Genomic DNA, 66,828 nt, shown 5'->3' on the forward strand with positions numbered 1-66,828 from the left:
TATTTTATTATTCAGATATTTATTTGTCTCACTTTACCACCTACAATTATTTTATGTGTCTCAGTTTATCTTTTTCCGTCCATTCCATAATTCAAACCATAAAAAATGCTGACGCGACAAAGGCATATTTTCCTCTCTTCATTTAATTTCTTCTATTTGGACAAAAAAAATCTACTAAAATTTCTTATATTTTATAAAATATTAAATTTAATTACAATAATTAAAAACTACAAAAATGAGAATTTTTTTGTGGGTGGGGGTGGGGGTGGGGAGGGGAGGAGGAGATGGGTTTTGTTTTGTTTTGTTTTTTGTTTTTTTTTTTTTTATGTTTTAGAATATTATATTTTTAATTAATTTTTTTTACACATGGCAACTTACAAAAGAAAAAAAAAAGGCCTACAATGGCGATGTAGGTGCCACATCACCAATCTTTAGGGTTTAGGAGAATTTTTTATTTATTTTTTTGTCTCCCTTGCCACATCAGCATTTTTAACGGTTTGAACGATGAAATGAATAAAAAAAGATAAAGTAGAATACGAGATATAATTGTAGCTGGTAAAATGTGACAAATAAACATCTAATTGATAAAATGAAATTCAACTCAAACTTTGAATGATAAAAATACAATTAAGCCTCGAAATTATTCTACGTTAGGAATGTTTGTTAAAGTTGGACGCTCACACTTTTGGCATTGTTATTAGAAAGGTTGAATGCTCACAATTTTTACATTGTGAAAAGAGTTGGATGCTCACAATTTCTACAAATTAAAAAAGGGACCGGACTTTCTTGAAGGAGAGAGTGTTGTTTGGGGCTGTTAAAAGTTTTCTTATTTATTAAAAAGTTGGCGAACAATAGCTTCTCATTAGGAAAAAACTTCCCCTACAATTATTCTATGACCAAAGATTTTGGTCGGCGGTAACAACACGCGAGACATAGTATATAGTGTTACAAATTTATATAAATTATAATTACAATTATTAATATATATACTTTAATTTGTATGTTAGGTTTGAAAATAAAAATTTGTTGTGTTGACACTTTCTTAGATGGGAAAAGGACTGCGTTTTGTTATGAAAAAAAGAGAGGCCGGCTACCTTTTAATTATAGGGGTTGAAACGTGGGTGGTTAAACACAAAATAATCCAAAGTTTTACCAACTTATTCGGCTACGTCCAAATGAATTCACATAAATGAGACAGCACGTAGATATATATTGACAGTGATATTCAGTGAATTATTTGACGTTATGCAATTGATGTGTACGTGCAGCAGGTAAAGGCAAATGCCAGATGGGAACACAACACCATTTTACACCATAGCCAATTAGCCACTAGCTAATAGCTACGTCATAATAATAAGCATTGCCCAAAGGCCAAAAGTAGATTCCAAAACAAAGGACAGAGACTCTGAGTCTGAGAGCTCTTGATGAAGATAAGAAATGAGAGGAGCAACCGAGCAACTAATTAGGCACATGACACAAATGAAAGCACTGCAATTATTTGGACTCTGAAACTGTATAGTCTGTATGTGAATATGTGATCGCCAGCAGAGATGATGTAACCAACAAATTACAAGGAAATTGAAAGACTTAGGCAGTTAGGCCTGATTTGGTTTGCCAAATGGAATGTATAAAAATATTAAAAATATTTTTTATGGATTTTCAGGTGGAATGAATGCAAAATTTTCATTTCAATGTTTTTTTCATTCTTTGGTATGTTTGATAATGCTAGAAATATTTATTGCGTCTCTCTAGTTAAGAGATTAAGCTCTTACCATGTACAGATATTCATTTGTATCATATATAGTTTAATAAGTGTAGTTATCCTTAAAAGTGTACCATAACTCTCACGCCATTCAAAAAATGAACCATTTTGCTCACATGTATAACCACCTAAAAAATGGGTCTCATCTGACCAATGCCTTCGACTCTTTTAGAGCCGGGGCTATTCTACTTTAGGTAATCTTTTTGAATTTTGGCCTTTCCATGTACCAAAAAAAAAAAAAAAAAAAAAGATCGGCCTCATGTAAAGAGGAATTTTGAGCACTAGTCCCATGTTAAATGTGCTAAGTGTTTAATAATGTAAGAAATATTCATGGGTTTCTCCACCTATGAATATTGGAGATGAAACATTCAATTTGTACATAGAAATATGGAGAAATTCTTAATGGCCCTAGACTATGTAGGGGTGGGTTTTTTTTACGACTATACCGAAAAAAAAAAAAAAAAAAAAAAAAAAAAACCGACAACCTTACCTATTCGAACCAATCGGTTCGGTCGTTATTTGTTGAATGTCAATTTTGGTGGTATAACCACTTCGAACGGCCAATTTCGTTGTCGAAAATGACTTGGATACCAACCCAATCGAAACACCAAAATGTCAAATCGAATCGTCACCGACGCCTGACCAAGCCTAACCGAACTTAAAAAGTCGATAACCATCCAGAATGGTTCGGCATCGGTCTATTGTTTGCCATTCCGTTTGAGTCGATTTTGATTGTTGGTACCAGCCGTTTGGTTCGGTTACCAAACCAATTCCACCATTAAAAATGTGTTAAATATCGAACTCTATGTGTGAGCATGTTCGCATCATGCAAACGTGATTTCACTCGAGGCAATAATAAAGAAAAATCAATCGGTCTTAATTTATATTTTGGGTGTTTTCTATGTTCTCCATTAAACCTTTTATTTCAATCTTGACATGGTTCATTATTTTTTACGGTGACCGTCTAAGAATTAGAATATAGGGTATAGTTCTTGAGTTAACACCTCCACATAAAAAGCGGCCTCATGTGTTAGATAAGTTTAGGATGCTTTTTAGGATGCTTATTGTCCAAAATTATTATTTTTTAAATTTTTTTTGCCTAATTTACATGACATCAATTCATTTGACAATATTTATCTTTTACTTTCTTAATTTGTTTTAAGTTTAATGCATAAATGCTATACTGCTATATACTTTTATTTATTTGATAATGTGTAAATGCCATATTTATAATAATTGTGGTATATAGTATTTGCCTAAAAATTTAGATTATTCTATGGCAAATTTTTAGTCGCCCATAAATTAGTTAGATTTGTTATTTGTAGCTCTGATATGTCTCTCTCCTAAAGTACCTCTGTAATTGCTAAATTTTAAACAAAATTGATCACTGTCGAATTTGATTGAGACAAAGAACAAATTTCGTTGTTTATTCCTCTGTCCAGAAAAGTTTCTTAATTGGAATGCATTAATTTAAAAGAAAAGTGAAAAAGAGCAGATAGAGATCTCATCTAGAGAGAAAGCTGTTGCTTTGAGGAGACATGCAATAGAAAAGGGTAAAAGAGAAATTAATGTTGTGGCTCGATTTCGTCCACACGGCCAAAGGAGATGAGGAGATTGACGATATTGTCCCCTCGTGTTACACATGCCTCTGTAAAAGGCTTGCAAGCTGGGACCGTCCCCTCGTGTTACACATGCCTCGACCTCCGTCAAGAAGTCCAAACTCTTAAATACCAGCGTGGACAATACTGAGATATATATATATATATATATTTTGGCATAAATTCAATTTAGACACATAACTATATATGTTATTTCAACAGGGTCCATGAACTTTTAAATATTTCAAATATACACCTGATTTATTATGTAAATTGAAAAATGAAATTTCGTCCATCAATTTATTGAGAGATCAGTTAAATGTCAGTTTGGCTTTTGCTAACGGGGATTAATTGGCGACGTGACACCAACTCAGCATACATTTCCCTCCAAATGAGCAGCACATGTTCACTTGACACGGGCCCACACACCCATCACCTCCTATTCGCTCGTCAAACGCTCTCCTGACCATTTAGTCTCCAAAAAACATCACGTTTTCTTCCAAATTCGAATATAAATCTCTCACTTGTGTTTAACGAGCGAGAAAGAGATGATGAGTTTGTGGACCCGTGTCAGGGGTTAGGTGAATCTGTGTTGCTCATTTGGCCGGAAATGAGCTACACGGATCCACCTAACCCCTGACACGGGCCCACAAACTCTCACTCTCTCTATTATTATTAAATTGTGGGCCCGTGTCGCTCATTCGGCGGAAAATGTTTGCTGAGATAGCGCCACGTCGTCAAGTAATCCCGGTCAGCAAAAGCCAAGCTGTCATTTAACTGATCTCTCAACCAATCAATGTACAGAAATTCATTTTTCAATTTAGATAATAGATCGGGTGTATATTTAAAATATTTTAAAATTCATGGACCTCGTTGAAATAGCTTATATAGTTATGTGTCTAAATTGAATTTATGCCATATATTTTTAATGACCACGTAAAAAAAAAACAATAAAAAATATAATCAAAGCTTTTTTTCAATATTAAAAATTGAAAACAACCCACACCCCACCCAACCCCCATACACTTCTTCTTCCTCCTCCCCGCCCTTTGCAACAACACCCAAAAGTTAAATAAACCCAGAAATCTAATTACCAAACCCAAAAAAAAAAAAAAAAAAAAACTATCAAAATTTGCAAAAAAAATTGATTTGGGGATTTGGTTTTGTGAGACATTTGGCATTCCTGTAAGCCCTCATCATCTTATTCTGAAAAATTCGATTGAAATGAATCAAAATTGTGATTGAAATGAATCAAAATATCAAAATGGTCGGAGTGTTGGGGATCTATGGGCTCATCATAGCTGTTCGGTCGATCTTTTTTGTTTTTCTTATTTTTCTACTTCTTTCTTCTTCTTGTTCGGCCATGCGCGAGTGCTCCTCCTCCACCAACACCACCAGCCGCCATTGATTTCCCGTTCATATCTTCGATCGATGACGAGACTCGGTAAGAATCTGTCGCGGTCGGTGTCGAGGTCGACCATGCTGGTCTCCCCTTCTCTCTCTCTCTCTCTATATATATATATATATATATTTTTTTATCTTTTTTTACGTGGCATACATGTCATTAAAAAATATATGTGAGCATTGTTCACGTTGGCATTTAACACCAGCTTTGACGGACTTCTTGACGAAGGTCAAATTTGCAACGTTTCCGAATTTTTGTGAATGCGCTTGAAAGTTTTAGACTTTCATGGACACATTTGAAAAGAGCCTCATAGTTCATGGATAAATATGTAATTGAGCCTAAAATTTTATAATCAAACCAAATTTTAAACAAAATTTAACATAAATAAATATTTATTAATAAACAACATAAAATAATACAACAACAAAAAATTTGGGTGAGTTATATATAAATTTTTGGGCTAACTTTTGAGTTAAGGACAAAATAATTGAGTTAAAACTCAACAAATTTGACTAAATAATTATTAATTATGTGGGCTATATAAAAAATTTTAGGCTAAAACATACATAATATTGGTATTTTTACACAAAAACTACCTGGGCTGCAGCCCATGGTAGCCTGTATGTAGTTACGCCCATGACAATAAGAAATTAAAGATGAATAAAAGAAACTCCAAAATATTGGAGGAGTTGATTTGGAGGTGTAGCTGTAAATATAGTCACTTGAGTTCGAGTCTCTGCCCTTGATCAACCCAAAAAATTAATTTGGTGTGAAAACTGGTCTAAAACACCCTTGATTAAAAAAAAAAAAATTTTTTTGAATAAAAGAACAGTAATGAAATCAAACAAAATGAAAAAAATGGAAAAGAAAATACCAGTTGAAAATTGAATCAACCATCGGGTTCAAGTGCTCTAAAATCAAGAAAATCATTAAAGGTATAAGTGTGACACATGCCAAATACTAAATTATAAACCTTAAACCGTCAAGGCACCATAAAAATACAGAGATTCATGGTAAGCTTTCAACCTATAATAAGTTAGCTTTTGCTATCCAACTTGGATCACAAGTTAAACGTACAGAGATTTATGGTAAGCTTTGAACCTATAATAAGTTATCTTTTGTTATTCAACTTGGATTACAAGTTAAACGTACTAACCCGTGAAAATGTTTAGTTGAATGGAAGATAAATGTTGATATTGCCATCTATGGGAGCCACACCTGAGAAGTACTACTGATCAACTAGTAGCAACCTTGACACCCAAACTATAAGGGGGGAAAATCTAACACCCATGACCCAAATATTATCTATATTTATTATTAAAAAAAAAAAAAAAACAGAGCTCCAATCTTTGAAGGTACCTTAGGCTTTAGCTTATTGCTGCTTATTGGTGGTCCCTTCCTAGTGCATGGTCGTGGAATTTTTATTTTTATATTTTCATGGAGTTAAATATAAAAAGCTGCTTTGGCCAAAAAATCAAAATCTATAAAAAACTGCTAATGAATTTTTTTTTTTTTTTTTTTGGGTCAAGCTCCAATATATCTTTGTGGTTGTGGAAATTTTTAGTCTGTATATCCCTTCTCCTGAACTGTGATCCAATCCTTGCGGTTGTGGACTTTTTAAATGGATTGAAGATAAAGGTTGAAAGTGCCAGTTGGCCCAATTCTTACACCCATGACTTAAATAGGCACGTGCAAAAAAAAATAAAATAAAGAGATATTAATAGATCAATAGAATTTTTTTTTCAGTCGTGCTACATATACCACATTTTTATACCATAATTTCATACCACCTTATGTGGCAACGTACATGTCATTCATACATTGGATACTAAAAAATAAAAATAAAAACTCAAAAAGAAAAAGAAAAACTTTGTCCAATAAAGTAAAGACAAGTCAGATGGTATAAAAATGTGGTATAAGAATACAGTAGTGCTAGACATCCCACATTTTTATACCATAATTTCATACCACCTTATGTGGCAACTTACATGGCATTCATGCATTGGACAGTAAAAAATAAAAACAAAAATCCAAAAAGAAAAAGAAAAACTTTGTCCAGTAAAATAATGACACGTAAGATGGTATAAAAATATGGTATAAAAATGTGGTAAATATAGCATTATTCATAAGAATATGGTAAGTATAGCATTATTCTTTTTTTTTTTAAAACCCAAATTTGAGTTAATTAGATATTTTAAAAAGGTAATAATTAAAAAGAAAGAAACGGAAGAGCGCTAGCTAGAAGCCTAGAAGTTCAAGAGTTGCACTTGCACATGGGAAAATATATTTATTAGAACATGCAATATTACATATTTTTGTCTTCTCTCCTTATGACAATCTGATTAAAGAGGAGTATGTTTTTTCTTCTTTTTTTTCCCAGAAAGTGAGAAAAGTATAAACAAAAAAAAAAAAAAAAAAGCAGATGATGTGATTTAGAGTTTTCTTAATATGAAAATAAATTATTTTAGTTTCATTAATTGAAGAGAATCAAACATTAAACTTATTTTTGTCTTAACTCTTGACTCTACCAATTCTTTTCTATTTTAATATGTAAATAATCTTTCCACAACATATATCACATAATATGCTTAGTACAAAGCACATCAATTCTACTAGACTGTAATGTATAGATGGTGAGATATATAAGAGAAGATGGTCCTCTCTCTAAAGTCTGTCTGTATGTATAATTGTGTAAAAGCTTAAGCTTAATGCTTTTTTGACATTTTGAGCACTTGTGGGTACAATGTGGATAACACATGTGATCATGAAAGTGACCCCAAGGGATTGAGCGCAAATAATGCCATCTACTTTAATTATATATATTTTTGCATGGGATTCCTCCTCCACCTACTGTCGTGCTACACACCAGTCTTGAAAAATCAGTATCGTGGCATTTTTCGCTTTCGTCTTTTCTCTCTCAACTGATAATGTTGGTTCCAATTAAGTACTTCTTTCTCCGACCCCCAGATCGGAGGTCATAGAATTTCCCACATCCTAAGAAAACTCTCCATTAATATATGAAAGGTCATCCATCTCCATCCTTAGAAAATTAAGATCCCTATTCTTTCTACGCCAAAGCTCATCTAACAAATGTGTAATCTCTTTTTTTCGTTAGTGAAATTAATTCTCAACAACTCAATCAATAGATCAAGTTTAATTGCAAATTGTATGATTATGATCTTATGTTTTTATCTTTAATGTTGAATCAATTTTTATAATTTTACGAGAATTTGTTTGATGTAACCGTACTACTGTCAAATGATATATGTTACTAATACACATATTGTTATAACATGAATTGACGATAATTTTATACTTTTAAGTTAATAATTATACACATAGTTAACATAAGTGGACAAATAAAACCACATGATGTTATAGCAAAAAAAAATTATTCCAACAACTATTTACTTTTGTTTGCATTTAAAAAAATGTAAACCAAAAAACCTTATACTGAGGGCAGTAGTGAGTGAAGTGTATTTTTTATTATTTTTGGTAATCGAAGGTGTTTTGAGTTAGTTTTTGTACACTAGATTAATTTTTTTGGGTCGATTAAAAGCAGTCAATTCATGTCAGACTTAAAAAAATTTATTTCTTTTACTGTCCAACTTCAAAAATTAAACTGAAGACTTAAACTTGAATATTTAAATTTATAATTACACCTTCAAATTAATTCTTTCAATATAAATTTATTTTGCTCACCATAAAAAATGTGAAATTAAACATTACAACTATTATGTATGGGTGACAATTCTACACTAGTGAGCAAAAATGAATCGATGGTGAGTGGGCAGTACTGCTTTAGCTAGTCTGCTCATGGCAGTCTCGCGTGCAAAGTGGTCATCGAAGATTAGACATGGTCACAATAGCTTTACACAGTTGGACTGTACGAAAAGCACAAATCAATGACATCAATCTATTGCACCAAAAAAGAAAAAAACATCATCCACAACGATCTGTACAAAAAGCAGTGCCTAGCTCTAACCAGTCTGCAGTGGATCTGATCTTTCAAAGTGCAGAGTCACAGGTCATTGGCACTGCCAAGTCTATAAATATAATTAGACATGGTCACGTGGTCACGAGCTTCTACAGTTCAAACGTACGTACAAAAAGCAAAAATGAAGAACAATGATTTATGTGATGCCAATGTACTTATGTGCCTACCATCTGTTTCCTGTTTCACATTTTTGAAGGATAATGATCTCTCAGACTCTGCAGTATGGCCCTCCTTTCTTCTCGATCGATATAAAAAACCATTCATTTGTTGAATTAATATCTGACTTATTCTGACAATATCATGATGAAGAATCGATATCAATTAGGCTGGCATAGTCTTTTCGTGTTTATGTATGCGAAAACAAATTCTTTGAATGAGAAAAAGAATGCGAGCTCCATATGTATATATCAATATATGTTAATTATATAATAGTAGATTCTTATTTGCATATACGCCTGGTCACCAAAGTTGATGGGGTTTTCATCTAACATGTGATGCTTGTAGTACTGGAATATTCATCTGGAATAAACTAACAAATTAAGTAAAACTTTTGTGGATCAATGACGCTGAAACGTTAGTAATCTCTTGAAGTGGGGTAGTGATTTAAATTTGTTGCATGTTCTAGGACTGGTGGAGTGTTGTAGCTAGCTAGTGCATGTCATGGAGAAGACAAATATTACATACATATACATATATGCACTTGAGATTATTTATTTTTGGTCAAACAATTATGAGATACTTATATTTCCTTATAAGGAATTTTTAATTTTTTATACAAAGGCGAATTCAATGCAGTGAGCTCAATCATCATCGTTTTGGTCTAAACGTCTAATGATATATATATTAGTGTCTATTTTATTGGATTAGGTTATAAATTTGAATTCTAGGGATGAGATTTTATTACGAATTTGGTGGTTTATTTGTGAATAAACAATTATGAGTTTGTAATGTAAATATGTAATGTCCAGGAGGGAAAAGAAAGGAGAGTACGTTGCACTTACTGTGTAACTCGAAAGATATTATATTTGCATAGAAAAATGTAGCTCTTGTTAGAAACAATTAGGGCAGGTTGGCCGTGAGGGTGTGCGGGTGCATAACCCGCACAGGGCCTAACACAATACAGGGCCTCTTCTAGAGATTTTAGCCCATCAGTCCAATAGAAAAATTACATAATTAGGCGGGAGTTTTTAGAAAATAATTTTTAGATGAAGATCGGAGATATTTTAAAATTTATAAAAAAATTATTTTAATTCATAATAAAGTCCTTTAATTTATAAGAATTTTTTTAATTCATAATAAAGTCATTTTAATTTTTAAGAAAATCTTTTTAATTCATAATAAAGACCTCCCCCCCCCCCCCCCCGATTTGAAATGTATTTCCCCTCCTAAGGTATAGAGTGGGCTTTGTAAAGGCTGCATGTTAGGTTTTAACTCCGGGATTTTGGACGAAGCCCAAAATTCCAGAGTTAAAACCTAACATAAAACCGTCCAAGAAGAAAAATAAAAAGACTTGATTAAAAACCCTAAATTACTATCGGTCTTAGGCCCCGTTTGGGATTGCGGTGGAGGACCCAAAAGCTGCTGTGGATGACAATTCTCAATAACCTACAACAGTTTTGGTGTTTGGTAAAAAAATAAAAAACCGCTTTTCCCCACAATTCTCAACTCCCCACAACAAAAACAGAAAGCAGGTTTCTAGGTGCTTTTGAAAGCTGCAGTGACTCACAGCAACAATGAATATTTTATTTTACCCATAATACCCTCATTGATTTCTATGATTTTTATTTGTTTATTTTAAATTAAAAAATATGTCCATTGTTAGTTATATTTTATATTGTGATAATTAATTATGATATTTTATTTATAGGATTAAAATTATAATATACCTAAAAAAATAATAGGCATACTTATTTAATAATGTTGTTCTTAGAAAAATTAATGCTAATAAAAATTTGTAGTCAAAAATTTCAAAAACAAGTAAAAAAACATATTATTTTTACTAAACAAATAAGTGAAATGCACTTTCTGTATCATGTCCATTTTAGTAATTATACACAGTCACAACATTTTTATATTAACATTTACCAAACACTTTGATACTGTTTTTTGCACTCACAACACTTTTGAAAACATAGTTTACCAAACACTCAACTGCTTTACTTTACAGCTAACTTTACTTCACAGCTATTTTACTTCACAGCTGTTTTTTCTCACAGCAATATCAAACTGGCCCTTAGTCTAAGAAAGACTCATAAAATGGACTGTAATCTAAGTCTCTCTAAAAAAAATAGTACTTTACCTATAAACTCAAAATAAGAAAGAAATTTAAGCCACAGTCTACCTAACCCGGCTAATGCTTAACTTTCAGGACAAAATTTTTATTGAGTGCTCGGCACATGCAGATGTATTTTAAAAACTGCATATGCAAGCTCAAAATGCCCTAAAAAGTGCATATGCAACTTTAAAATTAACTCAAAATGCTCAAAAAAGCTACAGATGCATATGCATCACCTGAGTGCTTAACAACTTTATTAGTCGGTTGCGAGCACGAAAAATAGAATATCATTTGACTTAATTTTGTTTTTAGGTGGATTTTCACTTTAAAATTAAAAAAAAAAACTGGAATTAGGAGTAATTTATTATAAAAAAAAAAGTATCAATGTAGAATTTTAAGCAACCTGAGCTTTCTTTCTAAGGTGTGTCTTTTTTATTTTTGTTTGGGTCGAACCCTCGAAGTGTCTCATTTATTTAAGTTTTACAAATCTGCGAATTCTACTTTATTAAATATGTTGTTTAGTTTTGAATTGTATAAAATAATATATTAGTTGTAAAAATCTTATATGATTAGACCAAATTCTAAAATGTTTTTTTGAGAAAAAAAAAAAAACTTAATTCTAATCTGATAAGACAAGCCCAACGTCTTTTTCCCCTCGTCTCTCCCAGCTTCTCACTCTCAACTACAAAGTTTGCAATTCACCCACAAAGTTTATCATATATTAAGATTGAAGAGGAAGCCAAAGAGATTGAACAAGAAGCCAAATAGATTGAAGTAGAAGCCAAGGAAATTAAAATCCCTAATTTTCAACACTCTATTCAATGTTTCAATAGATTTCTGACTTTGCACCATAAAAACCTTTGTTCCAAAATCCATATATTTTTTATATACCTAATTTACTTTCTGTTGTTACCATTGGATTCAAAGCATTTTCTTGCACCAATATGTGATAACATTAATCTGTGTTTTTTTATTTAATTTGGGTTTTTCCTTGCCCATTTCAATTTTCAGATTAATGATTGCTTATTATTATTTTTCTTCAGATTAACGGATGGGATCGGACTTGGGTAACTATCCTAGCTGTGATTTCTCAAGCACGTAACAATCCAAGCTGGGATTTGGACTTCCTTCAAGCCTTCAAAAATGAGGTTCCACATACAAAGAGCCCCAAGTTTTATTCTTGCCTAGGCCTCCTAAATTTTTGGACCGGCCTGGCATACAATAGGTATTAGCTAACATATAGAACATGGAAATACAAGCAGTTTCAAAGAAATGGCTTGAAAACCATCCCAATGAACCATTTATATCACTTGATCGAAAACACCCATTCAATTAATTACATCTCACGATTATAAGTGGAGTACTATAGTGCGAAAACACATATGAGATATTATGTTATTAATTGCTCTAGTATGTTAAGTGTACAGCCAGCTGTCAGCATTTCATTGGTTCTCTTATTAATAAATTTGTTAGAAGATGTTCAATAGCTGCGTGACATGTGGATAGCTTTGTTAGAATTGTGTGGTTCTGTTTTAGTTAGTTTTGCAAGATTGGTCTTCTGTTGTATATGAGCTTCGAGCTCTCTTACTCTTTTGTAACTTTGATTATTCAATCAATACAGAGCCTCATTTTCTTGGTTTCTCTTAGTTTTCTCATGCTTTCTTCAACCACTGTTAGCATGGTATCAGAGCAATTGGCTAGCGCCATTGACGATACTTCAAGCTTCTTAGATGAATTTGGATAGTTTGCTGCGTCTTTTGATTGCTGATCTTTGATGCTTTCTTCATTTGCATCTCTATCTCTTCACCTATATTCAATTTTTTTTTTCTTTGCAAGCAGTTTCCTATTTTCTTAGTATCCAGACAGTCTTCTTTTTCTATGATTTCTTGCTATCTCCTTTGTTCTTTACAAATCTGACATCTTCAATTGCGTTTTTCAAACCTTGGATTCGTCTCTTGGTTTCTCTACTCATAATTCTTGTTTAGGCATCGATAAAATGAAATCCCTAATCTCACGAATTTGAAAACCCCAATTTCTTGGTTCTGTTCATTAGCTTCACTTTTTGACTCTTATACTCGGGCTTGACGACGACGTTTTCATTCAGAATGGTCTTATTTCCTTGTACGTACTCTGCCATTGTTTCTGGGTACTTGCTAAACCATCGCAACTGGGATGGTCTCCAGGTGTTTGATAAAATGTTGGCTGATGGGTCTACGAGGCTTGACGAGGTGACTTTGGTCAGCGCTCTGACTGCCTCTGCGCAGATGGGTTTGCTTGCTCTGGGGAGGCAGATTCATGGGTTAGTCTTGGGAAGTGGGTTTGCTTTGGATGTCTTCTTGGGTTCGATCAGAGTTCTTGGTGCTTCTTTGAGGTTCTTTGGTTAATCGGGTATTCTCTGTCCTTAATTTGGTGTATTTGGTGCTTTGTTCTTTGAGTTCAATTGTGAATCTTGGGGGTCATTCTTTGTGTTCTTGTGTATTGTTTTTGACTGGTGCTATGGTGATTGTGTGCTTCTTCTTGGATTGTTGTGGACATATTATCGTTGTGTGGTGGTTGAAAAGAAGTTGGATTGTTGTTAATTGTTGTGCAAAGCAGTTGTAGTTGATTGAGTTCTGTGTTAAAGTTGAAGTTGTTAGTTGTAAAAAATAAAACACAAAATAAAAAGTTGAAGATGAAGTTGAAGTTGAAGTTGAAGTTGTAGTTGAATTTGAAGTTGAAGTTGCAGATGAAGTCGTGTGATTGTGTTCTGAGATGTAGTTGATTGAGAAGTTGTAAAGGAGTTGTAGTTGTCGTTGATTGTGTGGTAGTGATTATTGTGGTGCAAAGATTGTTGGTTAGGAGTGTAGTTGTGTCGATTGAAAGCAAGGTTGAAGAAGTAGAGCACACTAGTCATCTGGTTCACTGTGTCTTTGCAACAACTTGATGCGAATGATGGTTCTTCGATTAGCAAATGTTCTCGGAACAGGTTGGCACCTCATGTTCACTAGTACTGTCACTTCTCTCAAGTTGACTGTTCTCACTAAGGGACTTCATAGCTCTCTACATCACCACCATTGTTGCAACCTCAGGCTCGGTCCCCTTGCTGAGGTTGAGGGGGGATGTTAAGTGTACAGCCAGCTGTCAGCATTTCATTGGTTCTCTTATTAATAAATTTGTTAGAAGATGTTCAATAGCTGTGTGACATGTGGATAGCTTTGTTAGAATTGTGTGGTTCTGTTTTAGTTAGTTTTGCAAGATTGGTCTTCTGTTGTATATGAGCTTCGAGCTCTCTTACTCTTTTGTAACTTTGATTATTCAATCAATACAGAGCCTCATTTTCTTGGTTTCTCTTAGTTTTCTCATGCTTTCTTCAACCACTGTTAGCATAGTACTCCCTCACTCGATCCCATATTCTTCTTCTTCCTCTTACATGCTTTGCGGTGGTATGCATGCAACATTATATGCAAGTCAGATCGACAAATTAAAACCATGTATTTAAGATTATTTTTCATTGATAAATTAAAATTCAAGATTATTTTTTCTCTTGGAAGTGATCGATAACAATAATTCAAGATTACAACCATGTATTTATACACAAAATCGAATAATTGACCACTAACAAATTAACTCCAGCTCATCAATAACGTACTGACTTCTAATTAGTTATCTAGCTGTTACTATAAACTGAAATCAGTTGACAACTTAATCACCAACTCCTTTCTGTTTGAGTGTTTGTCTTTGACCTAACCCTTCATTAACCTGGCTGCCAGTCGACCTTCTAGTACTATGACAAGAACTGCAGGCCGACAACGTCTCTTACCTGGGCAACGGCAAACTGACAATGTCTCTTACCCTGAGCACGCATAGTGACCATTAAATTTCAATCTGTTTCTGCTGTCTTATTAATATATATTGAATTTCATTTTCAATCTGTTGGATATATGATTCATAATTAAGGTTGATTAGGATCAGGACCAGACCTGAACCCACTCAACGTGGATTGAGGATTATGGCATCAAGGTCATTGGGAGAGGTACATAAAGAGAAATGGCTAGTATCTTAAGAGGTCACATATATTAGCCATATGATGGAGCAGGGAAGAAATCAAAGAGCGCTTTGTAAACCGCTTCAGCCTACTAGCTCCAAAGGGATGTGGATCCAACATAACCCTTTAGATTATCCATATCCTCTAATGATGGCCCAAATCATCCTAATCGTCGTTACCTCCCGATTTCTTTATGCTTTTCTGAGGCCTTTGGGACAAACCAAATTTGTCTGCAATCTCATGGTATGCATACATATATAGGCTTATTCCGAGAAAAACTTACATGGGACGGTCCTATACGCCTAATATGTGTACCTCTTTTTTTTCTTTCAGGCTGGCATTATCTGGGGGCCCTCTATTCTAGGGCAGAAGCAGGCAATCAAAGAGCAACTACTATACAAAGGAAAAGAGTTCCCATTGTTTGACACAATAGCAGTTGTAGGCACAATATACTCCATGTTCCTAATCTCAGTGAAAACTGACTTATCCCTGCTGAGAAGGAGCGCAGAGACTGCTTGCAAGATTGGTCTTCCAGGCCTCCTATTCCCTCTGGCAGCGAGCTTAACCCTTCGGCAGTTGTCCAACAACATTCCCGGAATGGATGGAAGAGGATTCTTTGGCCCCTATTCTTCGTTTACGTTGTCTTCTTCTTTCTTTCCGGTCATTGCTCAGGCATTGGACGAACTCAACCTCATGACTTCCGAGTTGGGCCAAATTGCCATGTCCTGTGGAATGCTCAACGATGTGCTTGCATGGTCCGCCATGGCAATCACTTTCTTAGTTCAAGAGCGATTTTCAATCAACGGGTTAGAGGCTTTGGTTTCCTATTTTTGTTTGGGATGTTTCATCTTCTATTTCGTACGACCTCTTCTACAATTGATTGCCGATGAAACGGAGGCTACTGGTGACCAAGTAAAGGAATGTTATGTAGTTGCTATCCAACTTTTGGTTCTGGTCTTGGCATTTGTCTCTGATGCCATAGGCACAAGGGCTACTGCTGGCCCTATAATTCTGGGGTTAGTCATGCCACATGGACAGCCTCTTGGTGCAACAATAGTAAATAAGACCGAATTCTTGGTCTCCGAATTTCTTATGCCAGTCTTCTTTTTTCGTGTTGGCTTCTACATAAATGTGTATACGCTTTGCAATTGGATCACTTTTGTCAAACTTGAGATTTTCCTTGTTGTCACATATGCTGCAAAGATTGTGGCAATTGCGGTGGCTGGAGTGTTGTGCAAAATGAAGTTGAAAAACAGTCTCATACTCGGCGTCATCATGAGTATCAAGGGTATAGTGGAGCTTATGGATTATAATCGATGGAGGACCAAAAAGGTAATTCCACCAATTTCATTTGTTTGAAGCAGTAGTTGCATGTAATAGTATTGATTTGGATACCCAATTAATATTCTTAATTGCATATATATGCAGGCCATAAATGAAGAATGTTTTACTCAAATGGTGTTGTCTGCCATGGCTTTGACCATGATTGCAACACCGTTGGTTCATTTCTTATACAAGCCTCAACTACGAGTGGGAGAGAGTGTAAAAAATATGCAGTCAGTGCCAAGAGACACAGAAATGCTTGGCATTCTTTTCTGTGTCCACAACGAAGAAAGTGTGCGCAACATCATCTTCCTCCTGGAAGCCTCAAACCCAACAGAAGCAAGCCCTATTTGCGCCTACGTCATCCATGCGGTGGAGCTCATGGGCCGCTTGGCACCACTTCTAGTCCCTCTCAAAAAGCAGAGAAGCTCATTGAGGCGCACAAACTCACCCACCTATCACATCATGCAAGCCCTTGAGAATTACTCCAAACACTCCAAAGGGCCGGTTCTAATCCAACCCTACACCATGGTCGCCCCTTATAGAAGCATGCACGACCCCATTTTCCGTCTAGCCAATGACAACCTCATTCCTCTCATTATCATACCATTCCATGAAAACCACCAGACCATGGTTGGCCCCTCCGCCATCACCGCCGACATCCGCCATTTCAATGTCAATGTTCAATCATATTCCCCTTGTACCGTTGGAATACTTGTCGATAGAGACTTGTCTTGTCGTCTCAGCTTGCGTACCCAATTCTCCTGCAATGTTGGGGTGTTTTTTATTGGTGGGCCCGACGACCGCGAGGCATTAGCCTATGCGCGCCGCATGTCAGGCAACCCGGAGGTGGTGATGACGGTGTTCAGGTTCACATTGCGGAATAAAACAAAGGGCAACGAAGAGGAGGCGAAGGTGGACGAGGCGTTGGTCGACAAGTTTAAGCTAAGGAACAAGAGGAACCCTATCTTGGATTGGCGAGACATAGAGGTAGAAGACGGTGTGCACGTTGTGGATGAGATTAGGAAGTTGCAGGCCAACTACGACCTTGTGATGGTGGGGCGGCGGCACAATCAAGTGTCGTTGAGGGACGAAGAAATGGCGGCCTTCATGGAGAATGCAGAGCTGGGAGTGGTTGGCGACATGCTTGCTTCCTTGGATTTTTGTGGGGGGATGGCGAATGTGTTGGTCATCCAAGATAGCATCGACATTTCTTCCCAAGCTTCTCATCATGCATCCATAAGTGGATAAAGTGCATGGCGCTCCTCATTTCGAGGCCTACCGAAAATTAACATGGGGCCTTACTTAGGACAATGAATTAAAGTACCCTATTTTGTGCCTTTATTTTGTATCCTAATCTCGTGTAATTATACGTACGTGACATGCATCTCCTATATACAAAGAACATTTTAGCCTCAAAGTTGTGGAGGAGTTGGTTCGGATGTGTAGCAGTAAACTCAGGCACCTGAGTTCAAGTCTCCAGTTCAACTTTAACTTAGAGTCAGGTAGCAAGGGAGGTAAAATTCTTTGTGAATCCACCTAGGCTCGGCGTAAATTGTTTGTCTTTGACCGGTTCGAGGGATTAGTCTAATACGCAAAAACTGGCCTAGAACACCCTCAGTTACAAAAAAAAAAACAACATTTTAACCCTTTTTTTAAAGTGAAACGTTTCACTAACATCAATCCATGATAGATAACAAAACTGAAACACAATTTTCCTAGTTACAAACATTGTTTAAGCTAGAATGACGAACAGTGAATGATGAATGGCTATGGAATTAGTGACAGATCGAATAGTGCTGAATGATAAAAGGGGTGGATTTGGGCTATGGAATTTCATGAAGTCCACTAGAAATGCTTGGCAATGGGGCCTTGGGTTTATTCATCTTACAAGGACGACATGGCTAATGGGGTAGCAGTAATAGCTAGTGATCGAAGAGGATGCGAGAAATGGATGAAATGGAAAGAAGAGATTGGATAGAATCGTACATTAATGGATTTATCCAATACAAATATTGACCAAAGAAATACATTAATTAACTAATTAAACAATTCATGAACATCCGGATCCCATCAGGAATTGGTTCAATATTGACACATCATCAACATCAACATAGTAGGACAACAATTACTCAACCACCACTCCACACAGGCATCGGAATATTAATTACCATGCATCACGGTGCATGAGACAACATGTATATATACATGTTTAATTCCTTTATTCTAGCAAACATATAACATAACATAAACTTCCTAGACAGATGGAACTTATTAATTGCCACAACGCCCAAAACACATGGTAGTAGTACTAGTACGGATACTTATTTGGATTCCACTAATGTGTGATCAACTTGTCTGAAGTGATTAATAAATGAGGTCCAAATAGCAGCATTCAAATGATGTGTCGTAAGACCATCAATGTGGCAGCACTTGTAGTTGATAAAGGTCTCCATGCTGCGCTGGCAATCCGGGCACTTCATCGTCTTGGAGACCTTTCCCGTGCTGCCCGGAATATTGAGGCAGCAGCAAGGTCGACTAGCAAGACGAAGCCTCTCATGGTATGCCTTGAAGCAAAATTCAAACCCTTTCTCGCGCACATGGTCCTTCCATTTGTCAAAATCCTCTATGACCTTCAAGATGGAGACACCATGACCAGTGACCAACACAGTAGACCCTTTGCTGAGCAAGGCCCATCCACTTTCGTTTTTGTAAGTAAGCAGCTTCTGAATTTCTTGTGTGACAGTGTCGACCTGCTTGTGAACTTTGGTGAAGAAGAGGCTTTCTATGCCGGTCCAGAAACGGCCTAGAATGCCATGGTCGTCCTCTCCCTTCCTGCCCTTCCCCACGCACACCAACTCTATGTGAATCTTTGCTTCCTTGAAGGAGGGCTCGTTTGCAAGGGCTGTTGCTTTCTTTGTGAATTGTTGGATCCATTCTTTGTCTTTGCCACCATAGAAGAAAATGTACTTTCCTTTTTCATCTGTTCCATCAACATATATATGATGAAAACCACACAAAAAAAAAAAAAAAACAAAATAATCAAAAGTGCAAATCTAACATAACAAATCATGCCCCTCAAATTTCATTTGGCAAAAGGAATTATTACCCAGTTTGGTAGCGATAGGTGAATGCCATCAACAACATGGCCAACCCAACTATCTCCACCAGATTGTGAGAGGTGTTCTTTCTTATCCTTGTGAAAGGGAAGGCCTTGACTCCCCATACCCGAATCATGTGTGATAGAATTAGAGCATCCAACCTAAAATCAATTGGCAATGGTTGGAGAAGCCCAAAACTTATAAGCATATATGTTAAACTCTAGTTTTCCGATGTGGGACATTGCTCCATATTACTCTCAACACGCTCCCGCATGTGTGACGAGATTTTGAGCCTTACACGTGGACAAATTATATTGGGTGACGTGGGAGAACGTGTGGCCGTTGGGCCTTACACGCAGATAACCTGGCTCTGATACCATTGTTTGGGCCATAAATTAGCATTTACCATGGCAAGACAAGTAGAATGGGAATGATTGTGGAGGGGAAGGCCGACCTACCTTCATTGATGAAGTTTGAGTCATGCCAAGCTAAGTGGAGACTTAAATCGAACACATAGCGTGCGGTATTACCATTGAACCAAGAGAGTTGAAGGGGGCTGCTAATGGGGTTCCAAAAACCACAAGATGACATCCAAATGAATGGTTGAGTATTTCAGATGAAGAAGAAGCATGTGTAATAACTTATTTTGATATTTGGGTGGCTTAAAATCCAACTAGTAGTTGTTTGTTGGTTGTTTGAATCAAAAAAAGAAAAAAAAAAGGAGAGAAATTGCAAGGAGTGCTGGCAAATATAAATGTAGTTTGTGTTGTTTGGTTGATGGGTTGCACTGAGTGAAATATGCAAGTAAGGCTCAGCCAATTTTGAAATTCAATAAAGCAGGAAGAAGAGACCAAATTGATGATGGTGAATATTGAATGCGGGAAGCCCAACCAGCTTAGAGTGGCTTTCGTGTGAGTTACTTGGAGTCAATTTGAAATAGAGATTTTTTGTAGAAGAAAGGAAAGTTGATGGTTGGATCAATGTACCTATATGCAGAGCAAATAGAAAATTGCAATCAAACTTTGTAGCCTGGGCATTCGTACATAGATGTATATGTATAGCTATGAGTTGGTTTAATGGATAGAAATTGCCGAAATGCCAGCAAGAAAGTGACAATGGATGTTTGTAAATTGATATATATATAATTGGCTGGGTGAATTAATTGAAGAGAGAGATTAATTGACGTTTTGAGTTTATATGTATATATATATACATACGTTATATATAAAGCATGTCATTGTGTGGCATTGATATTGGAAGCTTACGGGTGTTATTGGTAGTTCATATATATATGTATATATATATATGGGTGGCTGGGAATTTAATAAATAATATATATTTATATACATATAAGTATATATATATTATGCCTAGCCAAATACATGTTTTAAAGACAAAAAGTGGTTTTTCACTTTTAAGTGGGCCCAGACTATTTTGAAAAAGACACATGGAAGTTGGCCACCCAAAGCCTATAAATATATATTTTGTCCAGCCTCATCCTTCTTGTTTTGTCCGGCCTTCTTCTTCCTATTTTGTCTAGCCTCTCTCATCTCATTTTCTACTAAAATTCGTTCTAGGCTATCCAACCTATCTTCACCTACAAAATATCCTATGATTGGTCTGGATTGCTTTTTTCCCATTATTTCTATCCGCCCAACTACTCTAGCATCTTTTACACTGGAATACCTTCTATATAGCCCGGACAACTTTCTTTCCCTATTTTTTATGTTTTGATCACCCAATCTTTTTTCATGATTATTTCGCCCAAATATCAACTGTGTTGATCGCCCAGCCTTGTGAACATAATGAAAGTAATCAATTAAAATCTATCCAGACTACCCCATCCTTCGTTTCAAAAGTGTTGTTCACCCACTATAAGAGGTTGGGCGAAAATATTTTGTGAAGTGACTTCAAAGGCTTAGAGGAGGCCGGATTTTGGCGAGGGATCATGAAAGTGGCTCGACTTGAGTGAGTAAAAGGCCAGAATATTTTATTGAGGCCCAACTCATTATGTTGTATCAAAATAAAAGAGTGATTTCAGCCTATTTAGAGGCCATGTCATCTCTTTCTCGTGTTTTTATAGAATGAGTTGGCCCAACTAAATGCAATTTGCTAGACTATGTATAATTTCAAGCAAAGAGAAATAATTTCGGCCTAGTTTGAGGCCGGATTATGTATTTAAAATAACAAAATCAGCCTGATCGAAGATAAAAATGGGCTGGACAGTTTTATTATTGGGTATAAAATAAAATAAAATAAAATAAAAGAGTTGACTCCAACCTAGTTTTGAGGCTGAGTCGTTTTATTTTATTTTTTAAGCTTGGGTCTCAATATTTGGGCCGAATTTTTATTAAGCTAAAGCCTCAAAGAGTTCGATCAAACCCGAAACGTTCTTGATGAAATTTCTTAGCCAATAATGGTTCTGCCCAAGTCACATAAGGATTTCTCATCCACCAAGAAGTTTTACTTAAGCTAGAATTTCGTCCAAATAAAGAGTTCAAATTTGGAAAGTATTCTCATCGACCATCAATGCTCAAGATCACGTGGTTATCAAGGAAGAATCTGGTCTAATCTTAAATTCAAGAGAGTTCAAATCTCATCCGTACAAGGAGTCTAGGGGGAATTCCGGGCCAAGTAATGGCCCATTGCTATCCTAACCCTTATATATAGACGCATTCAGAAGAGAAAAAGAGAACGTTCAACACACATCAATCAACTCACAAATTTCTCAAGCTCTCAAGAATCCCTCAAAGTTTTTTTGCTTTCGATTTTACTTAGTTGCTATCGTTCAAGGTGCTTTTAGGTTTTCAATAGTTCTAGTTCACTAGGTTTGTAGCTCTGCCATCATCCTTCCCAAAAGCTTGTGGTATCGATTCATTTTTGTTCTTTACTTTTCATGCAACTTTGTTTGTTCTTATTTCAACTTTTCTTTCATTCGCCCTCAATCTAATGCCTGTTATTTTCATTGTTTCTTTGAATCTTAAAGTTGACTTGGTTGGTCAAAATCGTATTGAGTTTCATTATATTTTTGTTATCCATAGTTTCTTTATTTTGCTTGGGCATTTGCACCACTTTGTGCACGAGTTCGATCACGTAATTCTAAGGAGGCCAACTAGTGGGTTGGATTCCGATTCCGACTAGGCCTTTAAGAGCCTTAGAAAAGAACCTAGGCCAAGAGTGGTTCCTAGCTTGGCCGATCAATCGCTTGATAAGAATCAATTTAGGCGCGGTTACTCAACCCAATCACTATCACATTCCGATCGAGTCAAAACTTAGCTTAACGGTGACACGCCCCACACTTACACGAAAACGGACCAAAGTGTTGCTTTTGGCTAACCTTGGCTAAAAACGAGTGAACAACCATGATAGAATTAGTGCATCCAACCCAAAACCAATTGACAATGGGTGGAGAGGCCCAAGACTTATAAGCACAACACATATGCTAAACTCTAGTTTTCCGATGTGAGATATTGCTCCACATTACTCTCAACACACCCCCATACGTGTGGCGAGATTTTGAGCCTTACATGTGAACAAATTGTATTAGGTGACATGGGAGCATGTGTGACTGTTGGGCCTTGCACGCAGATAACCAAGCTCTGATACCATGATAGAATTAGAGCATCTAACCCAAAACTAATTGGCAATAAGTGGAGAGGCCCAAGACTTATAAGCACATATGCTAAGCTCTAGTTTTCCGATGTGGGACATTGCTCCACATTACTCTGAACAATATGGAGAGCGTTTGAATGCTCGACTTTGCCTTGTGGGTTTCTCACCACCGGTGAAGGCTTACCCTTGAAGTTCTACTCCTCCTTGATGAACTTGATGCCTGCTATGGGTGCAGAGTGCTGCACTGTATACCATGGCATCTTAGACCTGAGAACCTCAAACTTCTTTCTCAGGTCGTCGGTCCAGTGCTCCACAATGGGAATCCACATAATCTTGTATTGATCCTCTTTCTTTGTAAATTCATGGATGTGTTTGAGAATCGAAATGTCATCATCGGAGATGTACAGGCTCAAAATGAACAATAACACATTCTTTCTCCTTGAGACGTCGATCTTAACCTGTTTAAACAATATTATTAATTACTTGTCTTACTTCAAACTAAAGTGATAATTAACAACTCTTTTGTACCACATTTAATAATGATTTAGCTTAGCTCATTGTAAATTACATTGTTAATTTTATATTAATCATTTGTCTATGTAGATCTCAAGATTCTCAACTTTATTAGAAATGTGGTCTACATTATAATGACTAACTACTAGTTTACTAATTCACAAATTAAATTGGTCATGAAGATCGATTATATTGACAATTTAATTTTGTATCACTAATATAGTGCCCTTAAACAACTTTATTGATTATACTATTTACTAATTAAGCTTTAATTGGCTTGAAACGGCCTACTTGTACCAGCGGATTGAAGTTATCAGCCAGCAATAACACGTGAATATGGTTGAAGTAAATTACTGTACGTATATATATCCCTTATTATATATATCCACGTGAAATTTTACTCAAACAATTTGCTAGAATGAAAAGTACGTATGGACGAATTGGCGAATTGGTCCATCACAATAACTCAAATGCTGGGAACACAAAGACCTTAATTATCACATATATAAATGAGTGATTATAACTAGCTTTTTCCCTATAGAGGTAGTAGATAAGTTCTTTAAGTTTTTCAGAACCACTCTGTTCATAATTAATGTCGTCTTAATTTTATGTGTGCCTATAATTGTGTAGTGTATAATCAAAGCAAAGAGCTCATCAAAATAATTACCCCCTTGCACCCTAAACGCTAAATGCTTAATCACATGTTCAGTTTCCCCTATTAATCCTCTAATATTAGGGGTCCCTTTCTTTTTTTAATCGAAAACAATAAATACAGTGATACAACAGACTACATGCTGACAAGTATCCACAATGGTGAGGGCCATAGCCATTTAAGAGCAATGCATGGGCAACAAATGGCTATCACCCTCTTGTAGTGGGCAAGAATATTGAGAGTGAAGCCATTTGAGAGTGATAGGTGAGATCCATAAAAGGATTTGTTTGAGAGCAATAGAGGCTAAGTGCAATAGGTGGTGGGCCCCAGCCATGTGTGTGTGCGAACATACTGATTTTTGGAGAGAGAATTGGGGCGGCGAAATGACCACAACATCCTTTTGCTTTAAATTTGGGTTGGTATAATTAAATGGAATTATTGAATTGTGTTGCGAGTATTAAAAGAAAAAGGGGAAGATGAATAAAGTAGCCGACAACATGGGGCTCATGTGATAGAACCGAGCAGCAATGCGCTGCTCCTCGCGTGCAAGCAGCGCACAGTCCAAATCTATTGACCGATGCGGATCAACGGACTGTTGCTTTTAAAATTTAAAAAAAAAAAAAAAACGCCAACCTACTAGCGTGATATGGGCTGTCCATTCAATCTATTTTTTTTATTTACAAATCTAACGGCTGAAACAATTTGTCAGTCGAAATATGATATAAAATAATAATTTTTTGTTCGAATATTACACTTCTCTTTTTTTTTTTTTTTGAGAAAACTCTTTTCTATGTTATTTTGGTCAAACATTACTCTTCTCTTTTTTTTTTTTGTCGAACATTACTCTTCTCTTATTCATGCTAGATGAATCGTTGACAAATGTGAGTTGAATGATGCTCGCCTAGTGTTCTAAACTTCGATAAATCAATTCATGATTACTTTCCAAAGTTTTATATATGCTACGTACGGGCAGTACGTAACTAATTTTAATCTATCTTATTTTATTTAATCGATCCAACATTGATAATTGATCATGCATTTGAACCATTCAAGCAACAAATAAACGTTCCAAACAGTAAGAAAGAAAGTACACAGTATTTAAGTGGCTCAACTAAACAAACCTACGGGTACTCTCCTTCTTCAAGCGGGAGTTTTTTCCAAAACCTAACTTCTGCGCAAAGTATTGGGCTTTGACGGCTAGGGTTGGTTCTTTTGCATCTGGCCGGCATCGCTGTGCTCAAATTTGAGACGATCATCTTCTCAGAGGTGCCTCTTCGACTGGGACTCTGCCGACCGATGGAGGAGATAGAAACGAGTTTCTCCAGAACTCTGACTCTGACTGAAGTCGAGATTGATTTCATTCAAATCGAACGACCACGCTCAACGACAAACAGCGAGGTCATGCAGCGTAGTCTGGTGGGACATGTGTTGACGGGTAAAACTTTCCACAGGACAGCCTTTAAACAAACAATGGTGAAGATTTGGGATGCGATGGGGGCTGTGACTGTGAAAGATTTGGGACCCAATCTTTTCTTGTTCACGTTTGCCTTTGAGGAGGATAAGAAGCAAGTGATTCTGCAAGCGCCCTGGACTTTCGATAAAGCACTTGTGCTACTGGAAGAACCGAATGGCAGAATCGCTCCATCCCAGATGCAACTTAAGTTTGCAGATTTCTGGGTGCAATTTCACAATCTCCCTTTTGATTATATGACAGAGGAAATTGGGAAGATAATTGGAGATGGTATTGGACAGTGTATTGAGGTTGCTGGAGGATTCGAAGCACACCTGGTTGGCCGATTTCTTCGTGCTCGGGTGCGAATTGATGTAACCCGACCGATACCCCGGGTCAAAAAACTTCTCCTTGATGAAGGAGCGATGGCTACGGTCGAGTTTCGCTACGAACGCCTTCCCTACCACTGCCATGCGTGCGGGAGGATTGGGCATAGCTCCAAAGTCTGCAAGTTCATCTCGGAGGATCAACGGAAGAAACCTTCATATCAATGGGGGGAGTGGTTAGTGGCACGAAACGAGCCTGGCAAGTTTACTCCGGTGGAGGTTGGGAAGGGGGGATACACAGAGGAGGTAAGGGAGGAAATAAAGGCCATAGTAGAGGAGGTGACGGATAGAGAGGGCCAAAAACTACAGGAGAGAAAGAAGGTGCATCAGCTGAATGTTGGTTCCAGTGACGGGGGCTAGGTGAGCCCTTTAGAAGAGACACGTCCGATCCTGGTAAAAGCAGTGTTTGAGAACATTCAGGTTGACCTTGGTGAGAGGCAAAGCGCCTCAGCCCCCACATCTTCATTCGATAACGACACACTGGCTTCGGTAATCCAAACTGCGAGGGCGGAGGAGAAGCAAAAACGTCGTGAACGGGCTGTAGAATGGGAGAAAAAAGAAACAGGAAAACGGAATGGGGGGGAGGAGATGACCCCGGTGGAAAAAAAAAGGAGTATCACAAGGAAGTAAAATATCCAAACTTGGCAACGTGCTCAAGCAAGTTTTACAATCTTCGGGTGGGGCATCGGAGGTGAGGGGGGACGGTGTTATTGCTAGGACCCCGGTGCCAAAACCAAAAGTTTCACCAGTGAGACTCTCCCTCCGGTTAGCATCACGGGAGGGGGGTACAACTAGTGGGGGTACTGTGAGTGGGGGCAAACGGAAAGCACAGGCGGAAGACAAAGCTAAATTGGATGCTCAGAAAAAAGCAAGATTTATGGAAGATACACAAAGCCCAGCCTCAGGGGCTAAAGTGGTGGGTCCAGATACCCCGGCCCACCACGAACAATGATACTGTTAAGTTGGAATGTTCGGGGTCTCCGGAATCCCTGGACATTCGCCTCTTTCAAGCATCTTTTGAGAGAAAAAAAACCGGACGTCATTTTTCTAATGGAGACGAAAATGACGAATACTCATATGGAAAATTTACATTCTAAGCTGGGAATGAAAGGCTCAATTTTTGTGGGACGTACTGGATTAAGCGGAGGTTTGATTTTGCTATGGCGTTTTGGCTTAGATTTGAAACTTCTCTCCTATTCGCAGGGACATATTGACATGCAGATATTTCAGGACAGCTGCCCTCACTTCCGCCTTACTGGTTTCTACGGTAACCCTGTGGCAAGCCAAAGAAGACATTCATGGGAGTTGCTACGGCGGCTTGGTGGGATCCAAGCTAGTCCTTGGTTGGTTCTTGGAGACTTTAATGAAATCCTTGGACCGGAAGAAAAATGGGGGGCAGGGAGAAGTTGGCGAGTCAAATGAGGGATTTTAGGGAGACTCTCTTGGATTGTAATCTTTCAGATGTTCCTTTCGCAGGTGATCCTTTCACTTGGGAATGCCGACGAGCTGGGGTCTGCTATCACTACTACAAAAAAGCTCATACATATCAGTAATTTACCGATATCTAAGGCCCCTAAAATTCGATATAGGAAAGCGTGATATCTATTCTCATTGGTTTACATATCAGTTTTGAACTGATATCTATATCATATTTTACATCAGTTTCTTTTGTAAATTCGATATATTTTTCCTTGTCGGATGGTTAAAAACGCAATAACTGATATATTTATAATATATTATATCAGTATTATATTTATAACTGATATCTTATAAATGAATAATATGGGTTTTAATGATAGAACTGGTATAAATATTTTCATAGATATCTATATTGTGTATAAGAACGGATATCTTAGATCAGACTTATATGTCTTTCAATTACGAAACTGGTATAAATAGTCTCATAGATATCGTTATTGGTTTTAAGAACTGATATCGTATATCTGAATTATATGTTTTAAGAATATGGAACTGGTATAAATATACTCATAGACATCAGTTTGAGTGATGGAACTGATTTTTAAGGCATGATTTATATCACTTAAATTGAAAGAACTGATCTCGTATATTTTGAAATTATTGCTATGTAAACCCTGTTTAGATATCAATATTTTTTCTTGAAAACTGAGATAATTGCTCAATACCATTACACTTGTATTGCATATTTTTTTAGTGGCAACCTATTTAGATAAATGCTCAACATCCATTATATAATAAAGATACTCAATTCACATAAATTTCAATATCTCCAAGTACCCAAAATATGTCTACATATCACAAAAATTAGGGGGAGACCTCATCTCTAACCCCATCCTTAAATCTAAGCTAGGCCTATATAGCCAACATGTACAAATATACAAGGCATGGCAGTGCACACTTATTCTAATTTGTATCACAGCAGTTCATGAGGGAAAATAATTTTACAAACTAATTGAATCAAAATTAACCCATGAAATCGGCACCTCATTGACTTCAATTTCCTCCCATGTGTACTGCTTTCCTTATAAATTCGATCACCTAAAAATTGGAAAAATCAAACAAAATTACAAAATCATAGTACTAAAAAGAAGCAAATTGAGTTTTCATACCAAATCATAGTACTAAAATATTCAAGATTTCATAGCAAATGGTCTATATTGTTATCTAAATTCATTTTAACTTGTAAGAAAAATATATGAAAATTTTCAAACCTATAGTGATTTGCAAGTGCAATATACTGCAAAAGGCATGTCAATAGAGATAGGTAGTGTACATGAGAAAGGAAAAAATGCAAGAAACACAAGCAAAAGAATAACATTCCCCAAAAAACTAGGCCATGGATTTGACATCAACTTCAAAACTCATTTAAAATTTAGAATGAGATAAATTCACTCAAAAGAAGCATCAATTAGTTGTATTGTACCTCAATGGAAGGCATGCTGACTGAGATGTGAAGGTCCTTGCCATTGTTCACAGCTTCCAACATGTTAATGCAGTGAGAGCTCTCTACATTCTGAGCAGGATCCTAGCCATTGGCTATGTAGATTGCAGCAACAATATTGCTGGCGTGGGCATTGAACCCACCAAGAGCACCGGTCATGGAAGAGCCGATAAGCTCTGTAAATTGTATAACCCATATCAGGCCTTATAATTAACTATCACATAGAATATATTTTATGTTGCATTCAATTGATTATCATGAACACAACATATCTAAAAGGATAAAAAATTTCTGTCAATTTCCTGGGTTTTCTCACTAGAACAAAGTTTACTCCTAATTCCAATACATTCGGAGGACCAAAAGAAAACCAAAGCATCAATTCTTGGAATAAATGAGAAAGAACATCAAGTTAATAAACAGATTTTCAAGATGTAAACATATTTTAATGTTCAATTTATTAATCAATCCTCCATAGTTTTACATGTATTTAAAAAGACATAAGTATATATCGAACTTGTCCTCTTTATTTAACCATCAAAATCAGACCAAACAGAAAAATCCTCAGTTGATGCACGTGTGTATGGGGGAATTCAAAGGCCTTGAACATCAGAGGCATGTGTGCATCAGAGGTTCAATTAGAAAAAGGCATGTGTGCATCAGAGGTTGAGTTAGAAAAACGTATGCGTGCATCAGAGGTTGAGTTAGAAAAAGGTATACCTGATTCACCAAAAAATTGATTGAAGGATGTCTCCGTAGAAGATTATGAATCAGCGCAATAATAATTAGCTATACAACTTTAGCTTCTGAAAACTGTTACAGCAGTAGTAATTAGCATTACCTAAAAAAATATTGACTAATGTTTTGCCATAAAAATTAAAGGAACCAGCAATGCATAAAGTTTCTTATAAAAGTTGGGGTACTCTAAAGTCTAAACCATATTTTTTATGAGGATGAAGAGGCTGCTCAGAGCCATGACACTGATAACACCACCAATGTCATATGATTTAGTTAAGAAGTCATTGCATGTTGTCAAGCAATGAATTAAACTCAAAGTCACGAAGAAAATATTTGAAAAATAAAATAAAACCACTTTAGTATGTAACTTTACCATAACAAGACAAGATTAGATAGATAAGGAATGACTGGATGATAGAGACAGGCAAGAACCTGAGCAGCAAAAGTCAGCAAGGTCAGAGAATTATATTAACACTAGTAAAATATCTTGTCAAATATTGATGTGCCATGCAGGTAAATCAACAAACACAAGCATGAATGCACCCACCCAAACCCACCCACAAACATAGAGATTGACTAGTCAACAACAACACCAAGAACTCCTAAATTCTGTTATTCTACTAACATTTAGATTAATTTAAATGCTGAGTGAATTTATTTGTCAAAGTGAAAGAAACGCAACGAGGAATAACAATTTAAGACAATTACAATATTACATTAATAAAAGGAACAAGCTCGCTAATGGATACAGACAACAGAAATCAAGGTCCACGTACCATTCTCAAATCTCCTCCAAAGTTGTCAAATAAAGTTTACCACTCATTGACAACACAGACTATGAGAACCCATTCTAGCAAATCCTTAGTTATTCACGTTTTATGCTCTATCTAAAATATATGGTTCAACATTTGTTGTCAAAGTTGATAATAAAAATAGTGACAGATTGCTGCTTGATACATTCTCAATAAACAAAAACAATACAATAGCCAAGTAGGGAGGATATACACCACCATTCAAATTATAAAGGAGCTTTAATTTTATCAACCCCAAGACATAATTATGACACAAATTGTGCAAAGTTATAGGAAAACTGGGTTACCATCTTAGATGAAGTATTGATCAAACTCACATTAGTAACCCACAACATCAAAGTCAAAATTTTCTTAAAGGAGCTTTCATATATCTTCCAGTTCACATGGTGAATCCATAACAGTCACAACATCAAAGTCAAAATTTTCTTAATATCAACCCAATTACAACCCTTTAACAATGATATTAATTCCAAGTATAAGAATTTGCCAACATTGACCTTTACAGATTCTTATGCTTATTTTCTCTCTTTTTAGTTAATGCCACTACAGATATCCCTAAACAGAAGGGACTTATGGATATTTGAATAATCCTTCAAAAAGTAAAAGCAACTTCAAAGGAACATGGGAACTTGGCAAGATGGACCAGTGGAGGATTATTGTACTTTGAGTTTACACAATTAACATATGAAAATATCATCCCAGCAATCTAGATCTAATAAGATATTTTATATTAAACAGAATGCAAGCGTACCTGTGAAGACAACAATGCCAACTTTCAGTCTTCAACTTGTAATAAGCTTGTGAATGTTGTCTTCAACTTGGCTTGTTCCCGCTGAACATTGATCAAACAAATACAGGATGCAAGTAATCTCAACAGAAACCACCTCTGTCCTCCCACGCCTAGTGTCATAAACCCTAAAGTAATCTCAAATGTATTAAACAAAAAAATTAACTAATAAAATCACAAACCCATCCCAAATTGAATCACAAAAATAAAAAACAAATGAAGTTTGGAAACCCCAAAAAGAAAAACCCCAATGTTCCAGGCTGTATCAACAAAACCTAAAAGAAAATAAATAAGAAATTAATATATGAGTAACCTGAAGCTCAGGGTGACGGCGCAGGTACCAGAGAAGATGAACGACACTTTCCTTCCAAGTTGATCGCAGTTACTAGGGCTTCAAATTCTCCCAATATAGATGTGACCTAGGTTTTTAGAAAGAGAGATAAGGATTGCGAAAAGGAGAGATATAGAGGGAAGTAAAGAAACAGTGAAAGAAGAAGATGAGAGAGAGAGAGAGAGAGAGAGATGGAAGAAATCTAACCCAGGGATTCGCAGAGAAAAGAGACGAGCTGATATCAGGCTGACCTAGGTTTTATTGAGAGAGATGAGAGGAGTAAGGGCTTGAGTGAGAAACAAAAGAGAGAGATAGAGAGTAGAAGGAGATCGATGAGAGGAGTACCTAGCGATGAAGGAGATCGGTCGACGATCGACGAAGGAGAGAGTGTGAGTGTGTCTGGATGTGGCTCAGAGTCGATCTGTGACTTTGTGAGTGTGGGTTGTGTTTTGAGTTCTGTTTTAGGCAACAAAAAAAAATTTAAGTTTTGTGAACAGTAGCGCCTTTTTTCTTGGTATTAAGTTTGCCATCAGTTTTTTACTTTAGATATCACTTTTAATGAATAGTTAATTAAATTTGAAAGCTTAAGATATCATATTAAAAAATGTGGCGATCTCTAAAATATTATATATATCAATTTTTGAAAAAAAAACACTTAAGTGATATTAAAAAACCTATTATATCGAAAACCTTTAAAACTGATATTAATGTAGTGATATATATGAACTTTTTTGTAGTAGTGTATGTTAAAGAACGATTGGACCGGGTGGTGGTGAACCGTGGTATTTTTGATTTATTTGGGGAGGTGACGACCCAGCACATTCAACTCCCTGGTTCGGATCACATTCCAATTCTGGCCCGGTTAACGCCTCGCACCTCTAACTTTCAGCCGGTACAGCGTCGGCGCAGGTTTCACTTTAAACAACGATGGTGCCGTGAGACGGGGTGTGAAGATATAATCCGAAATGTTTGGGAGGATCCGACGACGGAGGGGGCTGGCCTAATGCAAGGTATAAATAATTGTGCTAGTAGACTGAAAACTTGGAGCACAAAGCTTTTCCGAAGCCGCCAAAAACAAATCTCAAAGATTCAACTAGAGATTGAGAAGGCCAAGGCGTCTGCCAACCCCACCACACGCTGCGGCAAACTAAGGGAACTGGAAGTTTCGCTAGAAAATCTAATCGAGGAGGATGAAACTTACTGGCGGCAGCGCTCTAGAATTTCCTGGTTGCGGGAGGGTGACAAGAACACCCGTTTTTTTCATGCTCATGCCAGGGAACGAGGCCGACGAAACTATATATCTGGCCTTTTTGATGATCATAATGAGTGGATTACTGATGATACTGCAGTGGGTAGTATGTTTTGTGACTACTTTAACTCTCTTTTCACTTCGACTGGTGGTATTGGAATGCAAAGAATACTGGACACTGTGATGCCGAAGATTACAGAGGAGATGAACACCCAGCTACTGCTCCCTTTCACACGGGAGGAGGTTGAGTGAGCACTTTTTCAAATGTTTCCAACAAAATCCCCTGGGCCGGACGGCATGCCTGCGCTATTTTATCAAAAATATTGGCATATTGTGGGAGATCGTGTGGTGGATTTTAGTCTATCGGTGTTAAACGGTACTTGTAGTGTGGGTTGTGTAAACGACACTCTTATTGCGCTCATTCCTAAAGTTGCTAAGCCAAAACGGACCACTGACTTTCGGCCCATCAGCCTGTGCAATGTTCTTTATAAGCTTGTTGCTAAATCTTTTGCAAACAGGTTGAAAGGGGTGCTCCCACATGTGATCTCTGAGAATCAAAGCGCCTTTGTTCTAGGTCGTCTAATAATTGATAATGTGGTTGTTGCCTTTGAGACCACCCACACGATTAAGACACAGAATGTCACCGCAACGCCCAAGATGGCGCTTAAACTCGATATGGCTAAGGCGTATGACAGAGTGGAATGGAGTTTTCTAGAAGCTATAATGCTGAAAATGGGTTTTCATGAGCAATGGGTTAGAAGAATCATGGACTGTATCACCACTGTACAGTTTTCGATACTCTGGAGGGGGATTCCATTGGGCAACATTATCCCACAACGGGGCCTGCGTCAAGGCTGCCCCCTATCCCCTTATTTATTCTTGCTATGCGCAGAGGGGTTTAGTTCCTTGCTCCACGCTGCAGAACGGAGGAATCTCATCCAGGGAGTCAAAGTGGGCCACTCCGCCCCCCTATCACGCATCTGTTCTACGCCGATGATAGTCTTTTATTTGCGGAGGCGACAATTGCGGCTGCTTGGGAAATCAAACAGATATTGAAGGTATATGAAGAACCTTCTGGACAAGTTGTGAATTTTTCCAAGTCTGCTATTTGTTTTAGCAAGAATGTTGAGCATTTATACCGCACAATTATTTCCCAAGTATTGGGCGTCCCGATCGTCCAATGCTATGAAAAATATCTGGGGTTGCCTACAGTAGTGGGAAAAGGAAAAGAACACCTGTTTCACCCATTAAAAGATCGTGTGTGGCAACGGCTTAATGGGTGGCAAGAAAAATTGCTCTCTAAGGCGGGGAAGGAGGTGCTGATGAAGGCGGTGATACAGGCCATCCCCACTTACTCTATGAGCTTTTTTCGTCTATCCAAGAAGACATGCATAGAGCTCACCTCCTTAGTTTCGCGGTTCTAGTGGGGAAATAAAAACAAACAGGGTTTGCATTGGCTAAAATGGGGGAGAATGTGTGGTTCGAAGCTGGAGGGAGGGCTGGGTTTCAGGGAAGTGGAGAGTTTCAACAAAGCTCTGTTAGCAAAGCACGGCTGGAGGCTGTTAACAACACCGAATGCTTTGGTATGCCGGGTTCTCAAAGGAAAATACTTCCCTCTGGATCAGTTCACAAATGCTTCTCTAGGTTTCAGTCCTTCACTGTTTTGGAGGTCTCTGTTATGGGCTAGGGAATTACTTCTGGCTGGTATGAGATGGAGAGTGGGCACGGGTGAGAACATTTCAGTATATGAGGATGGATGGCTACCCTCTCCGACCACTTTCCGAGTGCAGTCTCCTCGCTTGCTTGCCACTGACCTCTGTGTAAGCGACCTCATCACCGATGGCAGTAAGTGGAACTATGATCTCATTTATGCACATTTTGCTCTTCCTGAGGCTGACATGATGGTCAGCATCCCTCTCAGCCGAATGCATGTGGCGAACACCCAAATATGGCATTATTCGAAGAATGGCTGCTACTCGGTTAAAAGTGGATATTGGTTGGCTGTCAATGAGAAGCGGAGGGCCGGGGGTGCAGAAGGATCCTCTCAGGAAAGTTTCTGGAGGGGGGTGTGGAAGCTCAAAATTCCAGGAAAGGTCAAGCTTTTCTTGTGGCGCTGGTGCTCTGGAACTCTCCCTTGCAATGTTAATTTGTTTCAGCGTAAGTTCGTGCCGATCCTTTTTGCCCCTGCTGCCACCATCGGGCTGAGACTTCCTTACATGCCATATGGGAATGCAAAGGTGCCAAAGCCATCTGGAGACAATCCTCCTTGAGTGAGGCTGTGGGTTGGCCAATGGGGGGGTCGGCTATTGAATTTTGTCAATATGCTCAGCGGGTTCTTTCCATGGATGAGCTGACCTTCTTCGCCTTCCTTTGCTGAGGTATTTGGAACTTGAGGAATAATTGGGTCTATAACAATGTTAGAGAGGTGCCTGAGGATGTCTATCGTCGTTTGGTTCACTTTGCACTGGATTTCAAGGAAGCTAATTCGAGTTTGGTGGAGCAGAGGTGTGTGAGACCTGGGCCAGGCCGGTGGGAAAAACCGCCAGAGGGGATAGTGAAAATTAATGTGGACGGGGGAGTTCTGAGTGGCCACCGGCGCTGCGGACTGGGTGTCGTAATTCGCGACAGCTCGGGCAATGTTCTGGTGGCAGCGACCAAGCAGGTGCCGGGATCCTTCTCGCCACAAGTCACTGAACTTCAAGCCGCGGTGATGGGGCTCACACTGGCACTGGATTTAGGCGCTCAGCGCATCATACTCGAGATGGATGCTGCATTCGCAGTCAGCTGTATTAATATGGAAGGTCCCTGTATGCATGCAGATGGTGTTTTAGTGGAGGAAATTAAGCTACTTTTGGCCTCCTTTGCGGGAGCTACTTGCCAGTTCCGCAGTCGCAAGACCAATTTGGTGGCTCACCAATTAGCTCAGTTTGCTAAGACCCACATGGGTGTTTGTTTTTGGACTGATGTAATGCCTTTATGACTTAGTGAAGCAGTGAACACTGATCTTTGATTAATAAATTGCCACAGCTTCTTCTCAAAAACTAAACAAACCTACGTCAGTACTCAATCAAACCACAGCAAATTAAAAACATTAAAAAAAACAGGATAATAATAATGTTTAATTAATTTTCTGAAAAATAGTATGAAGATTTCGTTATTTCAATTATATATTGTAGTTTGAATTCCTAGCTTTTGATCAATTGGATATGTAAGAAAAAGAATTTGAAAGGAATTAACGACTAGAGATCGATTTTACGTGGTGCATGGTTTTGTGACTTTTCCCAGTCGCTCAATTAATGTGTATGTGTGAATGGGAGGGTGGGACGGGCCGGGTGGAAACTGGAAAGAGACTTATTATTGGAACTTGGAAGGATCTCAACGTTAATTGTTTGCATCTCTTTTGCTGTACACGGTCTTTGATGGCCTTTTTTTGGTAAATGCATATGAAGCATGTGCTGAATTCATGACCTTATATTGTTGTTGGATATATTGAATATATAACACTCTTCTTTTAAATAGTAATTTGCAATTTTTATTTGTTTTAATTTATATAATTATATGCAACTCGATTCCTCATATTTGGTTACATTGACTAGTGTGTGATGATTAAATGTTGAATATGAAGAGGGACTGCATATCTACAAGTATACAACGATTGTATAAAAAAAAAATTTGGTGCAGAGCATTTTTATACTTTTTGCAACCCAAAGAAGATAATTAGAATATTCTATGAGGTGGAAGAAGTGAGCCACGTTTGGACCAGGAAGAGAGGATGGTGCAACTGGTGCAGTGGAGCAGCGTTCGGTGGCAGAGCAAGAGACAAGAAGGCCGCAAAGAGGAAAGAGCCGCCGCAAGAGAGAAGAGGGGGAGAGAAGACCTAGGGTTTGGGTGGGGAAAAAAAAGATGCTTTAATTAGAAATCCAAAATGAAAAATAAATTTAACCCAAATTTCAGTAGGCTCAAAAATTAAATAGAATCCCAAAATGTCTACTTATATAGCGCCGCAATTCCCACCGAGTGCTCAGTGATACTTACCGAGTGCTCAACGATTATTGCTGAGCACTCGGCAGATGCATCTGCAACCTAACATGCATCTAAAAGCCGCAACTGCAATTGCAATCTAAAACTTGTATCTACAATCTAAAACATATAATTTGCAACCTAAAAAATGCATCTACAACCTAAAAAGATATATATGTAACCTAAAAATATGCATATACAGATACAAATAACTCTAAAACGAGTGTCTATTAAGCCTAACATGTGGGTTGTTTGTGGAATAATCAGAGCATTTAATTCCAAAATAAATTAACAACGAGCTAGTGAAAAGGCTCAAAATGTTATACTCTATGTGCAAAACTTCACATTTTCGGTATGAGATTTTACTCTCAACACCCATATAACTCTAAAATGAAATTATATATATAGACAAAAAATGTAATTTGATTTGATTTTAAGACTTATTTTATCTATTGTTTTCTTCTGTTCTGGGAATCTGCGCACATGCCGTGTGAATGAGAATGAGAACAAGGACAGGACTTAATTTGTTTGTTGCTTTCAAATTTATATATGGCCATGAATTATCTTCCTTCTGTTAATTTGGATCTGCATCTGCCACATTGCTCTGATGGCCCCTGCCAAAATATATTGGAAATTATGTGTCCTTTCTGGCCAATATTTTTAGTCATGTGACTGAATTAAAAAGCTGATGCTTGCATGCTACCCAACGCCACATGCAACTTCTCCTTTTTTCACTCGACCCAAGAAGCAATTTTAATTTAATGTCTTTTGGTCTTCATGTTGCTATAACCTTAATTCCTTCAGAGTTATTAAATTTGATGCATTGTAGTTAATATGAATTCGTTTTTTATAATTTTTGTAGGATAAGTTGATTAAGCAAAGCCTATTCACCAGTTGGAGCCAAGATGTTCCTACAATGGCTTTGAGAACTCTTGAATATTTGGGGTCAAGCATAAGTGGTGGAGGACATTTTATCAGGCCAATATTTTGCTTCTGAGTACCTAAACGTCAGAAATGTATACATATCTTGGATTCTGGTTAGTTTAGTATATATTGTTGGATTATTCTTAATAATTTAAACTTAAAGTATTAGAGTTCTAATTATAGATATCATGAGTTTGAAACCTCCAATATATGTCATTCCTCACTTATTTGTTAATTTACTAAGTGCAATGAAACTATACTTACAAACATGAAGGAATATGTTGGTTCGATACTTCGATGTATAATGTTTGGCAATTCCTTTATAACTTAAATTTTTTATATCTAACAAGCCAACCTAGCCATTCTCTTATGTCTTTTTCTTTTTCTAGGAATCCCTTATTCCCTTCATACCAAGGTGTTAAATTTCAAAGTTTTGCCGAAAATTTCGATTTTTTGGGGTGTCGAAATCGAAACCCATATTTGTAAAATTTTTGGGATAATTTCGTTGAAATTGTCGAAATTTTCGGCGGTGAGACTGAGATCTGGTTTTGGAAGGCTGGGTTTTTGGAGAAAAAGGGAGCAGTGGCAGGGGCGGCAGGGGGGAGATGGAGGGAGAAAGAAGGGGTGGCGACAGGGCAGCGGCAAGGGGGAGATCGAGGGAGAAAGAGGCGATGGCAGGGGGCGACGACAGGGGGAGATGAGGGAGAAAGTGGCAACTGCAGGGGGCGACGGCGGGGGGGCGACGACAAGGGGGACGGCATGGGGAGAAAGAGGAGGAAGGAAAGAAAAAAAAGAGAAAAGGAAGGAAAGAAAGAAAAAGAAGAAAAAAAAAAAGAAAGGAAGAAAAGAAAAAGAAGAAGAAAAAAAAATATAAAAAAATATAAAAAAAAAAGAAAAAAAAATATTAAAAAAAATATTAAAAAAAAAAGAGAAAAATTAAAATGTTTAGGATTGATTGGGATTTGGGGCATTTAGGCAATTGTAAAGAGAAAAAAATGGTTTGGAGTTTCATTTAGTCGTTTTAGAGTTTCGTTTAGTTGTTTTTAAACCATAAACTAGTAAACTATAATATATTTCTATATAAAAAATAATTTAAAATACCCTAAAGGGCCTAAACCCTAATATCATATGTCATATTCTAAACAATATAGAATATAGATTATAAAATACATAGGGTTTAGTGTACATATTATAGAGTATAAATAATATACCAATTTTATTTAACAGTATTTGTCTCCAACGTGTATTATATTCATCTTATATCACATAAAACCTATTATATAATTTGGTTTCTTCAATGTTTTTTATCAATTTAGTAGATAATATGTTAAATAAACATATGGTAAAGTTTCATTCAAAATTTCCGTATTTTGATAGCAATTTCCGTTATTTCCGTCTAATTTTTGTCGAAATTTCTATCAAATTTCTATCCAAATTTCCTCGAAACCCAAAATTTTATTCCTTACTTCATACTTCTCACTTTCAAAACTCTTTTTGCAAATGCTCAATTTAAGCTACAGGCCCGAACTCTGAGTCCAACCCCAGGCTGGGCCGACCCATCAAGCTCTGTTGTTCTGCCAAGCCTGACATTATGGTGCACAAAACATAATGCCAATTATGCCAGCTCAAACCCCTCTTTCTTGTGTTTTTTTTTTTTTTTTTAAGAAAAGCTAACATACAGACACCGCATGTGATGTAGATGCATTTTAGACCATTGAATCATACGGGTTCACATTTTTCATACCTAGAGTATAGATTTTGAACCACAAGATCTGGCTGTATATACAATGAGCGTATTGTATCCTAATTTCCTGTCCCTTTTTTTTTTTTGTCAAATTTCACTTTTGGTCCCTATAATTTGGGTTAAGTTCCACTTTGATCTATGTAGGTTCAATTATTATAATTCTTGTCATGTAATTTACAAATTGTTGTAATTTAAAGACAAATTAGTATTTTCGTTTATTGAATCGTCAAATTCGTTGTGTTTTTAGTCATATACTTTACAAACCATTGCAATTTTGGTCATGTAGTTTAAACACCGTTGGTGATTTTTTTTTTTTTTTTTGAAAAGAAAAAACCCTTTGACTGTTTATTCATTAAGCTTCATCCAGGAAATAACATCATGTTGGAGGTAAAAAGTAAGCCAAATAGGCTCTTTCTCGAAGGGAGCTCAAACACTACTCGAGGGTCAAATTTCTTAAAATTTAAAAAAGAGGTTAAAAATCTTTAATTGACTTTAATTTGGAGTAGTTTTCCAAATTTATCATCTGAAATTTAGCCCCTTTTTGTTTTTGTTTTTTTCAATTTGACATGCTACTTTTCAGCCTCAGTTGCGGTCATCACTGCAATTCTTCACATTAAGAACCAACTTATTTTCAAGCCCAGCCCAATGTTTTGGGGTCAAACAGAATGTTGGGTTGTCCTATTCCAAGAGACCCTGATTTAGATTTAAGTTGGGCCCTATATATTGGGTTGAAACATTGAACCAAATGTGGCCCACCACCCTTTTCCCACAGTACACAGTCCAAACCCGTCAAAACCAAATTGCAGACGGAGTCAACGAAGTTGACCGAATGCCTTTTTGCGCCATTAGCAACGAACTAGAGGCACAAGAAACACAAAGACCCATCTCTCATCTCTGATTTGCTCAGATTCACACAAATCTCCGCCACATACTTCAGCCTTTCGAAAACCCCATTTCGCAATGTCCACCGGATTGGTGACCCGGTTCAAAGAAGCGAGCCAATCGGCGATGGCGAGGCATCGGCCGTGGGGTGAGCTCCTCGAACCCACCGCCCTCAGCCTACCTCTGAACCTCTCGGAGGCCACGACCCGACTCGCCCAGAACTTGACCCATTTCCGCTCCAACTACACCATGATCCTCTTGATCCTGCTCTTCCTCAGCCTCATATACCACCCAATCTCCATGATCGTGTTCTTGATCATCTTCTTCACGTGGGTCTTCCTCTACTTCTCGCGGGATCAGCCCCTTGTGGTCTTCGGCTTTACCGTCGATGACCGGGTCGTGATGGGTTCTCTTGGGGTGATTACGGTGGTGGCTTTGGTTCTGACCCATGTGTGGCTCAACGTCGTCGTTTCGGTCGTGATTGGGGTCGTTTTGGTTTGCTTGCACGCGGTGTTTAGGGGCACGGAGGATCTTGTTATGGATGACCAAGAATCGCCTTATGGGGCTCTGCTCTCGGATGATCCTGACCCACAAGGGAATTACACCATAATGTGACCTTTCTTGTGGTGTTCTTGAGGTTTTATGAGGTGGGCTGGCTTTGATTTTTTCTGGGATTTGTTGAATCTGGTAAAGTGTTTTGTTTTGGTTTATAATTGTTGCTGTTGTGCTAAATCTCTTTGTTAAGTATGATGATGCCTTATATTGTTTACTGCATATATGGAAGGTGGGCATGCCTTATGATTGTTTGGTTTTATGAGGTGGGCATGCCTTATGATTCTATGAAACAGTTGGAACTTTGTTTAATCTAAGCTGATTATATATCCATATGTGGAAGATTTTATGTTTGAGTAATTGACAATCGTATTATCTTTCTATCAATTATATTTTCTGGCAGAAGACTCCCCTATGTCAAGATTACGTGTTTTACGTCCCAATTACCCTGTATAACTCTTTTCCATGCCCTTAGTTCAAATCTCACTTTGCTAGGTACTGATGAAGTGCCAAAACAACATGTGAAGTGACATTTTGGTAGTTCAATAGCAACTTGTTTCTAGCTATTACTTGGTTATACTTATACCTGTTATTCTAGAAAGCTTACTTTGAATTAATCATTCTCATACCACAATGATGAAATTTTACACATATTATTTTTGTTTTTCTCTTAAGTTCCAAGTTCCAAAAGAAGTGCATATTCTTGTCAGTAGTAAAACATCGCATTATTTTTGTTGCTCTCTGTGTATAAATTACATTAATCTATTTTCTATGCATTTGTTCACAATTGAACAGAGTAGAATGTATCTGTGGAAGATGGTTATAGCTAAGTTAGTATGGTTGCCATCACTTTCTGACCATATTGGTGCAAATGCCAAATATTTTTTTTTTCTCCTTTTTGGGTGAATAATTCAACATAATGGTATAAATTCTTGTCACGATACTTGATCAATATGTAGAAACTAGCAGATGTTTGATCATTTAATGCATTTTCACAATTTGAATTAGCTTCTTCTTTGAACCTTTTGCCTGAAGTTGGGAAATTAGAGTTGATCTTCATTTGTTTCTTTCTTTCTTTAATGAAATTGGTCTTGTGAAATTTATACTCTAGCCATTGTCCAAAGAAAGCACATAATCTTGAAATTTATTCTCTCTTTCATAGACATGATTATTTTTTCCTTTTAGAATATAATTATTGAAATTCCCAGTTAGGACTTGGTCAGGGATTGAATCAAGCCTAGTGTTCATTACTTCTAAAACATGCAATTTTTTGTTAACATACGGATGTTTATGTATGTTTGGATGCATACACATCTGAGTTGGAACTTTCATAATTTGTTCACTTTCTGATGCATGATTAGTGGGGATTACCATAGAATTTGTTCCAAACATCTGTGTAGAAATAGGTGTCTTGTTTGATAAGCTAAGTCATGCTCTTGATTGGAGAAAATATTGTTCTTGAAGCCTTTTCCTGCCGTATGTCAGTCGTGGTTTTTTTCTTGAGTTGTTAAGTTGTCTATGACAAGTAGAGATCCGTTCTCTAACTGATGCCCTTGGATTTGGTTCCAAAAAAGCTGATGCCCTTAGATGATTCCTGCCATAAGTCATTAGTATCTGATTTTTCCAATGAGCTTAGAAAACACAACCTCAAGTATGGAATTATGAGAGAATGGATTACCTTATTATTTTGATCATTAGTTGGAAAGAGTCGTAAGATGACTCTCCTACATTCCTCCAGGCCTACAGGGCATCTGATCTTTTGACATTTATGTTATGTTTAACAACAATTCCTATTTCAACATTTTAATTCAAGGTTTTGGTTTCCATGAATTCAACATTTTAATTCTTATGTCTTTGCCCTGTATGCATTGCAGGTGGTAGCATTTCTTCGTTCTTTAGTCGGTACCTGGTTCCCAGGCGGGAGTAAACTTCTAACCAACAGATCCAGTTCTGATGCTAGCGACTTTCTTCTGAAGTATGTAATTGCGTACACACCACCTTAGTTGTTGCTCAACTTTTCTTGCCTATTCAAATCATGGTTCTAGTGCTTTTAACAGAGAAACTTGTATATAACATTGTTTTCTCATGGTAAATGTGGAGCAAGAAATAGGAGGTTGTGTCAGTTCATGCTATTCCGAAGTACAATGGATCCATGAAAATGTAAAGATTAACTGCAATTTTTGTAGTAATCATTTCAGCAGTGCTAATTCCTTCTCATTAGTGCTTGTGAGCAGATTCAGATTCTAATGCAAAATTAAGAAAAACCATTTATCAGTTTGTCCATGGCCATGGGGTGAGACGTGAGAGTGAGACCGACTAGATTTAACATCTATGGAAAATTCAAGCTGCCATTCTCAAATTGCTGAAGTGCAATTTATCCCCTTTTTCTTCTCTCTCTCCAATGGCCATTCCACATCCTTATATTAAAAAAAAAAAATACAACAATCACACCATATCATCACAGTCTAAGAAAACAGAATAGTAAACTTTTAAGTTGTATAGCATTGTCCAGTCTTCAAAATGGCTCCCATTGTAGGTCAGATTGGAGGTCGCATTAGCTTGACCCGGTGTGCATCCAGTTTTCCAAGTGATTAGTAATTATCAGAAAGGAAGAAAAGAAAAGGAATAATTAATGAGTTTAATAGAACCGAAGCTGTGCTGTTTCATAATTTAAACCTGCAAAAGCATAAAGTACCGGGCACACCACACTGCATGCAAAGTAACAAACATATGCAAGCAGAGATGAAAAAGAAAACAAATGAAAGTCTGAGTACAAACTCAAGCTGAGAACAGCGAAGGCGGCAGAGACTGCCTGGACTGTGAAGTCTGTGATCACTTTTAACAGGATAGTGATCACTAAGGGATAGCCAAAACTAGTTTACCAGGGATGTATTTTTCGACCATATGTTAGAACCATCACAAAATCCTTGGCTGAGCTGCCTACAGAGGTGTGTATTTTCTGTGTTCCTGGTGCTGTCTGTAACCACAGGTCTACCAAGTGATGCAGCTGCAGTGTGGGAATTATCGGCCGACCGCACAGTGAGATCTCCACCTGTATTAGGCATCAACTGAAATTCAGTATCAAAATGGGCATACTTCATCTGCAATGTGTAATCTCTATTAGAGCAGATCGTTTAAGTCTTTAAGATTTGGATTTTTGACCAATAGACTTTGTGCTAACCTATTATTAACAGTATTTAAAGGTGTGATAAAAGGATATATACTGGTCTGCATCAATGAATATTGTTTCTTTGCATTTAATGTTGCCAAATCAATTTTACTTAGCTCTGACTACAAAAATGTCCATTTCAAATATTACTATCAGGAGCAGCAATTCACAAATTTATTGTCTTGTTTGTCACAAGAATATGTACTTTACAGAGCATCACAAACCCAAAGTTACCCAATATTCAAATTGATCACTATGAGCAAGTTAACATCTGTATGAAAATCAATTCATGATTAGATTATGAAGTCAATAATGGTAAAAGTGGTTCCTGCTAATTATATAAGCCCTACAGAACAGCTTAAGGTAAAGTAACATAGAGAATGAAACTCCATGCATCTTCATTATCATGAGTTTAATTTCAAAAGGGACAAAGATGATGTTACCTCAGCCTCGCTGTTAAGATCCAGCTTTCGTACCAGATACTTGTTGATGAAAGAAACAGGTAAACTACCATCCCTATGACATTTGGAAAAAAAAAATCAAAAATAAAACTACATAAAGAAATTACACTGAGAATTGCGAGAAAATTTAAAGAGGTCATTGTACAAATGACACTTCATGCTGCATGTAAAATATGCTAAAGGTATTGCTGTGAACTTCCAAGACTGAAAAGCTGTGGTGCAGGGAAACAAGTAATTGAACAATGAGATTTTAATTGCCAAAGCAAAAATGGGCAAAGGATAAACAAAGAATAGAAATAAAAACATGAAGGGCATGAGGTTAATGAAACTTACTTGACTCTCAAGAAGTATGAAGGTATCTGTGGCAGGGGTGCATAGCCTTCCCTACAACCATCAATTACAAAATTGTAAACTCAATACAGAAAAGAAACAATCAAGATAAGTTCTTGGGTTATGCCAAAGGAAAAAAATCTCACTGTTGATTGGAAGCAATTAATGAGAACCAAATTGGATTGAATCTTCTTTCAAGTTTATTATTTGCATCGACCACAAATTGTGCTGGAATATTATGTGCTGGAATATTTTGTGCTGGAATGTTTTGTGCTGGAACATTATGTGCTGGAACATTCTGTGCTGGAATATTATGTGCTGGAATATTAAGCCCCTCAGATACAGCTGTTCTTCTTTTTCGGCCACGTTGCACTTTCTTAAATGTCACTGATCCTGAAGGTGCAAGATTAGATTCATTTTCATTGACATGGACTTTGGATTTGTTACTATGTTCCTTAAGGGCTTTAAGCTCATGTGTTTCATTGTTGTGGGCATCACGCAACACTGGTCTGTCAGCAGGCACTTTAAACTCATCAGGCTTTTCTTTGCTTGCAGCTTCCACCAGGCAATTTAAAGGTCTCCACACATCAGTTTTCCCATCCTCTGGTTGAGCATTGTCCTCAGCGTGATTGTTAAGCATGTGTTGCTTAGATGATTCCTCAGTAGATTTCTGCAACAAAATGGTAATTCAACATTTTTAGAAGAATGAAATGGAGAAGTAAAGCCAATAATTATTGTTATAATATTCAAATTATAAGTATAGAGAAACCAAAGCTCAACCTCTTTTACCTGTCTGTTAAAAAGTGCATCTTTCTTTAGAGTTTCGGGTGAGTTAAGTCTCTCCAAGCAATCTTCCTCTTTCCTAACAGGCTCCTGAATGGAAAGACTGCACACTCGTTGAGGAAGACTCTTTCTTGTAGGATATCTTCTTCTTCCACTCATACCCGACCTAGTCGATACACTAGGTGTACTTAGTTCCAAGGAAGAGAGATATTTCTCCTTTCTTTTAGCTGGCAATGGAACTGAGGGCACAGCAGGTGCCTCAACCTTTTTACTTTCCGAAGGACAGTTCTTGGTCCTTATATCTTCCACATTATGGCCTACAGGTGCCTTGCACTTTTTTCTTTCAGGAGGGAAGAGCTTGGCCTTCATGTCTTGCAAACTGTTGTCTGTCCTGTAGACAAAATTAAGGAAGCATATAACAAGAATGGATCTGTGCACTGGTCATTTTTACAATTCACTTTCTTGCAAAACTAAAAAGAAAAATTTTCTCAAGTGGGTAAGATTTGGCCTCAAGCATAATTATTGCCAAATTATATCTTGCAGTTAATATGCAGGCTCACATGTGATAAAGATTTCAAAGATTGCAGATATCTACAAATTACAATTGCCACTGTATGTTTGCCCATCGAGAAATTCCACTAAAAGAGACGGGAAAAATTCCAAAAAGAACTATATATTTGGTAACTATTTGAGGTGAATTTCTTGGTAAATGGGATAAAATGTAAATATTAATAGAAAGAAAACTAAGCGTTGCATGTCTTCTTTCTCATTTAAACATCACAATGTTCTTCCTAACGCAGAGGTTGGTATAAACAAATGGTTCTACACTGCAATAAACAAAGATGGGTTGACTAGACAATTCATTAGTTGAATTCTGCATGTTGAGCAGTTAGTTCATGCATTATGCGAGCAGCCAATGCTTAAAACATTTATAAACATAGGAATGTTGATGATCAAATACCTGAGTTTATCCAATGGAGAAACCCCTAAATCTGTTTTGCATACTGGACAGCAATCCAACCCTTCATCTATTATCTTGTCATATATGCACTTCCTGCAAACTGTTCTCACAACCGAAATAAACAAGTCAAATTGATTGATAGAAGAAAATTAACATGCAGCTCATCGATTGCAGTATATGTGAGACTGAAGGAAATAAAGCACTTAATGCATAACATATCGATATACTTCAGACAAAATTAGACATAAACCAAGAGGTAAGGAGAGAAATGAGTAAAGAGACATGGAGCATTAAGTCAAGTTTCTTACAAGCAAAGCCGTTATATGTGTAAGCAAAACTTACACTCATGCATATTATAAACTACACAACATTGCCAAAACCATGCTCTAGTGGAATATAACAAATAAATGGAGTCTCATCTCTGAAATATAATTGTGGTTCCTCAATTGTATCATTGTTAAGAAATTTGGGGAAATGAACTAAATTCTTTCCTAGTAGACTTTATCTTGCCCAGTACAGAGTGAAATCTGACCAAGGTATCAAAACTGAAAACTTCATGAAGTTATAGACCATGCAACCATGAAAAAAGCTTTCAGAAAAACACAGATGTAGTCACAAACATTGCATCATTAAGTACATAAATGCCATTTTCAAGCAACCGTATATGACCAATAGCAATCTTAAAAGCATGCAAGGAAGTAAAAATTCACCAACTTGTAACATATGGAATGGTGAGGCAAAGTACTCTAAGAATGGTTAATAAATCTTTAAAGTTCTATTTGCAATTACAAACACTCTCTAGTCACAAAGAGTATAATGCTCTGCATTTCTTTCATACTATCAAACATACGACTCAAAAGCAAAAGCCAACTTTTTCTTGTAAGTATAATGTAACTTATATATAAACCCAGAGCTGTTGTGCTAAAAAGATTAATGGCTTGCCACAAATTATGTACCATAATAACAACCTCTCTTGATTTTTGTACAGAACACATTACCTTATGGCAGAGTCCAAGTTGGTCATTCCACAAACACCAAACAATAATTAGAAGTTGACATCCAAATTCAAAACGAAGACAACCAAAATGGAAATTGAAAAATGCTCAGTTCATGAAAACGTAAAATTACATTAACAATCAGATCCAAAAGACATAAATTTGAGGGACATGGAGAGAGAGAAAGGGAGAGGGCACTGACAGGTATGGAGGCATTCAGAGATAGTAGTCGCCTGGCTGAAGAGCTTTTTGCAGAGAGGACATGTCATGCATGCTGCGACCTTCTGTCTCTCTATCTTCACCAACTGCTGGCTGCTGCTACTCATCATCTTTATCGTCGACATCTCCTCTGCCTCAGACTCTCAGACGGTCTCTGAGAAACTGACACGCAAACACGAACCAAAGACAATGACAGATTGACACACTCTCACACCACAACCAACACAAACACCATATTCACGTACGAAACACACATGGTGCATGCCAAGAATCCACGAGATTTTGCTTCACTCTGGACAAGAAACAGAGGGGAATCACCAAGAAATCGCAAAAACAAACAAAACCCAATGTGGGTCTGCTGATTTTTAATCTATCTATCTATGTCGTGCTTGCTGGCTATTGGGGTGTGTTTGGTGGGCGAGAAAACGAATGAGAAACAGAGAGGCAGAGTGGGATTTGGAGTATTCGACAGGGGTCTTGTTCGATTTGGACAATGGGATTTGATGGCCTTGATGATCTGTTCGAGGCTCAATAGCTGATGCAAATCTCATAGACCTCTAAAGTATAAAAAAACACAAATGCACACATGAAAATAAAAAGCTATACACAACAACAACAACAACAAGAACAACTACTATGTGTTATACGAAGCCGAAGTCGTGTGTTGGAAGAAACAGACACACATACATAGATAATGAAATCAGGCGCATCGTTTGTACTTTTATTTCAAATTCTAGTGAAACCCAAAAACCAAAAAGGTTTGTCCCGTCTGTTCCACTCTCTATTTTCCTTTTTCTTTCTATGTTGTGAATTTTTACTTTTTTCAGTTTTTTTTTTTTTTTTCTGCTATATATGGATTTTTTGGGGCACACAGTATTACAGTAATATGGAGCCGACGCATGCACGCGAGGGCCACGTGGAAATCGTACGTGTTTGGTGATGTGGATTTGTTGGCAAAGTCAAATGGCTCAAATGTGTTGGATTTTATGCAAGAGTGTGGAGCCCAAACCCTATTTATATGCTGCATGAAAGGCTTGAAATTGTGAATATATGTGATTTGGCCTAACTGAGAAATGTGCTCACTCATGCATTTTGTATGAGTAGAGAAAGGGCTACATAATATTGTAAAGGGGTAATGCTAAGTGCCTCAATGACATGGAATGCCATGTCAATTAAAATATTATTTAAGTTAAATATATATCATTATTCATTTATAAATATCATTTTAACCTTTCTTATTAATTTAAAATGAATAGAGTAATGGGTTTCTTGTATTTTGAGGGTATATAAATTCATTCACTAGTCTCACTCTCCAGCCCCAACCCAACACCCCACTTCTACCCCAACCTTTTTGTCCCGTCCCTGCAATTACATATATTCAAGATATGCAATTGCAATTAACATGGAAAAATCAACCTCAGCAAAAAAAAAAAAGAAGAATGAAAAATCAATTAAACAAAGTAAATGAGACATGATATAAAAAGATGAAATAAGCAAAATAAAAAGTTAAAATCTAAGGAATTAAAAGAGAAGATGAAAGATGAATTAGGAATATGAGATTGGAAGGGTTGGGGAGAGGAAATTGAAAGAGAAAATTGGGTAAGATAAATTAGGGTAAGTGGAGTCTAAAGAGATAAGATAGGTCTTTCAATAAAAATGATTTTAATGTGATAATATAAATAAAATAATGATGTGTATAATTATTATAAAAAAAAAAAGTGTACCATTTAATTTTGCCACATCTGATTGAGGTACAGATTAATACACAAAAGTTGAGGCCCCAAATCTTTTCCCTAGACTAAGACATGCATTTTGTATGTATATGTATATATTGGTGGAAAATTGGAAAAGGATAATATTAATTCCATGGTGCTTGTGATTTTGATCGGGAGTAAGGTTGGTCTTGCATTCATGCATTGTATATAACATGGGCTTTAGCCTTTAGGGTTTAGAGGTTGAAGGTGGTGTTTTTCGACATGAGTTTAGAAGTTGGATATGTATTTTCTGATATAGATTTAGAGGATTTTTCAACATGGATAGAACAGTCTTGTGAGGTCAACTGGACTAACCCAACGAGGCTTGTGCCTAATTAGGCTTTTTTATCCACGTTGAAGAGTGTAAATAACTTTATTAAAAATCAATACATTGACATTTATGGGTCTTCAATTCATTCACTAAGTCAGTTTTTGCTCCATATATTTATCTAAAACAAAAGTTTTTCATTATTTATTACTTAAGGGGTGGGGACAAGGTATTTGATAAAGTTTCGACTTCCTATTTTCACCACAAGCACAGAAACATAAAGAAATTCTTAGATCCGTCACTGTTAATATTGAGCATTTTAGTAAAGTATAAATTGAAGCACTCTTATACTTGGCCATGGCCAGGCGGTTGCCATGAATCGAAAAAGTTAAGAATATCCATAAAAAATGGAGGAAATGAATTAATAATTTTTACAATTGATAGGGTCAAAAACAGGATGGGATGGGAAATAGAATATGGAGTGAGAATGGTGACACTCAAACAGCAAATGATATAGACTTTTATAAGAATGTGTTCTATGAATTACTTGTAATGGTTGAGATAAATTGTGTCACTATGTGTATGATATTATTGCACCTAGTGTATTTTAGTGCATGATGTAGTATTGGTAGACTTAATTAAGGTGACATTGTTACAGTTATTGTTTTAACATATAATGTTTTCTTTCAATGTTGTCAATTTTCAATAAAAACTACATATTTAAACACGTTTCCACATTTAATGATATTATTGGTAGCTTAACAATATAACATCAAAATTTTTGACAAAGATGATTACACTACCATTAACATATATCTAAGTAAAATTTTATGACTGGTGTTCCAATAGGTCAATTTAATATGTTGAGAAAAATAAAGGGGAAAGGAAGGAAGGAAGGAGGATTCTAGGCTTCTATATATTGGATTTACCCATGAACAAATTGAAAAGCAAATAGAGGTTAAAAAAAAAAAAAAAAAGGTTGTCTTTAATTAATAGAGGCATATATTTTGTATAAGTTGGAAATAGGAAAAAGACAAATAATGGATGAGGATGGAAAAATTGGGACGTTATAAAGGTAACGTAACAATGCATGCGTTTTGGTTTATGCAGAGAGCCAAGTGGCAACCCACTGACTCTTATTTGTCAGTCTCTTCACTCTTGTGTGACGGTGAAACTCTCTTCAGTTTTCTCTGAAGTCTGAACCTCACCTCACCAACCATCAACAAATTAAGAAAACGCTCAATTCCTAATTTTTTTTTTTGTAATTTTATTTGATATTGTAGCAATAAAATAATAAAGAGAAAAAGAATTTTTGTGATAGGAGCAATGATCAAAGGCTTAAAATGAAAGTGTGATTATCTTCTCATAATTTAACTTTAGAAGAGGGAGGGGGGGGGGGGGGGGGGGGGAGTTTATCAAGGAGATTGTGTTTATGATATTTTTCAAGAATCTGTAAGGGAAAAATATTGTGTAGAATGAGAACATCAATTATAATAACAAAATTTGACATAAAAAAAAATTATAATAACAAAAGTTCAGATTTTCTTTTTCTTTTATTTTAAAATTCTCTGAAAATCATAACATGATGCAAACCTTGAATGTGAAAGTTAACAAGAAAGGGATCCAGAAAGGGATCATTGAGGACATGCAAATCTAGATCATGATCTTGCCCCATCTTTTTTTCTTATTCTTAAAACATACCTACAAACATGAGGAAGAAGAAGAGATGGTGTACCTGAATTGTAATTAAGTCAATTTCTCATCCTTCTTCTTTCTCCTTCTTTAGGTCTTCATGAGATCTACACGCTTCTTATCGCTCTCCTTTTAGTCTTTCCGCTTCACTAATTTGTTTATTGTGGTTTGGTAAGCGTATATAGATGTTTTTCTGACCTGACAAAACGCTACGTGTATTCAAAACGCTACATGTGATTGTTTTGGTAATTAATAAAGCAATTTACACTCTTATTGTTGGTCTCGTTTCAGTCTTTTGTTTTTCATCATTTTCTTTGTTGTGGTTCGGCAAGTGTGTGGATATGCACTTTTTCTTACTCGAAAAAAACAGTGTACAAGATTGGTCATGAGATTTCGATAGCTAGAAATAGAACAAAATATTGAGACTTTCAACCCTTTATGTACATTCACGTGAATTTTTTTCGATAAGACTTGCAAAAATCTTTATAGTAACTCAAAACCATGAGAATAACATAGCAAAACATCAAATGTTATTTAAAAAAAAAAACAGCAAACAATATATAACTCAAACATTAATATTTGGACCTAACAGAATATATAATTAAGGATCTATAATTAAGAGTTATAAACATTTAGGAGTGCCTAATAAAATTGCCTCACTTGACTCTCTCCATTACCGGCTCTATACGGTGTATTAGTGTATTCGTGTGATTGTTTTGGTAACTAATAAAGCTAGTAATTAAATCCTCTACATAATTCTTGTTTTTCGTGGATTTTGAATTTTTGACAACCAATTCACACCCTGTCAACAAGGTTTTTTTTTTTTTGGTAACTGAGGGTCTCCTAGGCCAGATTTCTCGCACCAGACTAATTTTTTGGGCTGATCAAATGCATGCAATCCACACTGGGCGTAGGGGATTCAAAAGGGATTTTACCCTTAATTATATACACATCATAACTTGAATAAAAAAAGAGTGATGTTATTGCTGCTCCTCTGCCTACCTACCAAAAACATTTAATTACAATTTTATCCCTTTACTAAAATACTTAAAAAGACAATTTAAATAAAAAATCGAGTGCTAATGGCCAAAAATAAAAAATCGAGTGCTGACAAAATAGAATGTTAACTCAAGTAGTGTGAGTTAACTCATCTAGTGTTAATGAAGCAAGGTAGAATATAATTATCAGTAATTAAGGGGAGTAGGGAAGAAGAAGAACTTGTATCAAAGGCCCCAATTATATTCAAAAGAAATGCTTACTAACACTAATTTATATATATATTTGTTTTAAATTAGACTGTACTTGTGTTAAATGAAGCTCATAAACCTTTTTTTTTATTTATCAAAAGGGCTTTCATTGAAGGAAACTAAGATGCATTACAATCTATAAAAACTTAGTCCTCCAACCCAGAGGGAATAGAGGCAACCAAACTTAGAGGAGAACCACAACTTAAAGCAAATCAGGCAAGCAAATCTGCTGCCATCTACATTGACATTCACACAACCAAATCAGGCAAACAAATCATGCCTCGTTTGATGCATAGGATAGAATTTGATAGGATAAATAACTAAATTCTTGTATATTCAAAAAAGAACATAAAGGGTATTTTCTTACTTGAACGAAGAAAATGGAAAGAAGATGAGAAAAAGATGAATTATTTAATCCCATCATTTTTGGGGGGATTGGAAGGGATAAGTCTCTCCTTATAATTAGTTCATCTTAATACATCTTATTTCTTTAAGTTAAAAACTTCTTTGAATACACATGAATTTAGCCATTTATCTTATTTAATCTTATCCTATGCACCAAACGATATGTGATTGAATTTTGGTAATGGAAATTCCAATGCCAACCATATCGGTTTTGATAGAACCACACGGTTCGTTTAACCAAACTATGCCCACTCCCAATTTTATCTCTTTAGAAATTTCGTCCTTTTCTCCTCGTGCACTCTGAAATCTGAATTCCCTTTTACGTTTCCGAGATTTTTCTTTCAAATCTACTAGTATTGTATTTTTTCATTAACAAGATAGCCATATATGCTCTATTCTCAAGGCACAAAACTTGAGTTATTGAAGTCTAGTTTCGAGCTCAAGGGTGACATCATAACCGCAAATACTAAGCAATGCAAACATTGTTTCACATAAAAAAAGTTGGATCAAGAATAAAAATACAAAATAATTAGATCAAATAAACTCACTCTTTTTTAAAATCAAGTATCCAAATGATGTTGTGAGGTTTGAGTTAGATGATATTTGATTTGATTGACCGAGAATTCCAATTCAGAGAATCTCTGTAATGTTAATTGGAATAATAAAAGAGAAGCCAAAATATTTTTACAAATGACACATATGCTCAACACATTGATATATAACGCAAATTGACTTGTTTTATTTTCCTTCAAAAGTTTGCAGGGACCATGGCCCTTTTAGTCCCAACTATGTTATGTTCCGCTCGGCTGCTGATTTTACTTATAAGGTTCAGGATCCAACCAACCCTTTGTGGCGAGCATAAACAGTAATGACTACGAAAAGAAAAGCACAAGTTATTCCCGTGACAATGCAAACCTGTAAAACAAAAAGATTCAATTTTCAGACACATTCATTAGTCATTCATACTAGCCAAGAATTACCAGCAGAAATTTTGTGCATACCCATTTAAACATGTATCCGTGACCATCATTCCACGTGTATGGGATATTCATGCCAAAAATTCCAGCCACCAAAGAATATATGGATAAACTTAGAGTCCCGGAACTAAGAAAAAGCTCAAGCTGCAGCCATGAAATGTGATGATAATACATGTCTTCAATAGTACAAATACTACAGATTTAGCAATAAAAAAGGAACTAAAAGAAATGAAACCAGCATATTGCAGTAATAGGACACACTAAATAGGAAGAATAAGGCACCTGAATCAGCTGATTCCTGTGGTTATCAAGCTGCAAAATGGAAGCACAAGTGAAATCAGAAACCATTGATAAATATTGCCATATAAGAATAAAATTCCAAAATCACAAACCTGAATGTTAATGTAATCCTCTGTATCATCAATATATTCACGCAGCTGCAAAATTTAAGATTTACGCAGTTAAGGTTGTCTGGATATAGTGTACATAATGTGAAAAAATGCCTATAGGTTTTATACGATAAAATAACTTTATTCAATTATAAGAAGAGCGTTATGTAATTTTGTTTTATATAAATTAATTTATAGGATACTAAGGTCAATCCACAAAAGGTTGAATGTTCTTCACTTTCTCTTTTCTCTCTTTCACTTTCTTCTCCCTCTACTACCGAAACCCTAAATAATGGATCAGAGCAATCAGAACAATCTAAAAATCCCCAAACAACTCACATTTCTTCTCGTTTTCATCCTATTTGATGGATCAGGCTTTTCCGGACTGGCAGGTCATTTTTACATCCCATCCCAAGAAACTTAACTCAAGTGGCATGGGGTATGGTGGAATGGAGAGTAAATCCTAGGTTCAATTCTTTTTGTAAGCCAATAAGGAAAAAAAAAAACAACGTTTGCATCTAAAGTAGCCATACCGTGGCTAATTTGTTCAAGGTGCCATCAATCTGCATAAAATAAGCCTGCAAAAGTATTACTAACCAATTTAGTATATAGCTTCACTAAAATAAGACAAATGAGAAGTATGCCAACGCTATTACCTCAAGTAGCATTTCAAGTTCCTCAACGTCATTCTCATCTCCACGAGCAGTTACAACACTTGCTCTACTTGCCCGCGATATTTTTGAGCCAATGGTAGGGGAGGCAGGATACCAATTGGCGGGACCAGAGACACTAACTGGTGAAGATGCCCCAACCAATTTTCTTGACAGGTAAAGGTCAGCCATATCATCATCGTCATCCAGAAGCTGTTCAAGCTCATCCCTCACCTGCAATAAGTAATAGAGGATTACCTCTTGCCTTGATTTGCAGTAGTAAAGAGGACACTGATATTTTGTCTACTCAGGTCAAGAAAGTTCTTCTCAACTCCACACCACAAATTCATTTTGATATCGTAGTCTGAAAACTCAATATGACATACACAACAAAAAAGAATGCGGCTTATAGAAATAATACGAAACTGCATTTACAATGCAACTAAGCTAGACTGCAAGGTATGAAGTAGATTTCTGGGGATGACATTCACCAAGAAGATGACATTGCTAGCTTTAGTGCCCATTCAGCACAGCCCCTGGGGTGCCAAAAAAGTCTTCTTTGAAGCAAAAATGTTTTTAGGTATTTTTGAATAGTCACTTAGCTATGCTCTTAAACGTGCTTTTGTGTCCAACAGAATCTGAAAACTGGGGCACAAGTCTTTTGCTTACATACTTCAAGCCATTGTCCTATTAATCATTTTAGATTTTCATCCAACTGTGTAAAACATGGTAAGTGACTTATTAAAACATTAACTGGTTAGTGTCTGAATAATAACTGTTGGATCAAAATCCAATGACCGACATTCATTCAAAAAGAAAGAGTATTTTATCAGGATTTGAATATCGATCATTGGATTTTCATCTTATGGTTGGTGAGCATGGATTTTGTGCTCATGTGCATGCGTATGTATATTACCAAGGTGTATGATAAATGCCATCCAAAATTTTAGGTTCAACACAAAAATTCCAATTATAGATCTTACATATTGAAAATGAAAGAAAAATAGAAAAGTCAACCTATAAAACACATTAGTGCAGTATGCATCCAGTACATTAAATAGTCATTTCAAGAATGTTACTTCCATGAATGAAATATATCAAACATCTAATCTAATGGCATAATGTTCAGATAATATGAGGCGTGGCATGAAAATCCTTCACCAAACACCAATGTGAAGCAAATAACATCTTTGGAAGTTTTATTTTTTTAATAAGAAATAACATCTTTTGATGATTGCATTTAAATGAATAACTCTCATAAGAGACATGAACTACTATCAAATCATTCACACGCCACAGGAAGTTCATATACCTTTTGTACCCGAGCAGTCAACCTCGTCATTGCACTCTTCAACTTACGAACCCTATCCAAATTGCGGCTACTAATCTGCAAGTTGCAATGATCAAAAGAATGTCCAAAAGAAATAGGCAGAAGAAGCCAATTTTTTTATAGACAAAAAGGACACATTTTACTAAATTAAAATGTTGAAAAAATAACAGTGGCAATTTATAAGGAAAAACAGAAAGAAAATTGAGTGACTCTTTTTCTTTATTAGAAGATCAAGTGAGAGAAACTCTCTCTCATAATTAGAGATGCTAAGCTTAGAAAACCATGCACGCAAGTATCAAGCCAACCCCATTTTGAAGCCAAATATTCAGGTCAACTACAAGAATGCAAAGCTAGAGGTTTATGAAAACTTTTAACAAAAACCAAAGCATGAGATTTAAAATTCTTCTTTAGCAATTTCACAAAATAATGCAGACAATAATCCCTAGACTTTATCATGTAGTGCTTTAAGCAGAAAATTTTCCCACATAGCCTACGCTGACAGCTGACTCACAAGAATCTATGAGCTTTTATCAGTGATTTACCTAAATCAACCAAACCAGTGAATGAAATACTATATTCCCGTGCCCATGAGCTCCAGCTCAAGTGAAATTCGAGTGGGGTGGGAAAGTGGTAGACTTTAGGTTCAAAGCCTATTGTAAGCATGAGAAAATAAACAATACTTCTGTTGTTTTTTCCCATTTAGAATGACACAAAGGGAGGAGGCAAAGAAACCAGAAAATGAGACAAAAATTAAGTCCTACCTTAGAGGTAAGTTCATCTAAAGCAGGATAAGCAGCAGTCTCCAGTTCTGTCGTACGTGCAGCGAGAAAACTACAAATTGCTTCCAAGGCTACCTCCAAGGCCCGGAATTCAAATGGAGACTCTACATTGCATAATCTTGATCATTCAGATGTCAAAGAATAAAACCAGAACTCAGAAGTTTCGATGTTTAGGATAATGAAAGAAGTGACAGATGCAAACATATGTAAATTTCCAACACCAAAAACAGAGACTACTCTTCAATGATAAAACTTTAAAATAATTAGCCATACCATCTTCTTCACCCGCCTCAACATCATTTTGCCCAGCAGGGAATTCTTTCCCATCTCTTTCACTTTCCCGTACAGAATTCACAGGAGGCAACCGTCTTTGAAGCTCTTCAACAACAGGGATAACATTTTCATCCAATGGATCCCGAAGCAGCACCTATCCCATAACAAACTAACAATCACCATCTGCAAAAGAGCCCCAGCTCATAGAAAGTCGAAAGCACCATATATTTTTTATTCTTTTTTTTCTGTAACACAAGGAATAGAATACGGGTTTGACTTTATAGGAAACAAACTTTCAATGTCCTGAATGTGCCCCATCTATTTAGTTGCTCCCTCAATTAATACCCATGTTGACCATTATGTAGTAGTCTTAAAACACAAGTACTACTTCCTCTCTTAAATCAGAAATCTTTGACCACGCAACAAAATAATAAATAGATAAAAATCAATACTGATGTCTACTCAATTCAAAACCCAATACAAAATAAATTCAGCAGAGAAAGAAAGAGCTCCTGAGAGAGAGAGAGAGAGAGAGAGAGATACTAACCTCATCAGCAGTGATTATTGCTTTAATATGCTGCACATCCAGATACAAACAAACCCAAATATCAATCAACGGAAATGAGAAAAAAAAGAATTGCCAAAAATTGCCAAAGCAATAGAATCAGAAATCGAAGCAAAAACAAAAAGTGTACCTCCAAATTGAGAACTATAGCCTTGTCACGGCCGAGAATGGTGGAAGGGTAAGAGAGCAAAGGATCGACAATGCGAAGATCGCGAGCGTGAATGTGCACCCGGTGCATGATAGCATACTTGTCCACATCCAAGACCGTAGCTTGGCCGGTACAGTCCAACAGAACCCAGCTCCGAGACGACTTCTTCTTCGCGGCGACCACCGCTTGTGGGTCCACCGGCACCACTTCCCCGTCTCGGGCCATCTCTGACCATCCCCGAACAACCGGACCTAACCAGAAATACCCAAATTCACTCACATCCCGAATTCACTAACCAACAATCGAAACCTCAAACAATACCCAAATCTCAAATTCTATATACTTGCATCCTCAAGATTTGAAGTGGCCCAGTGAACGATTCAAGCAATGGGGGTGTGGTGTGATTGTTTTATATCAATTTGAATGTTTTGAATGTTTTGAATGATGGGTTTCGTCGGATTGATTGATTGTTTATATCAATTTGGGGATTTGATTGGAAGTGTTCTGGGAGAGAAGGGACTTTTATGGGTTGCGTAGGACGGTAGGGTTCATGTGGTGGCGGTTTGGAAGGAGTCAATAGGGACTAGACACGCAAGAAATTGTTTCTTAAAAAGGGAAAGCACAATAGAAGACTGTGGGTGGGGACAGATGGGACCACATAGTTTCTGAACCTGCGGATCTATGTTCTTCCGGGTTGAACTTCAATTTCCTAATGTTTTTTGTATAGGACTTTTGTTTGGTACAGTAAAAATGTCCAAGGACCATGTCACATTGTCATGTCATGACTCATGAGTTTGCAACCAACCTCCCATGTCCAATTCTCATATATCGGTCATGTACTCATGCAGTCATGCCACAAATTATTATAAAATAATTTTGATATAGTCACTCTAATTAATTATTATAGTTCGCTACTTCGTTCATAGTGCGAAGTTGTATGTCATGCCGCATTACTATTGTAAAAGAGATTTTTCCATATATGGCCAAAAAAAAGAAAGAGATTGTTTCATATAAAACAAATAAAGAAGTCAGAGGTAGTGATAGTGGTAGTGGCGGCGGCGTAGCTGTCTGGTGGGCCCCAGCCGTCCGAGGTTGAATGGGACCCCTCCCACTTCGAAGCCTTCCACCATCGTTTCTTTCTGGATTTGAGAGGAGTGGTGGCTGTGTGTGACACTGCAACTTCTTGCTTCTCCAATCTCACGCTTGGGTTTGGGATTCAGATTAAAACCCTAGTTTTTGCATCTTCTTTATATATGGTATTATTGTAATTTGCATCTCAACTTCTCTTTTGTTTGCCTGCAAATCAAACTTAAGATCTCGGGTAATAAATTTTTACATCGCATGGCATATAAACGGTTTTTGACCCTTCAATATTAATGATCAACAAATTTATTTTTTCACTATTAAAATATAAATTTTTTATTTTTAGATGTATTTGTATATCATATAAAATGCGTGAAAAAATGTGACTATCTCTTAATTAATCTCACATTTCTCATACAATTACAATTATATAAGTCATAGACTTCTTTTAACCTATTTGAAGTTTGAACCCGACTGATATTGAGGTAATGGGTCAAATTGCTTCACGTGTAAAGGAATTTAATATGCAAGATTGCATGAATAGTAATCCTAATTTCTTTTCCATGTTGAAAACTTGGTAGTACCATTTTGCTAGTAGCATGAACTTTGCAAGTATCAAATTTCCAGTGCTCGCATGCCAAAAAAAAGTGAAAATAAAAGCATCCAACAATCCACCATTAATAAGATAAAAAAAGAGAAAAAAACAATCCACCATTAATCCTCTTTATTTTTTTTGGTCTAAATCCACCATTAATCTTTGCATATATGAATATGACATCAAGGCCTTTTCAGGAGAGCAAATGAAATCTGTGGTTGGTTTCAAGTTGACGGATATCTGGTAAGGAGTAAGGACAATCAATATGACACGTTGGTATCTTGTAAGGCTATCTTTCTATATTTATAAACAAACAGTAACTTATCATACGTAATTTTAACGAACTAAAATATTAAAGGGCCAATTACAGAAAAATATTCTAATAAAATATGCAATGCATATTAAAATTGATAAAGTGCATCGCTAATAAAATATTTTACACTCAGAATAAAATATGTTCAAAATGGTCACACACACACACACACAATAAAATATGCTCAAAATGGTCACAGAACCACCAAACCATCGCGTCGCCTTCGATGTCGGTGGTCCCACCCCCATTTCCGGCCGACTCGATCACCTATCTCTCTCTAATCTGAAACCGAACCCAAAGATTAAAACCCGCTGCACCCTTTCACCAATGCTGAGACCTCGATCTAGTGGCACCGCTACCATCCTCTCCTACATCATTGGCGAAGAACCGATCAAGTCAAGAAGCTCGTGGAAGCGCTCTGATGGAGATCTGATCAACTTCACTGAAGATCCAAAACGGAGCAGCGGATCTACTCCACGAAGCTCGTGGAGGCGCTTCATGTCACGGTCTGCATTTAGAGCTGTGCTTCCGTGACATCATTATGAAGGATAAGGGGTCAAGGCAAGAGTATGGCATTCATTTGGCGAAGAATGGCAAGGTTATGCGCATAGAAGGGTAATTCGGTAATTTGGTAGTTTCAGAGTCTTCCGGTTAGAATTTGGGAAATCTAAAAATACTGGTAAATACAGGAGGTCGAAAAGAGTCCAACCAACTGACGGATCGTCATTCGGAGTTCGGATGAATTTATTATGGGTCATTATGACTCCTGGTTTAAGTCCTGGTTTGTGAAGAAAGGCTTAAAATGCTCTTTAGGGGGAGACATGATATCAATCTCTCCACCACCCCCAACGCCAGCACCTATGGGGCATTAATCAAGCTACTATGGGTACATTTGGGGACCTAGGGGGCGGGCACATGACTTTCGGAGGGTGTTCATGTGTCTCCGTGGGACAGGAGGTCCCACAGACAGTACAAGCGAGCAGGAGAGCTTGAATTGCACTGGGCACGCGCACACGAGGCTCCATGAGAAATTCCCTTATGCCGCGCCGTATGCACAACACGTAAACTATTTGTGAACTCTCGGACATTCCATGGTGTACATTGGCCATGTAGTACTCAATGGGGGCATCGGCTTGGATTCGGCCATGTATAATATGGGATGCTAGCATGCATGGGAAGGGGCAACCCCGTGCTAACGAGAGAAAGCTAATGTGGGGCATTGGAGAATAGTTGCTCACTCAAGTGGCATGCTTGCAAGTTGGCTTGTATGTTCAACTCGAGGAAAGGACTATAGGCGCGAGCTAGCCCTTAGTACCATGATAGTTAAGATGTGGAAACAAAGTAAGACCCGACATGAGAGAATGGAATGCCGGCGTTATGAGAACCTATCGATTAGGTGAGTGTCTTGGTTGAGAACCTTGGCACAAGGAAGCAATTATATAGTCACTATGAGCGAGACTCGAGATAAGTAGTTCTTGTTAGCAAAACTCGAGAAGGAAACAAATGGGTCTAAATCTTAAAAGGAGCATACGAGAAAGAATGGATGGCCTTGATTCGAAGGAATCTTGGTGCCGTACGAGCATATTCCACTGTGTAAAAAAGTGAGCCCGTGACACTTCGCTAGGTGCAACAAAGATCGTCATCATCGTTGTTGTAGCCAGCTACAACTTTGAGCCCTCTGAAAACTGAGGCAACAAGGTGAAGGAAGCAGTGATAGAGAAAGGATCCAAAGAGAGTGATGTATTTGGACACCAACGTAGCCACTGTAAACATTTCTTTGTTGAAAAAAAAAAAAACATTAAAAAATTGTTGAATTTTGCTAGATGTATATACGGAGGAAGGTAAGGACAAATTAGGTAATTCATGCAACTTAAAATGGCTTACATAAGGAACAAGTTTGGGCCTATTGACCATTATGGAAGAGAAAATTAAAACCCAATGACCATTCTGGTAAAAAAAATCTACGTTGACAATTTTAGTATTTAGAAATGTTTTATTGATTTTTAATTTTACTTTCTAAACATTAAAATGGTGTTGTTTTCTGATTGCCCTATTTTAGTATAAATTCATGATTATCGACCCAGAGCCAGAGGCATGATAGAAGATGGTTCAAACAAATTTTTGTACCTCCATTTTTATATATTCTAGCAAGCAAACAAAGCAACGGAAGAAATCTGCAAGATATGTACTCCCTTTTTGGATGTCACATTGTCCTACCTAAACTAGTTGTTTTGCATTGGAGTCATGCTACGTAGCAGATAGAATCGTAAGCACACAAAAGTCTTTAGTAAGGGAGATTAATAATATTTTGGGTCAATTACAAAGTTACTCTCCCAAGTTTGATGAAACCTTCAATCCTCTCATAGGGTTTCAATTTTTTCAATGTAGTACAAAGTTCATTCAATTTAAGACAATGTGGCCCAAGCTACACTTCCGTCCAGTTTGACCGTTTGGTCTAACATTAGTGGGCTCGCCTATATGCTGACATGGACTCAACGCAGAACATGTACTGGGGATTTTTAACATTGGGTGAACAGTAAAGCTTTCTGTTGTCTTCTACCTACACCTTTCCTCTCACAACAATAAGAGAAATCACGATAATTTTTTTTGTCCTCTGAGCGACGTAGACAAGATTTGGGTTTAATATATGTAAACCACTTTCATAACATCGACGTAGACAAGAAATCACGATCATCTTCTTCTTCTCCCTCGAGTACCTATTAGCGACGCAGAGTCTTCCTTCGACCTTCGTGTTCTTCGATCTTCGTGTTCGTTGATTTCTTCTTGGTGTGAAGTCTATGAATTCTGAAATGGAGGGAACTCCACTATGCTTCTGTGGTAGGAGGGCTTATATGAGCACCTCATAGACTTCCTTGAATCATGAGAAGAGATTTTTTGGGTGTGAAAAGGTAATTTTATGGGTCCTCATATGGTAGGTTGGTATTGCAATATGGCCATTGAATTTAAGGGTTATATATATTTTTTTTGGGCAGGTGCAAGAGGGCTGTGAGTATTTTGGTTGGTATGGTCTTGCAACTTTGTTCCCCAATGTTCCATAAACCTGAACAAAAATGGTCATGCCTATAATATACATAAATCACATAAATTAGATAAACTGCTTACCCAAAAAAAATGAATTTAAGAGATAGAGAAACTGCTTACCAAAAAAGAGAACACTAAATAGCTAAAATAACACATGAATTAAGTAGGAAACCCATTACATAATTGTCTGAGACCAATACATACAAGTTGATGTAAATTTCACAAACTCTGTTCATATACTTCTACCATAGTGGATGTTATTGCATACACCCATTTTAACCCATACTTGTGAAGGCAATCACATCCATCCCAAAAAATATATTAAGCCCTATTAAAGACATGTAAGACCGACATAGCAGTAAACACAAATAGAATATTACATAATCAAGTTCCAAACTTAGTTCCAAAAGAGCATCACTTGGTTCCCAAAATAGCATCGGTTCTCAAAATAGCATCATTTAGTTCCAAAATAACATCAATGATAACTTTAAATTGCATACACTTTATACCTTTCTCTCTTAGTTTATTGCTTTGTTTTTTAGTTAAACTTGTGCATTTTACCCTTCTTTTGTTTAGTTTTCAGCTAATCGAACTATAGAAGTTAATTGGAAGCAAATTGGATGGTTTTTGGTCAATTTTGTAAAATTGCCTTGCAGATTGGTCGAATCTTCGAATTAAACTGTACCCGCTCAGAATGAATCAGGTGATGAGCCTTATATGGTTGGAAAGCTCTGGAAGTCAGATTTCTAGAGAATTTTACTGTTCGTGATTCCGAGTTTTCTAAAGGAAGTTATGCGAGTTTTGGTGTCAGTAGTTTAGTGCTAAAAATCGGCCCGAAGGACCAATCATGTCAATGCAATCCCTCTGGAGGACTGATCTTGATACTTGGAGGACCGGTCCTGTGCGTGTTTTGAGTGAATTTTTGGGAATTTCCATCTTTTTTGGAGGACCTTTAACCACCCAATCTTGGTCAAACGTGGAGAGGAATTAGTCAACATTCAAGGAGCCTTTTCAAGCAAGGAAAGAAGGCAAGACATATAAGGAAAGAATGACTCCAAGTCATACAAGGAATCCTAATGTTACTTGGGCTAGGTTATCTAGTTTGTAGACATCTATATAAATAAAAGGACTCAGCCTCAATTTGGGGACAGCTGTTCCCGGAGACAGAAGCACATCAACGTACCATCACACCACCTTTTCCACCCTTGCTGCAAGCTATTTTCCCAAGAAGCCAAGAGGAGCATTTCAACACCAGAATTGGTTCTTCAAGGATTTCTTCTTCTCAAGTTCAATTTCGTCATGTCTATTATGATTAAATTGCTTGTACTTCCATCCATGATGTGTAACTAATTCCATAACTAGGGTTTCGACTTTCGATGTAGCCTAGTAGAACAATTTCGTTTTTTTAAGTTAATGGTATCCAATTTATCAAATCATGTTTCTAATTTCATTCACTTTTCCTTAATTGATTCTTTATGCTTATTTTTATACTTGGCCATTATTAAAGCATGCATATTGATTATCTTGTTTTAGTTTGCATAAACACCATATGATTCTTGAACTGTTTAGTGAATGAATGAGTAGATGTTGAAGGCAAACACCATGTTTAAACGTTTATTTGGTTCTTATTGTTCTTCTTGTGCTTAATGAATTTCTGATTGCATTAACCTAAAGTAAACACCATGGTTAGGTTATGAATTAGAGGTATTTGATCAAAACCAAACACCATATGGATAATCATAATAAAGTAAGAACGACTCCTAGAAACTAAATTGTATGAATTGGATACTAGTTAATTTAAGGCATGGAATTGGATTGCTATGGTGAAATCGAGTTCGTAGTGTTTTAATTTATTGTTTTCAGAAACCAACAACTCAAACAAACTGTTCACTTTGTTTTCTTGCATTCTTTTTAATCGTTTTCATTCAAATAAAACTCAAACCAACCTCATTTAAATTTTGTTTATTACTAGGGTTAGTCGTGAGTCTAAGTAGTAGTAGTGAGTGTCTTTCATTCAAATCTCTGTGAGTACAACCTCGTTCTTGTATATCTATACTATAATTGGTTCGTGCACTTGCGAGTAATTGATAGAATAAAATCTATTCAACAATCACTTTCCAAAATTGCATCACTTAGTTCCAAAGGCTGATATCTGCATATCCAAAATATTTGGTCCCAGCAAAATAGCTAATACTTAGGTTTCCATTAGATAGCAGACCTATCAAGGCCTACTTTCCCCATCATCCTTGACTTCTTCTTTCTCTTCCTAGCTAGCTTCAGATGCAATGCTAGCTTGATATAGTGGAAGCACATGCAGAGGTTGGGGTTGGTGCACTAAATGTCAATGGTCCACGCACTCACAGAGGTTGTGGCTGGTGCACTAAATGCCAATGGTGTTGTTGGTGCAGAAGTTCCTCTTTCCAATCAGACATTATTTGCTCTCGAAAAGATTGCATTGGCCATGTGTGATTCTTTTTTATCTTGTCCAAATATTGTTCAGCTAGCCAAGCAGATGTAACATTCATGTTTGCAGAAACCCTGTGGCACTGATGCTCGTCCATAAACAACTTCACTTGGAGGGTGTCCCCATCTTGCATTTTGGAAGCACATATCATCCATGGACAATCATGATCATTACATACACCCTTAATAAAGAGTCTTTCATTTCTACTAAACCAAAATTCTCTGCCACATCTTATTCCATGCATCCTAAAAACTGCCCTAAACACTTTACCATCAGAAAACAACATACCAATCTCAAATTGAGGGTTCTCCATATCTATTTCTGGATTAAACTCAGGCCATCTATATGGATTTCCATCATCATCAGAGTCAGGCACAACACGAAGCTCCATGTCCGAGTCATTATCCAATGATAGAATGTGTGATTAACTTTTTTTAATTTGGGTATACACTACAACAAAAGAGGGCTATAATAGCATTGAATTATAGCATTTTGTCAAAAGTGCTATTATATTTAATATAGTTGTAGCATTATTTTTAAAAACGCTATGGGTACATGATGGGCCGGGCTCTTTTGTTTTATGTTTTTGAGCAAATTATAATTTAGTACCTCAATTTTACACTGATTTTCAATTTTAGTACCCCACTTTAAAAATTTGACAAAAAATACCTCAACTTTCATTTTGTGTCAAAATAGTACCTCCGTTAGTTTTTCTGTCAAATAAACCGTTAATGCTGACGTGGCAGGGGTATTTTTGTCTTTTTCCTCATATTTAAAATATAATAATATTTTTTAAATTTTTTAAATAAAAAAAAATTCTTAAAAAAATTTAAACTTTAACAAATTTAAAAATTTTTTGGATTTTTTTTTTTTGGAGCCCTC

General features: G+C 36.8%; 6 protein-coding genes, 1 long non-coding RNA gene and 1 pseudogene across 20 annotated transcripts; 4 read left to right on the forward strand and 4 right to left on the reverse strand.

The window, feature by feature from the left end:
- The first annotated feature begins 13,142 nt into the window (after positions 1-13,142).
- LOC147293956 (cation/H(+) antiporter 15-like) lies at positions 13,143-17,635 on the forward strand. The gene is made up of 4 exons (XM_086231151.1): positions 13,143-13,408; positions 14,974-15,049; positions 15,395-16,393; positions 16,490-17,635. Exons 1-4 carry the CDS (start codon positions 13,143-13,145, stop codon positions 17,633-17,635), a joined length of 2,487 nt encoding a protein of 828 aa, XP_086087277.1.
- Positions 17,636-18,708: 1,073 nt separating this feature from the next.
- LOC147293957 (protein SIEVE ELEMENT OCCLUSION B-like) lies at positions 18,709-24,440 on the reverse strand (annotated as a pseudogene).
- Positions 24,441-28,304: 3,864 nt separating this feature from the next.
- On the reverse strand, positions 28,305-32,129 carry LOC147293958 (uncharacterized). 13 transcript variants are annotated; one of them, XR_015120878.1, is made up of 5 exons: positions 32,029-32,129; positions 31,891-31,934; positions 31,666-31,771; positions 29,001-31,480; positions 28,305-28,615 (listed from the first exon to the last, which is right to left on the reverse strand). It is a non-coding gene; the product is annotated as an uncharacterized LOC147293958 (long non-coding RNA). The 13 variants fall into 13 exon arrangements; XR_015120880.1 differs by having other exon boundaries at positions 31,891-31,929; positions 32,029-32,123; XR_015120873.1 differs by having other exon boundaries at positions 29,001-29,194; positions 29,736-29,828; positions 31,317-31,480; positions 31,666-32,111.
- A 557-nt stretch (positions 32,130-32,686) lies between these two features.
- Positions 32,687-34,356, forward strand: LOC147293959 (uncharacterized). The gene is made up of 3 exons (XM_086231152.1): positions 32,687-33,180; positions 33,451-33,685; positions 33,835-34,356. The coding sequence occupies exons 1-3, from the start codon at positions 32,687-32,689 to the stop codon at positions 34,354-34,356; spliced, it is 1,251 nt and encodes a 416-aa protein (XP_086087278.1).
- An 897-nt stretch (positions 34,357-35,253) lies between these two features.
- LOC147293960 (uncharacterized) lies at positions 35,254-35,912 on the forward strand. The gene is made up of 2 exons (XM_086231153.1): positions 35,254-35,264; positions 35,354-35,912. The coding sequence occupies exons 1-2, from the start codon at positions 35,254-35,256 to the stop codon at positions 35,910-35,912; spliced, it is 570 nt and encodes a 189-aa protein (XP_086087279.1).
- Positions 35,913-40,465: 4,553 nt separating this feature from the next.
- Positions 40,466-43,261, forward strand: LOC147293961 (PRA1 family protein D-like). Of its 2 annotated transcripts, none has more exons than XR_015120311.1 (2): positions 40,466-41,189; positions 42,929-43,261. XR_015120311.1 is itself a non-coding variant. In XM_086231595.1 (2 exons), exon 1 carries the CDS (start codon positions 40,581-40,583, stop codon positions 41,115-41,117), a length of 537 nt encoding a protein of 178 aa, XP_086087721.1. In that variant the 5' UTR covers positions 40,467-40,580; the 3' UTR covers positions 41,118-41,149; positions 42,929-43,261. The 2 variants fall into 2 exon arrangements, 1 of the variants encoding a protein (XP_086087721.1); XM_086231595.1 differs by having other exon boundaries at positions 40,467-41,149.
- Positions 43,262-43,370: 109 nt separating this feature from the next.
- On the reverse strand, positions 43,371-48,082 carry LOC147293962 (E3 ubiquitin protein ligase DRIP2-like). Its single transcript, XM_086231594.1, has 8 exons — positions 47,956-48,082; positions 46,759-46,858; positions 45,804-46,188; positions 45,330-45,684; positions 45,161-45,239; positions 45,018-45,068; positions 44,667-44,739; positions 43,371-44,106 (listed from the first exon to the last, which is right to left on the reverse strand). Exons 1-8 carry the CDS (start codon positions 48,080-48,082, stop codon positions 43,933-43,935), a joined length of 1,344 nt encoding a protein of 447 aa, XP_086087720.1. The 3' UTR covers positions 43,371-43,932.
- A 5,975-nt stretch (positions 48,083-54,057) lies between these two features.
- Positions 54,058-59,002, reverse strand: LOC147293963 (magnesium transporter MRS2-I-like). Its single transcript, XM_086230767.1, has 11 exons — positions 58,432-59,002; positions 58,284-58,313; positions 57,737-57,890; positions 57,446-57,567; positions 56,667-56,741; positions 55,361-55,588; positions 55,238-55,282; positions 54,708-54,752; positions 54,598-54,627; positions 54,340-54,459; positions 54,058-54,253 (listed from the first exon to the last, which is right to left on the reverse strand). The coding sequence occupies exons 1-11, from the start codon at positions 58,672-58,674 to the stop codon at positions 54,167-54,169; spliced, it is 1,179 nt and encodes a 392-aa protein (XP_086086893.1). The 5' UTR covers positions 58,675-59,002; the 3' UTR covers positions 54,058-54,166.
- Between the last annotated feature and the right edge of the window lie 7,826 nt (positions 59,003-66,828).

The sequence above is a fragment of the Dryas octopetala genome, chromosome 2 (assembly GCF_963921425.1).
Source record: "Dryas octopetala chromosome 2, drDryOcto1.1, whole genome shotgun sequence".
Classification (NCBI taxonomy): Eukaryota; Viridiplantae; Streptophyta; class Magnoliopsida; order Rosales; family Rosaceae; genus Dryas; species Dryas octopetala.

Bases quoted from the DNA above. Each gene is read 5' to 3' on its own strand.
- LOC147293962 (XM_086231594.1), bottom strand. From the start codon at position 48,082: ATGATGAGTAGCAGCAGCCAGCAGTTGGTGAAGATAGAGAGACAGAAG. The intron at 45,240-45,329 runs ATAATATTCCAG...ATATTCCAGCAC, and splicing joins GGGGCTTAATATTCCAGCAC to AATTTGTGGTCGATGCAAAT. The intron at 44,107-44,666 runs GTAACATCATCT...TGCCTAATACAG, and splicing joins ATCTTAACAGCGAGGCTGAG to GTGGAGATCTCACTGTGCGG.
- LOC147293963 (XM_086230767.1), bottom strand. From the start codon at position 58,674: ATGGCCCGAGACGGGGAAGTGGTGCCGGTGGACCCACAAGCGGTGGTC. The intron at 57,891-58,283 runs GTTAGTATCTCT...GTTATGGGATAG, and splicing joins CAATAATCACTGCTGATGAG to GTGCTGCTTCGGGATCCATT. The intron at 54,753-55,237 runs GTATGGCTACTT...TAAATTTTGCAG, and splicing joins CCTTGAACAAATTAGCCACG to CTGCGTGAATATATTGATGA.
- LOC147293959 (XM_086231152.1), top strand. From the start codon at position 32,687: ATGCAAGGTATAAATAATTGTGCTAGTAGACTGAAAACTTGGAGCACA. The intron at 33,181-33,450 runs GTGAGCACTTTT...TTTTGCAAACAG, and splicing joins TTCACACGGGAGGAGGTTGA to GTTGAAAGGGGTGCTCCCAC. The intron at 33,686-33,834 runs GTTAGAAGAATC...AGAGGGGTTTAG, and splicing joins TGGGTTTTCATGAGCAATGG to TTCCTTGCTCCACGCTGCAG.
- LOC147293961 (XM_086231595.1), top strand. From the start codon at position 40,581: ATGTCCACCGGATTGGTGACCCGGTTCAAAGAAGCGAGCCAATCGGCG.
- LOC147293956 (XM_086231151.1), top strand. From the start codon at position 13,143: ATGGTCTTATTTCCTTGTACGTACTCTGCCATTGTTTCTGGGTACTTG. The intron at 15,050-15,394 runs GTACATAAAGAG...TTTTTCTTTCAG, and splicing joins CATCAAGGTCATTGGGAGAG to GCTGGCATTATCTGGGGGCC. The intron at 16,394-16,489 runs GTAATTCCACCA...ATATATATGCAG, and splicing joins ATCGATGGAGGACCAAAAAG to GCCATAAATGAAGAATGTTT.